Below are 58,265 nucleotides of genomic sequence, written 5' to 3'. Positions count from 1 at the left end.
TAATTTTATTATTGAACAACAACCATGTTCTCAATGAACCCAAAAAACTCATTAATATCAAAGCTGAATGTTTTTGGAAGTAGTTTTTAGTTTGTTTTTAGTTTTAGCTATTTTAGGGGGATATCTGTGTGTGCAGGTGACTATTACTGTGCATAATTATTAGGCAACTTAACAAAAAACAAATATATACCCATTTCAATTATTTATTTTTACCAGTGAAACCAATATAACATCTCCACATTCACAAATATACATTTCTGACATTCAAAAAAAAACAAAAACAAATCAGCGACCAATATAGCCACCTTTCTTTGCAAGGACACTCAAAAGCCTGCCATCCATGGATTCTGTCAGTGTTTTGATCTGTTCACCATCAACATTGCGTGCAGCAGCAACCACAGCCTCCCAGACACTGTTCAGAGAGGTGTACTGTTTTCCCTCCTTGTAAATCTCACATTTGATGATGGACCACAGGTTCTCAATGGGGTTCAGATCAGGTGAACAAGGAGGCCATGTCATTAGTTTTTCTTCTTTTATACCCTTTCTTGCCAGCCACGCTGTGGAGTACTTGGACGCGTGTGATGGAGCATTGTCCTGCATGAAAATCATGTTTTTCTTGAAGGATGCAGACTTCTTCCTGTACCACTGCTTGAAGAAGGTGTCTTCCAGAAACTGGCAGTAGGACTGGGAGTTGAGCTTGACTCCATCCTCAACCCGAAAAGGCCCCACAAGCTCATCTTTGATGATACCAGCACAAACCAGTACTCCACCTCCACCTTGCTGGCGTCTGAGTCGGACTGGAGCTCTCTGCCCTTTACCAATCCAGCCACGGGCCCATCCATCTGGCCCATCAAGACTCACTCTCATTTCATCAGTCCATAAAACCTTAGAAAAACCAGTCTTGAGATGTTTCTTGGCCCAGTCTTGACGTTTCAGCTTGTGTGTCTTGTTCAGTGGTGGTCGTCTTTCAGCCTTTCTTACCTTGGCCATGTCTCTGAGTATTGCACACCTTGTGCTTTTGGGCACTCCAGTGATGTTGCAGCTCTGAAATATGGCCAAACTGGTGGCAAGTGGCATCTTGGCAGCTGCACGCTTGACTTTTCTCAGTTCATGGGCAGTTATTTTGCGCCTTGGTTTTTCCACACGCTTCTTGCGACCCTGTTGACTATTTTGAATGAAATGCTTGATTGTTCGATGATCACGCTCAGAAGCTTTGCAATTTTGAGACTGCTGCATCCCTCTGCAAGATATCTCACTATTTTTGACTTTTCTGAGCCTGTCAAGTCCTTCTTTTGACCCATTTTGCCAAAGGAAAGGAAGTTGCCTAATAATTATGCACACCTGATATAGGGTGTTGATGTCATTAGACCACACCCCTTCTCATTACAGAGATGCACATCACCTAAATTGCTTAATTGGTAGTAGGCTTTCGAGCCTATACAGCTTGGAGTAAGACAACATGCATGAAGAGGATGATGTGGACAAAATACTCATTTGCCTAATAATTCTGCATTCCCTGTACAGGTGTTAAACAAGAAGATGGCGCAGCGAGAACACAGCAAAAGGAAAGCCTTTTGCACACCTTTTGTGCAAAATTTGTGCAAATAATTCTTGCATTAACCTCCTAAGACCGAAACTCTTTCATGGCATGCATTTTTAATTTCTCTTTGCTATTTGGGCTGATTGGGACCTGATGAATGTAAAAACAAAGAATTACCTGATTTGTTTTTTTAATTGATTTTTGTTTCTGAGAAAAATGAGATCCACATATGAGAACATTTGTTTTAAATTTTGATAGAACAGTGGCAGTATAATGTCCTCGTAAGTGGATTTCAGGCCCTTGTAGAGCAAAATTTAGTATTTTGGTCTAGACAACCCAAAATGTGATATTCACATTTCACATATTCACAGCCATCACAGCCAGGCCCTATAGGAGGTTAAAAATATTTTTGGACTCACGTTTTTTAAATGCACTTTTAAAACCTTTAAAATATCAACAAAACAAAATACAGTTAACCCTCTGGGGTCCAGGGTATAATTGGGTGTTGTTTACTACTTTTGATTTGACCTCTATATTGTACCTTTAAAAACTGTTTATCTTGCCTTGTTTGGTATCATTATTTTCAGCACAACCTCAAATATCTGAATTTGGAGTTATTTTTTCATTTTGACATACTGCATTAACACAATTGATCTAAATTCAGACAAAAACATAAAATCAGAGTAGAATAAGTTTTTTTTTTTACTGTAAAAACCCACAAACATGTTTAACAAATCATTTTCATAACTTGAAATGCAAATAGAAATTGTGCACTTTGAAAAATTATGCACAAGTTTTGCAAACAACAAAGATATATGGTACTATTTACCTAAAAATGCAGCCAAGGTCTAGGCGTTTTTTATATAACCATTTAAATCTATTTACAGAACAATCAGCTGTGCTGTATCAAATAAGAAGGCACACAAATTATTTGTGCCACTCCAAAAAATAGTTTCTGTCCACCAGTGTTGGTCAAGTTACTTGAAAAAAGTAATCAGTAACTAATTACTGATTACTTCCCCAAAAAAGTAATCCCATTACTTTACTGATTACTTATTTTCAAAAGTAATTAATTACTTAGTTACTTAGTTACTTTTAAAAACACGATTTACAACCTGAATAGGTGATAAAGCAATAGATCTTTCAGCCCAATTCTACTTTTTCTGCATAATCCATCATACAAAATGTAATCAAATGGAAAAGTCTCTTTTTTTAACTTGTTTTATCAGTTTTAATCTTTTAACTTTATGCATCAAGCAAAAATTAAATTATATGCAACATTCTCTGACTTGAAGAAATTAGTTTAACATTTAAACCTATTTTCTGCACATTCCATCACATAAAATAAAATATTTTTTTTGTGTTTACACTCAGTATTTCAAATAGATGCAAGTAAAACACAGCAGAAAATAAATAAAATCAAAGACTCAGCGGTCCTGTTGCTCTATTTTCACCTGTAAAGCAGGAGTAGGGTAGACGGAGGTGTGCTCTGGTGCAGGTGTGCCGCAGCGGTCAGTGGAAGGATACGGCAGCTTCTCTGTGAATTTCCCATTACGTGGTAGCGCACTCGGTGCTTGTTTAGGGGGTTTTTTTCGCTGTAAAAAGAAGTTTTCTTCCCACGCACAACAGACGTTAATGTTTTTGTCACTTTTTATGGAATCAAACTCAAAATAAGGTCAGTACTTCCACGCTTTAAACGCTGCACGCACACACCCTCTCTCCCGCACTCGATATATGATCCATTGTTGATCTGCACACAGCTGTTGTCACGAACGTTGCACTCGCTTACGTCACTGTCATGAGACATTCTCGCAAAAAAATCAGGGTTTTAGTAACGCAGTAACGCAGCGTTCCTACAGGAAAGTAACGGTAATCTAATTACCGTTTTTGCAATAGTAATCCCTTACTTTACTCGTTACTTGAAAAAAGTAATCAGATTACAGTAACGCGTTACAAGTAACGCGTTACTGCCCATCTCTGCTGTCCACTATAATACAGAGGAGAACAGCACAGGCCTAAACTCTGCAGGTCTGACAGCAGGAGACAGCGTTTACATTGCAGTCTGTCTTTGGTGGCTTTTTTGCACCAACTGTGACATTCAGCAGTATAACTGACACACAAAACAAAACAACATCTACTGTTACGACTGTTGTCGTAATTTTATCTAATATGCAAATCTGAGTGTGCAGGTGCCTCTCCATGATTGGTGCATCTAGGGGGACGGATCGTACGATTGGCTAATGACCAGGAGGCAGCATATAAGGATGGCTAGCCATGGACGGCTAGTCATCCACTAGTTATCCACAGCCCATCCCTACCGGCAGACTGTGTGTTCACTGTCTAGTACTGTTTGTTTGTTTTTTTCTTTTAAACTTTTATTTAACTTTTTTTCCCCCCAACAAATACAAGCCTGGTTCACATCCAAAATAGTAACACTGCACAGAACTAGAATATTACACATTCTCCAGAGTCCACAGAGAACTTGTGATAATTTATGTCCATAATTGTTGTCCATTAGAATCCAGTTTACAGATTACTCCCAGTGCTTCCAGTGGTTTCTTCCATTTGTCCACAAAAATTTGGGAGCTCCCATCAATATAATGTCCCAGCCTGATCAGAGTCATAACATCAATGATGAGTGACTTCCATAGAGGAATGGAGGGAGACTCAGCCCCCACCCATCTCAACATAATGCTTTCCCTGGCCAATATTAACAGTGACTGAATTACATGCTCATGTTGTACCAATGAGACAGGAATATATCCCAATAAACACATTAAGGGGTTTTCTGTCACCTGATGACCAATGGCTGTACTAATATTGGCGCAGACCTCTTTCCAAAATGACTGAATAATAGCACATTCCTACAAGCAATGGAATCTAGTGCCTACTCTGGCCTTACACTTAAGACAATTCGGAGATGTTCCCATATATAATACTTACTATAAATATACGGAGAAATATACACATTCTGTACTGCAGTTCTTTAAATCGGTTACAAACAGAGATTTTAGACGGGAGGAGCAGGATTTTGTCCCATGCCTGTATATCTATTTCACATTTACCATCCCCCAAGATTTTCTCAACCATGCCAATTTGTCCACAATTAGGCCATAAATCTCTGAATAAAACTTTGATACAAAATGTTTATGCTCCCTATTATCCAGAAGAAATTTCTCCAACCAAAAAGAGGCTGTTGAGATTTGTAATGATTTAGCATTTTTTAACACATTTGTGTGTTAAAGACGGATTTTTGCGAGATCTCGCAAAACTAACTTGGGACCTCGGATTTAAAGTCCGTCTTAATTTTTTTTTTCTCCCATGTCCCCTGTGGGGCTCCGTACCTGCGGGGCTCCGTATGATATAAAAACAGAATGGAATTGAATCACTGTGATTTCAGAAAAACAACAGAGTTTCATCAAACAGATTTATCAAGGGATGTCTTTGTGTGTTGGTTTCACAGAAATGAAGAAAGACAATAAAACATTGTATTTGATTGAGGAGAAGAAGAACTGGACACAGGCTCAAAACTATTGCAGATTCTATTACACTGGCTTGGCCAGTGGACTCGATCAGGTAGATGGAGAAGAAATGAAGACCCTGATTACGACTAAGAGGTCTCAGTTTACCGCATGGATGGGTCTGTTCAGAGACAGCTGGAGGTGGTCCGATTGGAGTGATTTCTCTTTCAGATACTGGGATATGCAGTTATTCAATGATGAACAAAGCAACAAGACATGTGCTATGACTCTGTTAAACAGATCAGGAAAATGGAGCTCTGATGAATGTGACAAAGAAAAACCCTTCTTCTGTTATGATGGTGAGTTTTTATCAACATGTGTCTGACTGGTTTTCTCTAAAAGGAGGATCACTGGAATCACTGACAAGAACCAACTGAACATGTTGTATATGTTTCTTCCACCTACATCTGCATGTATGCTGAATTAATCTCATAAACATGAACACACTTAGTTGACAGTCAGATGACTTTAAATATCTGTGGGATAACTTTCAGCTACTGGTAGGTTCAACCAACGTTTTAAAGTCTCTGTTGTCTGTAAATATGGAGAGAAGTTGTTTTTAGATTCCTAATAGTTTAAAAACACACAAATAGTTGAGGATGTTGTCGACCTGTCTGCACAAAGATCATTAATATTATTATACTGTTTTCTACTGAGGGCAGAGTAACACACAAGCTTTTTCTAGTTTTTTTTATTATTATTATAACAAAATAAACAGCATAGAGAGTTTCTCATGTTTACAGCTCACTAGATTCAATTGAGCCTGTTATTTTGTTTTTATGGCAGATAAATTGATCCTGATCAAAGAAAACAAGACCTGGGAGGAGGCCTTGGATTACTGCAGAGAGTCTCACAGGGGACTGGTCCCCATCACTAACCATTACCAACAGAGATGGGTGGAGGAGAGAGCCAAGAATGCATCGAGTCCTTTTGTCTGGCTCGGCCTGCGATACTCCTGCACTCTGGATCTGTGGTTCTGGGTCAATGATGAGCTGATCTGCTATGAGAAGTGGAGCAGAGAGGAAAAGAGAGGGAAGCAGATTAAGTATCCACTCTAATTACCCACCCTGACCCCATTCACACTTTTACTGTACTGACAGCAACACTCTCGCCGCATGGACCCCACGAGTTTGTGCAGACCTGATACTGTGAGTCATGTTATGTGAGAGTGGTGATGCAAGAAAAATTGCTGCCTTTTTCTGCACCCCTGTGAATAATCAGACTGGTTGAGTTCAGTTAACTGTAATAGAGGTCAGTAATGAGTCCATCACAGTCAGCACTGTTTGCTTTTAAACATGTAAAGCTGTGTAAGGTGTGATCGGGTTCATTATTCTGCTGCATTATGAAGTTTTTCCCACAAACCACAAGGCAGAACTCTTAGTGAGGGTCAACATGTTTCTTTTTAATTCATCTGAAAAAGTAATCTGTAAATTAAGCACATTCTTAAAGTCGCTCTGAAGAAATGAATGGATTGGCTGAGGGCTGTCACATGGAATGAGTTACAATGCACATTGGTCTGCGTTTCCTGTGTGCACACACTGACTACTGTAAAGTTAAAAGGAAAACACTGTGCAGGTTAAAATAATTCCACTGTAAATATGAGAAAATCTGCGGAGAGTAAAAAGTTAGTTTTTAAATTCTAAAACTTTCAGATTATTTCCAGGTTTATATAAAAATAACATCAATTATATTTCATGTGGCGTCAGTGTTATAAAGAGATAATGTTGTAGCATATGGGAAGAATCTGCTCAAGGTAAACCATGCAGACTTGGTGTAGACTCCCCTGGGTATAGCCTGTGGTATGAGGTCCAGTCAATAGCCTTGTCTTGTTCTAACTGCTTCAGACAGTGTATCACCCTCTTCCTGTAGCCACTTCCTGGGTCTCCTTTCAGGAGCTCGTAAGTATTTTCATCACTGAGCAGTGACAAAATTTTCTCATGATAGTCTTTCTGGTTTAGCAGTACTGTGCACCTACCCTTGTCTGCTGGAAGGATGATAATGTTGTTGTCATCACTAAGTGATGTGAGTGCCTTCCTCTCCTCCATGGTGGTGTTGGATGCTGAGGGCTTTGCATTGCTGAGACAGGCCGAAACCTTTGTCCATAGTTGCTCTGCCTCCACTTCTGCAATATTGTTGTTACCAATTGCTGTTTCTGTGGCTGTGATCAGTTCCACTAGCGGGATTTGTCTCAGTGTGACAGCAAAATTCAACCCTTTAGCAAGGATGTTTTTCTCTGTTTGGGTGAGCTGTCTGTCAGACAAATTCTTCACCCACTTGTCCACATCCTCGGTGTCGCATCCTTGTCAAACTTCCTTTGTTGCCTGGTCTAAACTTCTTGTGCTGTGCTAGACGAGCCTTCTCAGTAAAGTAAAACACCTTTTTAAGAGTATTCTCATCTAAAAGCATTGTCAGTCTCTGTCGGATCCGCTCCTCTTGAGATTTTAGCATGTAAATGGTAAAATTTGTTTGCCTCACTCGTTCATTAAGCAACTGATGCTGTGCCTTCTGGAGGATTTTTGTTGCCCAGAAGTCTTTAACTGAAGAGCTCATTTGCAGACTTTTAGGAGTAATCCTGTTTTGTCGACATCTGAGGCCGTGTCTTACGTGCTGTTTGTACTGACGTACAAGCTTTAGGCAGTCCTAAAGCTTGTACTGTTAATACGATTGGGGAAACCTGCAGTCAGCTGAGACTGAAGAAGTCACTTGGATGAGTGACGAAACGTTTCTCCCACAAAACCCTACGTCCAGATGAACAGAATCAACTTTTGGAGAGGTGCTCTAAAAATGTTATATATTAATATTTGTTTCCACTTTAAATGAGTCAGTCTTTTAAAACCACTTCTGCTTAAAATATCCATATCAAGTTTTAATTACATTTTCATTGTTTTAACCCTTTAAATCCCAGTTTGGGTACATGAGCGCACTGTTTTTTTAACAGAAAAAAATTTTTTTAAATATTTTCCATAAAATACATTTGAAGTAATATTTGATTGTTATTATAAGTAGGCCTTTAGATGGTCCAAAGATTGGCACCAACATTCATTTTGATCAAATAGTATTTTTTTTTGCAGAAGCACACTAAATGTAATATAGTGCTATATAATGTTTTTCACTTTTTGCTTACACTAAACGTTTATTATTGTTGTGTTCTAAAATAAAAGAAAAGAAAAGAAAAATTATCTAAATAACAATACAAGATCACTTTGAACCAGAAAAATATTTATTTTAGAAGGATGAACATGAACATTTATGTTGCTGGGAATCGGGGAAAGTTGTGATTTCCGCTGCCGGTGTCCGGCGGCCGTTGCCAGCGGCTGTTGCCAGTAGCTCCACCGGCTGCTGCCAGCGGCTCCAGCGGTGGGATAGTGTTTGGGTCCCAATGTCAGTGTTCCCAGCACGACGCATCCGATACCATGTGAAAACAAATATATAATTCTTTGTTGTAGCCTTCACACTGAATGTAACAACGCTAATTTTTCACTCTTTTTGTTTCTCACGAAACAAAGACACCACACCTCGTGAATAATCCCAACCCAGTGGAAACATGTTCTGTCTAATTTGGCATGACAGGTCACATAGCACATGTGAATAATAAGATTCAAGATTCATTTTTTTTTTTGTTTTTTTTTGTCACATGCATAGTTATACAAGTACAACACACAGTGAAATGTATCAAAAAAGTTCCGAACGCCGGCACGTTTCCCCCGGCGCTTTTTTGTTTTGCGCCTCTGGGCCTTGAGATTGTAAGGCCCGGACTGTCACCCTCACTTAGAGAATTGCATTAACCCTAGTTAAAATAATTGTGCAATATGTCAGGTTGGGTCTTAGACTCAACGTCTCTGGGAACATCTCAGGCCCTCCAAAGTACGGAGGCCTCTCTCCCCTCACCACACTGCCTGCCGGTGGCTGATGCCCTCAGACGTTGGTGTGTTGGTGGTTCTTGTCGACTGGGGCTGGGCGCTCATGTATGTACCGGCGGGCATGCCACTGCAACCCCCTCTGGCCTCTGCTCCGTAGCTGCTGGGTGACCTCTCGTTTGGGGCTCTACTCAGCTCTTCCCAGGAGGGTGGCACGGTTCCCCCCCTTTTGGTGCTCCTCCTCGGGTCCTTGTACTCTGGGGCCTCTGGATATCTGGGGCCTGGATCTCCTCCATACCTGCTTCATGCCCTGGTGGACGGGGCTATGGCTCCCTACACTCCCTAGCAGATCGTTACATGGAGAAACCTTTGGAATACAAGCATGCTGATCCACACAGGTATGCACACAGGTGTACACACGGGTTTTCACAGACGCGGACTACACCTTTCTTGGCTGCTGCCTCAAAGCACATTGTGCGCTGTCTATCTTGCGTGCTGCACAATATCGTTTAATATTTAGTATCTACTGTTATCTACTGCTAGCTAGTTTATTGTGATGGTGTTGTATTTATTATGTTGCTCTTTTTTTGTTTGCTTTCTCTTCTGTTTTTTTTTTTCTCCATACAGGTGATCCAGGTGTTTGGTTTGTTTTTCTTTCTTCCCCCCTTTCTCACCGTCTCTTCTCCCCTCTGGTTTTCTTTCTCTCCCTCTCTTTCTTTCATTCTTTCTCCCTGTCCTATCCCCCAGTCATGTCTGTCCCGTTTGTAGCAACCGAAAATAAAATAAATACATAATTATAATAAATGTCAATCAAATGGACCAATATGGCAAGGCCATGATGATCCACTTGGTAAAATAAATCCGCTTGGCATCTTTCTTGGCCTTAAGACAACAATTCTGATGGCTAAAGATCCAAACGAGACAACAAAAAAAATATATAAAAAAAAAAATAATAATTGTGCAATGAAAAATAGCGGATGTATGTCTGTATCTCAGCCATTTAAGCTCATTTAAGGAACTTTGGCTATAATCCATTCAACACAGTGAAAATAGTGTGAAATTAAAAAATGCAAAGGCCACGAAATGGTCCCAGGTTCACCCAATACAATAAACCCTACTCAGCTAACCTCCCCAGAACAACCAAGAGGGAATGGACAGTGCTCGGCTTTACACACACAGTTTAACACAAAGTGGGCCGAAATGGCGGACTGTGCTTTCAGTCTAAAGCAGCCACGCCGAATCACAGATCATCAGTCTTTTATAGACGCAGGTGAGCTCAATCAGCCACTCATTGCTTCCCGGTTTTCCACAGGGCTCAAGCTGGCCAATCACCTACGAGGGCTGACACACTTGGATTTGCCTGGAGGAAAACATGTTGCCTCATACGTTCCAAAACCCTAGGCAGTAACAATGATATCAAAGATAAATAATACAAAACGGGAAAACACTAAGGACCATAACAAATTAAAATGCACTGAAATATTAAAAATGTTAAAATCCATTAAAATGTAAAATGAGAATAATGAAAGTGTTTAGAAAATTCTTGAAATTGCTTTTAAAAGGAGCACAATGTGTTTAATAAGTTTAAGAGATATAGTAATTATATATGATTCATCTTTACAAGTTTCCTGGTTTATTGTGGAGAGCTGATGATTGTAAGAGGAAATGAATGTGGTTGTGAAGTTTGTGCACGTCTGCTCAACAGTCTTTGTTAATCCGCACATTTTACAAACTGTCTGTGAGAAACTTGACATGTCTGCGAAATCCACCGAGCAGCTGCTCACTTTTGTCTTAGTGTCAAGAGTCTGCGCTACCTTGTAGATGTCCACTGATCTCTCTGCATTCCTTCACACATAACTGTTATAATCTAGCCCATTTCGTACTGTGCCATACTGTTCCAGATCATTCTCCAATGACTTCATTTGTTTGTCTCAGCCACATATGATAACTGGGGACGCATAAAAAGATGTAAACAAAGCTACAGAAAAATGAACTCTCAGCATGTAGAAAACATGCCCTCCACCCTCTGGAAACATGTGAATACAGAGCCTACAGAGGCAGTATACAAACAACATCCAAAATGAGTCAAAGTTTGACGTCCACAATGACCACATGGAGGTCTACAGATGACAACACTAATGTTATCATGCACAAGAGATTAAGTAGAGTCAAAAAAAGTTCTCCCCCATCTGTGGACCACAGTTGAACCCCCAAAAATGAGATATGCTGTAAAGGACATCACTCTGCACGTCACTTTGCACTTTGACATTACTATCTCTTTAAAACTTTGGGTCTGTCAATCACAATTTCCTTAATCTATATAATCTATAAATCACATATAAGACTGGATGTTGATCTTTTCACTTCATTTCTGGCCAGAGTCGAGCCGAGGGATCTAATCCTCTATGACACTGCCTGATGGTCTCATGTTAAAGTCTGCATGCCTTACACAAACATAGACATCATTTCACTGAGCATGGTGTTTGGATCCCACTCAAAGCACAGAATTTGTTTATGAGCGAAATGCAGAAGTAGAGTTAGCTACTGAATATGGTGCGACTCGATACACAAATTTATTAAAATGACTCAGATGTAGGAAGCAGAAATTTTATCCTGGTAATCCAACAGTCCTGCATCATATCACCAAGCACATGATGAATCTGTCGCTGTCTCTCTTTCTGTCCCTTTTCCTGTTTATTCATAATGTAAATAACATCTTTCATAACTGGAATATATAAATCCCTCACATCAGTGGATCATTCATTCAGAGGGAACGTCAGACTTTTATTTTAATATTCAAATCCTGACCAGGACAAAAAGAGCTCTCTATACTGTATTTCAATATTTACCTGAGAGTTGTCTTCATGAACACATCGGATAGAGAAGAAATTATCACATGTAAGTTTAAAAACTGTAATATATTTAATGTATGTAGTACAGAGGTGATGTGTAGAGAATATTGAAAATATTTTGTCATGTGTTACAAAAAAGAAACATTTATCTTGCACGACGTTTACTGAAAAGACTTGTGAGCTTACAATGACAAGAGCTTCCAAGATGAGTAACATTAATGGTTTCATTACCTTCTCCATGAGCTGCTGAATTATTAAAAATGAATTAATTTCTGTTCTGGTTCATAATGTTCACACTATTTTTCTTTATCTAGCTTTCTGTTTAATCCATCTTTTCTTTCCTGACATAAAGTGTGCATCGAAGAAGTTCTGTTCAAATCTTTGTTTCCTTGAGCAATAAAACATCACTTTCATCTGTCAGATCAAAGATGCAGTGGAGTCTGTATCTGCTTATTCTGATGGGTAAGTGGATTGTTTACCAAATATACTGTTTTTAATTTAAATAAAATGACTGTAGATTACTACTTAATTACTACTGATTACTACTTAACATGTTTTTTGTTTTTTTTTTAATTCTGTTTAGAAAAAAAATCTTATATAATACCTCTGCAGGCACTTTGTTTTATACCTTATATGTATGTGTGTATTTCTTATTTGACTGTTACTCTTAGCTCTGCATAAGATTTCCCATGTAATTGGACCTATTGTATGAATGCAACTGGCAAATAAAGGACTTTAGCTTAGATTCACTCAGTCTTCTCATATGTGCACAATCACTGCAGTCAGAGTCTCATTTATGTGACAGTTTCAACCTTATGTTTGATTTGCTAATGTGACTTTTTTGTTCATCATATTTCTGTATTTTAGGCCAGTGTTGCTTCTTTACATGCCGCCTGTATGAGTACCACTTTATTGCAGAAAACAAGAGCTGGTCTGAAGCACAGAGATACTGCAGAGAGAAATATACAGACCTGGCCAAAGTGTTTGACATGACAGACATGAGCAGACTCCGTAACTCCACACAGAATCAAGGAGAAGCCTGGATTGGACTGAACAACAACACAGGTAGAAACAGGATGTGGCATTGGTCTCTGCCAGGAGTGGAATACATTCAAGATGACAACAGCTGGAATCTGAATGGAAGAACTGGTAATGAGCCGCCTGGGAACTGTGGGAGGAAAAGATACGATAATGGAGATAAAAAGCTGGCAGATGTTTCATGTGACCGTACTATGTGGTTCATCTGCTACGATGGTGAGGAGATGTACATAATATTAAATAATATTATAAAATCATGATATAAAAATATAATTGAATCACATAATTGTAAATTGAGAAAAAAGGCAAACAAATAATTGAGGGATGTCTTTGTGTGTTTTTCTGTTTGTTTTACAGAAAAGAAGAAAGACAATAAAACATTGTATTTGATAACAAAATATGAGAACTGGACACAGGCTCAGAGCTACTGCAGATACCATCACACTGACTTGGCCAGTGGACTCGATCAGGTAGATGGAGAAGAAATGAAGGCCCTGTTCAGTGGCGGTCCCATGAGTGTATGGGTCGGTCTGTTCAGAGACAGCTGGAGGTGGTCCGATAGGAGTAATTCCTCTTTCAGATACTGGGATATGCAGTTATTCAATGATGAACAAAGCAACAAGAAATGTGCTATGACTCTGTTAAACAGATCAGGAAACTGGAGCTCTGATGAATGTGGCAAAGAAAAACCCTTCTTCTGTTATGATGGTGAGTTTTTATCAACATGTGTCTGACTGGTTTTCTCTAAAAGGAGGATCACTGGAATCACTGACAAGATCCAACTGAACATATTGTATATTTTTCCTCCACCTACATCTGCATGTATGCTGAATTAATCTCATAAACATGAATACACTTAGTTGACAGTCAGATGACTTTAAATATCTGTGGGATAACTTTCAGCTACTTTTAGGTTCAACCAACGTTTTAAAGTCTCTGTTGTCTGTAAATATGGAGAGAAGTTGTTTTGGATTCCTAATAGTTTAAAAACACAAATATTTCAGGATGTTTTCGACCTGTCTGCACAAAGTTCATTATTGTTATTATACTGGTTTCTACTGAGGGCAGAGTAACACACAAGCTTTATGTAGTTGTTGCTTCACTGGAATAAAATCAACAGCACAGAGAGTTTCTCATGATTAAAGCTCACATAAATTCAACTCAATGTGTTGTGTTTTTTCTTTATGGCAGATAAACTGATCCTGATCAAAGAAAACAAGACCTGGAAGGAGGCCTTGGATTACTGCAGAACATTTCACAGGGGACTGGTCTCCATCACTAACCCTCAAGAACAGAGATGGGCAGAGGTGAGAGCCAAGAAAGCCTTGAGTCCTTTTGTCTGGCTCGGCCTGCGCTACTCCTGCACTCTGGATCTGTGGTTCTGGGTCAATGACAAGGTGGTCTGTTATGAGAAGTGGAGCAGAGAGGGAAAGACTGAGGAGTGTGACGTGGCTGTGGGCATGCAGAGAGGAGGACAGTATGAGTGGGTCAGTCAGAGAGACAATGAGAAATATAATTTTGTTTGTATTAAATAAGATTTCTGATGTGTGTCACTGGCTCTTTTTTTTACTGGCAAAAGTTCAACTAATAGCAAAACAACAAACAAAAAAAACAAACATTGTTGTAACCAGCACAATATTGGCAATATCTGATATTCACTAAAGTAAATATAGTTTCCTCTTGACTGCCTGATTCAGTGATATCATAATTACTTACTTTCTTCATTATTGCTTCATTACTCCATTGTTGCACTTTCATTTTTTGGTTGTCAGAAACAATGTTAGTTTTGGTTTTCATATTTGCTGTTTATTTTTTATCTTTGCAATATTTTTGTCTTTGTGCACTTACACTTATAAACTGGTCTTAATGATAATATTTCTAAATATTAAAAAACTAATCCAACAAACCAGAGCATTTATATTTGAAACTGTCACAAAAACCATGTAACTACTTTTTGTCATAATGATCTCCTGTTTAAAGTGACATGCTGCAAACCGATGATCTGTCTGTAATGATAAATAAATACTCAGTTGCAAGTGTAACCGTCTACACTCCTTACAAGAGTTCTTGGTACATTTATTTCTACAGGAAATTCTTTATAGTTCGACCCTAATGGAAAAAAAGTCATCTTCTCAAAAACTGCTTCATTGACCTGAGAACTCTTGGCATTATCCAAGTGATCATTCTCCAACTTGCAATTAAAAATGTCCTTACAGTCCAGGATAGAGCAGAAGAGACCCACTCATCTGCCCCTGACAAAATCTGAATGATTTCCTTCGTGTACATCATGAGGAAATTTGAAGCCTAAACCTCTGAGTGTCACATGTCAAGCAATATCATCATGCACTTAGATCAGCGGTTCCCAAACTTTTTTTTTTTGCTGGGCCCCCCTTTGTTTTACAAAAAAAATGTTCGCTCTGAATACAGAGTTCGTCATGCAACGTCAAAGGTATGTGCCTTTTTTCACGTCACGCTGTGCGCACGTTATTGTTTACATGAGATGGATTGCAGAATGGCAGATAGAGACAAAATACTGTTACTATGACTATTTGCAGGTTTTACACGGTTACATACACACGCAGTTACTGTCCCTCCATTTAGAAAGGCAGAGGCGTCACGGTGTGATTATTTTACGTGCAGTTGTTTATTTCCTGTGTAATAATGTTCAACATTGCTTCGTCTCTTGCTCTTGACGAAGGCGGTCGCACTTTTCTCCTCTCCTCTCCTCTCCTCTCCTCTCCTCTCCTCTCCTCTCCTCTCCTCTCCCTTAGCTTCCCTGCTTAGGTTTTCTCTCTTTCATTTTGTTAGCTATGTGTCCTTTGTGCTTTGTCTTTAGAATTGCATCCTCCCTCATTACCTTCAATTATTTTCAACTTTTTTTTCCCAAGGTGTTTCTACTCACCCTGATTAGAGAAAGCATTCTTTTTGTTATCCCGCCTTGTTTGTTACCAGCCTGTTTTGGAATTTATTGGATTGTAGTTGCTTTCTTTCAGGATTTCTGCACTTTTGTAACTTTCAACATACAAGCTTTCAACATAAATAAAAGGTCAAGTTTACATTTATGTGTATAGTCAAGAGTGCTGTTGTCACACATATGTTTAGTAATGTACTTGCAGTCTTAACCATAGCCAGTGATCAGTTATTTTCTTTTCTTGTCAATTTGCTCAATCCCTGTGACTAGACAGTAATTACATTTAGTTTTTAGATAACACATCGTAGTTTTTGAAGAAAAATGAAATATGTTCTTTAAGTTCCACTAAGCTATTGTTACTCCCTTCACTTTTCTAGTCTTCTACGTGTAAAACTCTAAGAGTGAAACAGCAAATCCTGTTGTTGAAGAGGAATTATTAAAGACTCAAATCTTATAACTAACTGTCATATACACACAATACTTACTGGCTACTAGTATTGACACTCCTTCCTCTCCTATCTCACATGTTACTCATGGGAAGAAAAAATTATGGTGTTGTTGTCATTGCTGTTTCCTGTAAAGACTATTGAATGCTGAGGGTGTGTGCCTGGTTTCCTGTGTGAGGCACTGGCTATATGGTTTTAACATTATACAGTATATAACTGTACATATACAGATTATTTATAACAGCTACAGGTGGAGACCATCACAAAGTTGTTGGCCAAATCAGATATCTCGCCATCTAGAGTATATCATAATATCAAATCTTTCAGAGAATTAGAACTGGCAGTTTACACATGTTGAAAGGCACTATTAATGTGGAAAGGTATATACAGGTTTTAGAGCATGAAGGAATTTTTATGGAGGCTTGGATGGAGCCTGAGTGATGAGGGAGAGGCAGTGACGAAGAGGAGCTGGGTTGCATGAAGGCATCTGCAAGGGAGAATGTCAGATGTCATGTGAAAGTGAGATTTAAAGTAGGCGGAGTGAAGGCTGATTGGGCTGAAGAAGGCTGGCAGAAAGATGAATGGACTAGATCGGTGATGTCACAATTAGCTTGACAGCGTTGACAGTTCGCCTTGTAATTGGAAGGTTGCCGGTTCGAGCCCTGGCTTGGACAGTCTCGGTCGTTGTGTCCTTGGGCAAGACACTTCACCCGTTGCCCAGTGGCGCCAGTGTCCGGCAGCCTTGCCTCTGTCAGTGCGCCCCAGGGTGGCTGTGGCTGCAATGTAGCTTGCCATCACCAGTGTGTGAATGGGTGTGTGAATGGGTGGATGACTGGATATGTAAAGCGCTTTGGGGTCCTTAGGGACTAGTAAAGCGCTACACAAATACAGGCCATTTACCATTTACCAAAGCAGACAGATGTAGACTTCAGATCTTCTGCATCGAACTTACACATAAGCTTCATTACACCAGCACGACTAGAACCGACATGCATGCAGTCCAGACCCTTTACCTCCTAAAAAGGTTTGGAGCATCATGAAACAATAAATGCAACAACGAAGACCGAGGACTCTTGAGCAGCTAGAATCCTACATCAGTTCCACACATTTACAGACTGTTGTTAAAGGAGGACAGGATGCTACCCAGTGGTAAACATGGCTCTGTCCCTACTTTTCTGAGGCTTGTTCGTGTCATCAAACTTAAAATGAGCCAATATTTGTCTTGGTATGGTACATTTTCTCACTTTAAACATTTGATATGTTTTGTTCTATTGTGGCGTCGTAAGTTTTATTTATTTCATTTAAGTTTTAATGTGGAAGTTTTGTGTCATTCTACAATATCACAGTTCAGACTCATTTCTAACAATTACTGTTTGTTTGTTAAGTCTTACTTCACTTTACTTTGTTCGGGAACTCTACTGCTATTTCAGTGTGCATCTTAATGTCCAGTCTGTTCTCAGAGACCATTTTCACACAGTGTTACACACAGCACACTTTTGTGTTCAACGTTTAATTGAACCAGAGAACATGAACCTCCTGTCACGCTCAAAAAATAAGGAGTGTCTGCACACCAAGCCTTGCGTGTTTGATGACCTCCATTCATGTGACAAAAAGGAATTTAGCTTCAGATTCCACAGAGTGACTGACTAAATCTGTCAGGTATGTTTAGTGACCATTGAATAGCTTTGACTGGATGATCTGATATTGTCGTGTTGGATCAACATTGCAAGTGACCAATCACATTGTTGTGACGTTATTCTTTGGCGCGCCAAGCCATTCGTGCATTTATGAAATTCCAATGTTGCAAGGACAATATCAATTCTGCTTAGCGTTTATTAAAGGGTTAGGGTCGGGGTCAGGGTTCATTGATCGGCGGACAGAGGCGGTTTCTCGCAGCTTAAGTACAGTTTCTTGTTTTACGGCGGTTTTTCCCGAAGTCGCAAAAGTATGACATTCTGATTGGTCACTTGCAATGTTGATCCTGGAACAACATTTACTATGTTGATCTGGGAACAACACCAACATGAATATATCAGATCGTGTGCTTTGACTGATGTCATCTAACAGGTTGCATTGGATTTGGATAAGTTTTGAATTGTGGTATTTTTACTTCTTTTAAGTACAGGTAGAGTAAAATTTGAGGAAACAAAATGTATATTCACTGCTACTATTTGTATGTCACTTTTAAAAGTTTTAATAAAGATGTTCAGTTTTTTCTGTATTACAGCTTTACTTTTAATGGTGTTTCCAAAACACAGAAGTATATCAGAGAAATGTATTGTAGCTCCACCTTTGTGCATTGGTGGAAAAGTTTCGGGTTTGACTGAAATGAAACTGAAAAACTGACAATGCATTAAAAAGATGCAACAACAGGTGACAGGTCACACAGTGGAGTACCGCTGTCAGGAGCACAGGTAGGCTGCTGGGCAGATAAGTGTGTTTAAGTGTCTTTAATTTAATATTTGTTTTTTGTTTGTTCTTTGAAATATATATATATATATATATATATATATTATATAACAAATTATAAAAACATCCAGATTTATTTTTCCGTTAGTAAAATATAAGTGACTTAGAGATTTAAATTCAAGCAGTTGACACTAGATTGAATTTAAAAAAAAATCTGTGATGCATCTTAACACATAAAAACTTGGAGTTTCATTTAAGACAACATTTCCTAGGATTTTAATCATTGATTCAATTTTCACTCATAAAACAGAACAAAGAAATATCGAGTAAATCAGCAACTTTTTAATCATCACATTAATTGCTTGTTAACTCACTTTTATTCCTGCATAAACTAAAGAATTAATAATAAATAAATAAGAATTCATTTTACAATGTGAGGTAAAGACTTTGATATTCTAGAGAAAACCTCAATAATCCAGAAACCCCCCATTTGTAAGCACTACTGCAATGGTGGGAAATAAAAGCTCCCTTTCCACAGGACAAACCTCCGGCAGAACCAGTCCTGCTGCCAAGAAGTGCCTCAACCAGTTGGAGAGGTGAGGCGAAAGAGAAAGGAAAATAGAAAGAGATCATAAGACAGGACAAAACACAGGCTGCAAAAGAAAAGACAAGTGAATGGCATGCTGCAGTGGTATATATGTGTTTAAGAATGTGTTTAAAAGAAAAATCATTGTGCCTTGGGCTTTGCTTAGATGTTATCTAAAGTCATGTAAATTAAAATACATAACTTTAGACTGTATGTCTAGTGTTTCACAAGTTGTAGAACAGCAAGTTGTTATCATTGATCCTGATCCAGGGTATAGGGTATGTGCACAGCTATGCATGAGTTATGTGTGCAGGTGTGTAGAGAAATTAACTTGGGTTGACTCAAATAAAATATAATAATATCCATTGTCGAACTCTAAAAATAGATTATGCAGACACTGTGAGTATAGTGTGTATTAGAACTGTGATGATTCAATCAGTAACTCAACTTAATTAAAAAACAAATTCTGCATATATGCTTAATAAACATCGTGTTATAACACTAAATGTAGCTAAATGTAGTCTAAATATGCTGTTAGCTACTTCAAGTTGATTGGGATTACTATAAAACCACAAGTTATTTTGATTGTTGCTTTTAATTTTATTTTACTAGGCATTTATTAGTTTATTACTGAAAACTGTTTGAAGCTATAATGTTACAGAAACAGAACTTTCCCTATTTAACTTCCTGTTTTCATCTGGCTCTGTGTGCAAGACTGTAACATGTAATCTGTAACACTAGAGGGTGCCTAATCACTGTCCACACATCTCCAGATTGACATCAAATACTCCATGACTACAATATAAGTGATTTAGAGATTTAAATTCAGACATTTTACAATAGCTGTAATTAAAAAAAATCCTCAAAACTCAAAATTCCCCAAGTCATTAAACTTCAGTTCTAGCTCATTTTGTTTATTAAAATGAATTTGTGTTGAATCACCCTCATGGGTGGATCACAGATTACTTATTTAATTCTTCCTCCATTAAGATTGAAAAAATAATGCACAACGAAAAATAATACACTGTAAGTCAAAATCTACTGATCACATTTTCTGGACAGTGCATGTCTTTATACCTGCTTGTTTGCACCTTATCAGTCCCCTACAGATACTCAACTCATCCAACATGGAGCAACACTTTTGTCACTGCGGCCGGTCTTTCACAACTTACCATGGCCTGAGAGTTCACCAGGGAAGGATGGGCTGCACACCAAAGGGAATGAGGATCCCTGAAAGTGGGCAATCTAGTTTCCATCCTATGCCGGCCTTTATGGGATCTCTAATCAGACGAGAGCCTTCGATGGGCATGTGTATGAGTCTGGATTATAGTGAGTCTACCAATGTGTTTGTACAGTGGTCAGTTTGTGTTGCTACAGGGTCGGGGAGTGACTATCTAACTAAAACTCACTGGTTTACAGTGATAATCTATTTTCATGTTTTAGATAATTACTTTTTTAGAATATTTGCCCCATATTTGTCAAACTTACATCAATTAAATCTACAGTTTCATCAAACATGATTTCTTTTTTGCCATCTCCTACGATATTTAATATGTACTATGGCTTGGTTTTTACAGCTTCTGCACTGAAAAAACAAAGACAAAAACACATAGCTGATAACTGATCACTGGAGGATTGTCTGATCCTCCAGTCAGACAACCACAGTAATATGCACAGTTAGATGTTTAAGTTAGTTCATGACAGGAACAAGACTCTGAAGAACAACATGATAACATTGATCTTCTTTTCTTACAGGGGCTCAAGAGAGACAAGACCGAGAGAGAGAACGAGCAAGACAAGAACGAGAGAGACAAGAACGAGAGAGAGAAGAGCGAGACAGACAAGAAAGAGAGAGACAAGAACGGGAGAGACAAGAACGAGAGAGAGAAGAGCGAGACAGACAAGAAAGAGAGAGACAAGAACGGGAGAGACAAGAACGAGAGAGAGAAGAGCGAGAGAGAGAACGAGCAAGACAAGAGCGAGAGAGAGAACGAGCAAGACAAGAACGAGAGAGACAAGAACGAGAGAGACAAGAACGAGAGAGAGAAGAGCGAGAGAGAGAAGAGCGAGAGAGAGAACGAGCAAGACAAGAACAAGAGAGACAAGAACGAGAGAGAGAACTAGAGAGGGAAAGGGAGAGAGAACGGGAGAGAGAGAAGGCTAAAAGGCGACAAAAGGTACTGCAGTTTCAACACAGTGAATATACAGTCATTCATTACCAGAGTTTCACCCTCCAAAACTGAAGCACAAGGTAATACCTCACAGACAATCCTGTCTGATAATTCCATTAGAAAAAGCACAGAGGTGGAGTTCAACTATGTATAGTTTAACTATGAACACACAACAGGTACAGAAGAAAATTATTGGGCGGTTTAATGACCACTTGAGCCAGCCTTAAGTGGTCATTAGAAGAACTGCATTTTATTGGCTCTTCATTAGACACATGAAATAAACACATTAACAGTTAGGTAATGAACTGGCTGTTTTTCTAGCTTCACCAGGAGGTTAACATTTGTGACATGGCTCAGGTAACTAATGCTTTTTTATGACAAACCTGAAAAATGTGTGACTCTAGTACTGGCAAATCCAAACTACGCAGTGACTCACAGAGCTGCTGACATGACTGCTAGTATAAGACTTATAACCTGTATAAACTTTGAGTATTTTAACATTTTCCATTGTCCCTTTTCAAGGAAAGACAAGAAAAGATGAAAGCTGATTTACGGCAGAAAATTGATTCCCGAGACCACAAGATGGCCGAGGTCAAATCATCTGAAATAAACTGCAATGTAAAGACCGCAACATTTTTTTTAAAAAAGAAAATCCTTTATTTTGATATTGCTTTGACGCCGTTACTCTCTTATGGCTATTCAGGGTAGCTTGGATGCCGAATGGTTGGAGATCAACAGTTTCTTCTCAGAGGTGATGAAAATTGTGGAGGATGCTAAAGAGAAAGCATGCCAGACTCTGGAGGACAGGTTGGTCCTGTGAGGCATGTAGAAGTTAGTCTGTCAGCATTGTTGAAGAACATTTTAACATCGCAAGGATTCTTTGTGCTCCTTTGGTGCATTATGTTTTAATAAAATGGATTCCCACGTGCCCTCTCTGTTATCTTTAGGAGACGGAAAGTGAAAAGAGAAGCACAAGATCTCACCCAGAAGCTGCAAAGAGAAATTGATGTACTCAAAAAAGCCACTGATGACCTAGACAACAACCCAGACTTGGAGGTGAACCTCAAGGATCTGAGATCCATCTACTGGAGCATAAATTCCCTTAAAAGAGGAAAAATTTCATTTACAACATCTGTGCATTTTCAGTGTTATTTCTGATTCATTCAAATTAATCGTGCCTGCTTTAAGCTAACTTTTACCTTTGCACACATGCACAGCTTTCTCCTGTAACAGGCCTGAAAGAATCTGCTAACTGGAAAACTTTATGTGACAACACTTCGCTCTTCTTCGGGACACTGCGAGGTACGACTTCAGCCATGATGAAGCAAATTGGCCAGGAAATAGAAAAACTCGCATCCAAAGGTAAGTCTTTTGGTCTCTCATGACTTGTATTAATTTTACTTTAGATTTGACACACTGCAGCTTACTCAAATGTGTGTTTCCACAGACCTCGAGAGGATTTCTACATTTGCAGGTGTGTATTTAAAAAAAAAATTACAGCAGTATAAAAGAAATGTTAACAGTGAGTAACAACAGGGAACAGGTGTGCATGTCACAGTTTGCTGGGCAAGCCGTCCGTAAATTATTAAAGGACCCTTTATGCAGGCAGCTCAGATGCAAGTGAGTTTATTCATCAGATGGTGATACAAACAGATACGACAAGGGTGACCATGGAAACTAAGCAAAACCTAAACTTGGAAAACTAACAGAAACAAACCAGAAGTAGAGATGCAGGGAGATTCAGGGAAACGACTTGGGAAATACACAGACGAACCAGCAACGCACACCAGAAAACACAGAGCTTATATACACAAAGAAGCAATCAGGGAATGAGAAACAGGAAGAGACACAGCTGGGGAAAATTGGAGCTGACGAGACTGAGAGATATAAAAACAGAATACAATAACCTGAGACACTGACCTTCAAAATAAAACAGGAACTCACACATATAAAGAAACACAGACTTTACAGAGGGAACACACAGGTAGGGATGACTAACACTAAACTGAAGAAGAACCAAACCAAAACCAATGAGCTAGAAACCACAACCAGAATATATTACAATAATAGAAGACACAAAACGCTGGGTCAAATGACCCAGGACCATGACAGTGTGCCAGATTTTCACAATAAAAGCCCTGTTTTATTTTAAATTTTATTTAAAGGAAAACCAATATGCTTATAAAATAAAAACGACATTTTCAAAATTAGACATCAGTTTGATACAGTAAGTCTGATTTTCAGAATAAAAGCCTTTGATTTCAGTTTTAAATATGTTTTTAATTTCTAGAGTTGAATGTGTTCTTTTGCTAAAGTTAAGTAATTTCTAAGCACAATTTAGTATGCACTTCCCCAATCTAGGGTATTATTTTCTCATGTAATTTTCTGCGTTTGTTTAGAAAATAATGGCAAAGATCAGTTTAATATTATCCAGAATTTATTTATTATTTTTGACTTGTTATCCTGTTGATACTGAGAGCTGGTGATATAGAGAAACCATAAAACACAAGTATGTTGTTTCTGAACTGGGTGGGCAACCCATCCATCTTTTTCCTAAAATTCAACAAAATTAATTTGTTGCATTTGAATATTGTGAGAATTGAAATCTAGCACAGATATTAGACAAATAACATTAAAAAACATTAACAATAAAACAAATTAAAGCCGTAGCTGGCTAAGCAACCTGTTTTATTTAGTAAGTCTTCTCTGTTACGGTGAGGTCTGGAAAGGTCAGTCTGTTTGGACTCCAACAATACTTAGTGCCATATTTTGGTGTGATGGAGCTCTTTAACAAAAATGTTGATTAAAAAAAGGAATAAAGAGTGATTTTTATGTGTTGACCTATGTGTGATGTTTATAGATCTACTTACCACATGGTTCAGTTTTTTAATTAAGTGTATTCTTTTGACTGTAGTGGACGTGAAGCTGGACCCGACTTCTGCACACTCAAGTCTTGTAATTTCTGATAATGGGAAAAAAGTGAGAAATGGTGGAAAAACAGCAAAAGATCCTGATTCTCCCCAGAGGTCTGATATATTTGGAAGTGTCCTGGGGCTCAACAGGCTGAAATCAGGGAAATCATACTGGGAGGTGGAGGTCAGCAACAAGACCAGGTGGGATCTGGGTGTGGCCAGATGTGATGCTTACCGCAAGGGGAAATTTTTAGTGACCCCTGACAAAGGTTACTGGGTTACTGCACATAATGGAGACAAAAAATATGCAGCCCGGACAATACCGCCCGTGAACCTTTCATTTAAAGTGAAACCTCGGAAAGTCGGGGTGTATGTAGATTATGAAGAAGGTCTCGTGTCCTTTTATGATGTGATGTCTCAGTCTCACATCTATTCATTTACTGAGTGTTCATTTGGTGGTGAGATCCTCCCGTACTTCTGTCTCCATCTGAAACCAGATGAGAAAAACAGCGATCCTTTGATTATATCTGCTATGGAAAAGCAGTAGTAATCACATGCACTGGTTTTGGAGCAGTGAATGCATCAGTTATAGGCATTATATATATTAAGGTGGGAATTTGATTGCCTGGGTTTCCATGTTCTTTTCTTATAATGATAACATGAATCAATGAAGGTACAATAAAGGCATGAGTTTTCTTTTATGCACTATATAGCAATGCTAGCAATGCAAATGTATACATATTTGCATTGAAACCTGCTGAAACCTCATGCTTCATCCCGAGCACTTAGGTCTTCAAGTCAGAGGCTACTGGTGGTCCCACGTACTAGGTTTAAAAGATGTGGGGATCGGGCTTTTCAGGCACTGGCACCTAGGCTGTGGAACTCTCTGCCGTTGTCTTTACGCTGTCTAGACTCTACTGACTCCTTTAAAAAGCAGCTGAAGACATTTTTATACAAACGGGCTTTTAATTAATTTTAACTTGTATGTCTGATCTTATTGTAAAGGACTTTGTGATTTTTATCTGTGAAATGTGCTATATAAATAAATTTTACTTACTTACTTACTTACTATATTATGGGGATGCACTCTAAATACTGTTAATTATGATTATGTGCAAAGGGATGATTTAATAAGGATTCTTCTCTTGTTATTGGTTGTGTTCACATAAACCAGAGTTTCCCAACCTTTTGGAACGACAGCACATATTTCACATTAGAAAAATCACAAGATCCACCACTATTGACACCCTGCCATATCTAGGTGTGTGTCAACATGTTAAGGTTGGCACGTTAAGCATGTTGTTTCCAGAGCTGCACCTTTCAACCAAATCCCGTATATTTTACTTGTGAGCAATTTGTTATTTCAGCCTTATATTTGTGTGTTCAGGTCAATCAGATGTTCAAATATATCTGCCAGATACAGCAGTCTTGTACACCACTCGTCACTTGAGAGTAACTTGACGTCCTTCTGATTTGTGAAAAACACTTTAAGTTCCTCCTGCAGTCTTGGCAACAAGTACTTCCCGGTGCAGAAAACAATGCATTGCAATGACATCTAGATGTTGCTCTTTCACTCCGTTTACAAATCCTTTAGTGTGCCCGATGGCACACTGCATGGCAGCTGCTCCATCAGTGCAAACATGTATGCATTTTTGCAATTCAGCAACTTGTTAGCTTTAAGTGCTTTATTGCTCTTATTGGTGGTTTTCCTCATTAAAGCTGCCTGCGTCTCAGTCTGTTCACGCTTGAAGTGATGGGTGTTTTGTCTGGAGATGGTGTTTAAGTTTGCTTGGAACCGTGGCACTGTTTGACTTCCCCGCGCACCAGGCGTAGCAGAATGGGCTCAGTTTGGTTCTCCAGTGTATGACAATCCAAAGGCAAGATAATGTTAACTGTATTGTCATGTGTTTACTTTTTATTTTGCTTTCTTCCACTATTAAAGCCAGGGCCATCTGGGTTGGAAATCTCTCTAGGACCCAGGCCAGATTGATGCTTTTTGTTTTCAGTTATTTAGTAATCGCTATTCCCTGCAGTGTTGTTATATTCGCAGCTCGACTTTGTACTTTTGTATTTCTTCTTCATCTTCATCTTGCTGGTGGTAAGGGCAGTACAATTAAGTGGATCTGGAAGATGAGAATGTAATTGTTCTGCCTGTCACAACACGCCACTTGCTAAGAGTACCAATCAGGTGAAATTGGATAATCTTCCACAGCACACTTGATGATTTCTAATGGCATACTTATATTCCGTGGTTGGGAAAAGCTGATTTTAACCACTACCTCAAGCATTTAGTCTACAAGATGCTTAATTCTACAGACCCTCCTTGTTACTCCACACATCTGTTAAACAATTTGTCTCACTGGGCAGTTTAGATACTGTAAACTGATGCTTTTTCAACTGTAGTCTACATGAGTCACTTTAAATAATCCATTTACAGCATATAAGCAATATGTTTTACATAGATATACACAAGAAACAAACAAACTTCTATCTAGGGAATATTTTTTAATATTTTAACTGTGTTTGTAATGAAAAAAGAATGAAATATGTTTAAGATTTTAGTTTTATTTATTTTGTAGTTTGAATAAATCCAAACCTTAATGAAACCAGCTGTATATTGTCTCCTTTACTCTTCCTTCAGCCCTAGGAGTGCAGGGATTTTACAGAAGCAAGTTTGCAGCTGACATTAGTAAAAAAAAAAAAATTGACATTTTACGTGAGCTACATTTTTAAGTGCAATAAACGTTAATAAGCTAGAGCACAGCCGCCTGTGGTTTAGCTATGTCTGAATTCAAAAGGCTTTAAAAGCCACCTGATTCTTCAGATTTTTTTTGAGCTTGACTCTTTGTTAGAATAACAGTGAGGAACCCTACAATCTGTTTCATTTCTTCATTTCACCCATGCAAGCAAAGTTTAGAAAACACTTCCTGTGAAAGTGAGTTTGCCAGACACTTTTTAGCACTCACTAATGTTAAGAGAAATTTTTTAGACTAGTAACATTAATGCTATATTTTTCTGTGAAGCTCTGCCTTACAGTGACATTAGCTCCACGTTCTTAGTCACTGTACAGTTGTTGGCACCTCAGATTTAGAGATCAGAACCCGCAGTTATACTTTTTATACCAGCAGAAAGAAACTGATGTTTCAGTCGGTGGCTTTCCTCAGTGTTTCGGAGACATTTGTGATTTGACCACAGAATCAATAGATCACAAGGTTTGTTTGTTTGATTGTTTGTTTTAACTACACCTCAGAGCGCACCATATGCTTAGTGTTGGAAGTGGTTTTGTAAGCATATCTTACATTATTAGCAAAGACTCATTACATTAATAATTATTATAAAAACTGTTATTAGTGAAGGATATGCCTGAAGGGAAACTTTGAAGTATCTCCTTAAAAATGGCAAGACAACCAGAAAACTACGAGTAACAAGAGGTGGATTTACATTTGGAGCCTTTAGGTCATTTCTATTTACAGTAGTGGTTTTTATTTAATGACCAGTGAGTGAAAGGACACTAAGATAGAGTCTTCACTCAAGGTGAGCTTTGAATGTTGACTGGAAATCCAAAAATCTGAAGACATCACAAAAGTCCACAAGAGCAATGGGAGCAGAGTGTAGACATAAAAAATGAGGATTAAAGAATATATTTACAACATAAAGGCGAGGCATTTGCACACACCGAGACTAATGAGAGGAAGTGGAAGCAGCTGGTTGAGAGGCAACAGGTGGCAAAGCGAGACAAAGGAAGCAAAACTAAGGACTACCAAAATAACACACAAAGTAACTAAGTGCAGAGACAAAAGCATATAACATGCAAACATGTGCAAACTCAGTTGGAAGGAGAATACAGTCATGTGTCAGAATATAAAAGAGACCAAAAATAATTTTTGCAGGTGTTAGGCAAGAAGATGAAGCAACACCAACAAAGAAGAAGAGAGAGAGAGAGAGAATAAGATGAGGTTTAGATGTAATTTTCCTTTCCCAAATAAATATTGTTTCATTTTTTTGTATCTGAGCACACATTTACTTTGTAGTCTTACACTTACACCTACACTTCAGGTGAAATTACTGAGTTTTACTATAGAATGATTTGTGTTGCACTTACATGTAGTACTGCAAATGCTATGCAGGTAAACAACTCTACACTAAAAGGAGAAACGGGATATTTGCACACACTGGAATTTGTGACATGGAATCAGTTTTGAGATGAGAAAATGAGATTTTAAGTGTTGTTGAGTGTTTTTTGTGCTGTGTGGGGTTTTGATAAAGCGGTTTACTCTTTTCAGTTGTGTTTTGTAGAGTTTTGAAAAACTGAACCACAGTTTCTTGAAATGTGTTTACATGTTTCGTGTAAAAGGGAACAGCCAGCTGATTTGTCATTTAATGCTTGTAAATGTTTATAGTCCTCAAAAAGTTTGGATTATTTTTTACACTCTTTTTGTGCATTTTTTAATAAAGATAAACATGAATTATTATTATTATTAGTCAGTTTGGTTAAATATGTCAGCACTGGTATGTCTACAATACTATTAGTTAGTCTCCTCGAGGTCTGGTACAGTAGTAATCTGAGAAAAATCAAACAGGTTCGGGTTCATTTATTCATAACCTGAAATCACTCCATCTGCACTGCACTTCTTTTTGATGATGCACTTTTTTATGCTTCCTTTTTCTTTGCCTTTGACTATTTTGATTCCTGTTATTTGGAGAAAGATGATTGGTTATAACTAAAAGATAAAAAGAGGAAGCAAGTAAAGGATGTTGCAGTACTTCTAACCCACCAGAGCACCAGGTGATATCAGTCCTCCACAGCAACAAGGAAAGGTAAGATGACTTTTCTGTCTCCTGGCTCATATTTTCCTATACAGTTAATGATATTGAAATTTCATTTATCAGATGAAATTGTGTAATTTTGCAATCTTGTATACTCACGTTTTTTCTTGATATAAGAGTCGTATTGAGATGTTAAAGGAATAACACAGATTAGTGGCACTCTGCTCATGATCCTACCCGTAATATAAGAGTTGCCAAACACTAATGTAAAATATTGCAATGTGATGTTAAAACGTATATGATATGTTGATTTTGTTTCTGGGTGCTGTTTTTTTATTTTTATTTGAATGCACAGCATATTCATTATTTTAAATGATTTGTTGAGTGTATCCTTTTTAAAATATGTTAGCTAATCAGTATTGCCTTCTCTGTCTGTGTAGGTTCGGAGTCATCCAGGTCAGTGCAGCGGAAGTACCTTCAATTAAAGGCAACTGGACTTCTTTAAGTTTCTTGAAGTCAAAGTCAAATGTATTTATAAAGCACATATATAAAAAAAACAAATGTTTACAGGTGCCATAAATTTAAAATAATCAAAAAAGTTAAAACCATAGCAGGGTTAAACTAGTGATATCATAGCAGAAAATAATTGTAATATTAAATAAAATGCAAATATTAAGTCATGTTAAACATAAATGAAAACTATACTGTATTTTTTCAAATTTATTTTACAGTGCATTTTGGGACAAACTTGTAACTGAAGAAGCCTCTGAGGGTGAAATATCTTCCAGTCCAAGTCCTGTTGCCTTCTTTTCAACCTCATAAGATTGTCACCTTCTCTCCTTTTAACTGCAGATAAAATGAGATTCATTGTCTTGATCACCATCATCGTCACTGTAGCCCTTATTGATGGGGGCAGCAGCATGACCGCGGGGCCTTCATCACCGTGTCAGGACAAAAGCCCCAAGAGTCATTATGAAGAATTTGTAAGCAGACACATCCTTCAAGAGGAATTTGACAGAAATTCCATAGATGCTTGGAAAAGGTAAATTAAAAGTAAATAATTCAAATAATAATTAGTTTTATTGTGTGCAGTACGAAACAACCTTAAAAGTAAAAGCTTACAGGCTCCAGAGGTTTATGTGCTGCTACACCACACGGTGCTGCTTTATGAGCATCTTCATGTGATGTCATTAAATTCAGCATTTTATGTGTGTGGAATTGTTTTACAAATAAGCGAACAGATAATAATAATAACTAGAAAGCGAAAATTTCAGAAGAAATTTTAAGTGTGCCTATGCCGCTGCTAATCAGTGTAGTTTGCCATTCATACGGCTACAGAGAGCAAAACTCAGCAGAGCAGCCATTCTCCACCATGAACTATGGTAAAAACAAACACCGCTCGCGCCTCACAGATGACAGCTTACAGTTTTGTGTAAAGATGAGGTGACTTCATACAGCCCCGATTTGCAGACGCTGTGCACAGAGGTTCATGAGCAGAAGTCCCATTGTACCACGGCAGACCCGACAATGTTTGCATGAACACGCTTTGTAGCATTACTTTATTGACCACTTTTCACACATGGTTGCTGTACCAACACAGCCGGCTGTAGCTTTTCATCTCACAGCCCGACACATACCAAAACAACAGCCGAGAGAGCACAGACTTTACGCCTGAGAGGCGTGATTGCAGATGCCGCTCAGGTGGGTCCACCTCCCCTGTAGCGGCACTGCAGACCACGCCCCACCACACACATCAAACACGTAAAATAAATATTTATGCACTTTTGCATTCACTTTTTGTTATTTTTACACAGTGTTCTGAATGATTAAAAATGGTCTACAGCCAATCTTGTGTATTATTATACAAACTTTGGTTGTAAGATTCAGATAACTATTTAATAAAAGGTAAATATTTTATATGAGAGTAAGAAAGAAAAGTATATCTTTGTGCCCCCTTTCCCAGTTAATGCCCTACCTGGCCCCCTGGCAAAAGCTTTGCTAGATCCGCCCCTGTACAGTTACCAGCTGTCAGCTACACAGAAAAGGATCCTGGTGTTATTTGTCTCTCAGAAACAGTTCATAACTTCCCTTCAACTCATTCATGTCACCTAAAAGGTAAACCTGTTTCTCCATCACCAGTTCAGCTCTGATGATTCAGTAAGGACATCTCCTGGTTTGGACCAGCCGTTTTTACAGCTGTGGCTCCAGAAAACATCAGCTGATACTAGAAATTAAAATCAAATGAATTCTAACAACAGCTGATCAAGCTTAAACGTGCTGCTGTTGTTTAGCGCGATAAACAAACAAGAGAGAAAAGCCGATCATTGATCAGTTTCATGATTGAAGTTGCAACAGGTGAGAGAATGACAGGGGAGGCTACAGAACAACAGAATAAATCCAGCTTTGTGTCTTCTTCCGTTCTACCTGAAGTACGGGACAAACTGTGTTCCTTTTCAACTCAATACGAAACGCATAATATTTTCTCTGAATGTGGGACGATTCCGTTTGTACGGAATGGTTGGCAACTCTACTCTGTCTTTTTCCCGCGTGTCCTTTCTGTCATACACCGGTGGCTAGCTGCCCTTTGTTGGAGCTCTGTGTTAGCCACCACCAAACAACTCAGTTATTTTCCCACACCGACCAGCATCTGGACAACCACCTTTCACTGTTTATACCGTTACTAAAATGAATAAATGAATCATCGGCCCATATAAGCGAAAAATAAGTCCAGCTGAGACACAGACTCTTTGCGAGCGATCGGGAGGTGAAACGAGTGTGAGCCGCCTTACTGTAAGCCAAGCCCGGGTGCTTTTGAGCGAAGCGACGCTAGCCGCGCTAGCTAGCTAGCTAGCCAGCTAGCAGCAACATCGTAAGAGAACTGTTGCTAATATGGGATGTCTTGATAAAACGAGCAGATATTTGAAGTTTACACAGCTACATTCTCGCCTGAAAATATCTTAAAAGTTTATTTTGTGACCTAGAAACACAAATAAAAGCACTATAAAATCGAAGTGGTGGCCGCCATTGTTTGACTCCGTAGAGGCGTGCTATGAATTGTGGGATATGGAGTTTTCCACCAAGCATACACCCTTTCGCTTACCGTAAGTATTCAATGGTTCGTGCAACCTTAAAACTTCCAATGGTTCCTGAAAGCAGCGATGCTGTGCGCGCCGTTGATATTGTCGTCACTACGGTAATCCAAATGACGGTAGACAGGCCGTACTACTCCCGGCATACCACTAGAGAGAGCCAACACACCACAAATGAAGTTTGAAATCTGTTTCTATGGGGCCAAAAGTTGAATCTTTGCCATGGGCCTAGAAATGGGCCAAAATTTGCACTAAAATCGAAATATTTAAAACACTATAAAAGTCATAAACACGAGTTACGCTGCAAAATTTCAGGCGGAAACTGAAGAATAATAATAAGAAGAAGAAGAATAAATCCGAGGAATAGTAATAAGTGTGCCTCTTGGCATAGGCACACTTAATAATAATAATGGATTGCATTTATATAGAGCTTTTCGAGACTCTCAAAGCGCTTTACAATTCTACTATTCATTCACCCTCACACATTGGTGCAGGCAAACCACAGTTGTAGCCACAGCTGCCCTGGGGCAGACTGACAGAAGCGAGGCTGCCATATTGCGCCTTTGGCCCCTCTGGCCAACACCAGTAGGCAGTAGGTGAAGTGTCTTGCCCAAGGACACAACAACCAGGACAGAGAGAGCTGGGGGATCGAACCGGCAACCTTCCAGTTACAGATGAGCTTCCCAACCCCCTGAACCACGGTCGGCTTTTCCTTATCCTGTTCCACATCGAGGCTTAGTGTTTATCAGTGCATACCTTTTAGAGGAATTGTAACACTGGGGACATTAGAATATATTGAAAACTAAGCAGAAGTTGTTTAGCAAGCTGAAAACTGGCTTAATATCCATGATGTAATAATATGTACCATAGCTGGACTGGCCATCGGGCATACCGGGGATTTGCCCGGTGGGCCGATGGTGATTTTTCGTTTTTATGGGCTGATGTTTTGTTTAGTTTTCGTTTTTGTAATGGTATAAACAATGACATTGGGTGGATTGGCCAGATGCTGGCAGATGTGTAAAAATAACTCAGTTGTTTGGTGGTGGCTATGGCGGAGCTTCCACTGAGGCCAGCAGGTGGATGAGGAAAAGGGGAGGCAGGAGGAGGTGAGACCCGAGGCGGCCACCGGTCCGAGTGTCAGGTGAGGAGTTTTGACCTGCAGTCTATCTGGGTCAGATATAAACCAAGTTTAGGTGTAGTTTATTTTCGTTGTGCTGACTTTTTACAGGTTACAATAACTCGTACTGCGTACCAGCTAGCATGATGGAGTTTCTATACTGCTGGACGAGTGCAATGATGTTACGGATGTTGAACTTTATTTTATTCACAAGGTTAGTTATTCTAGTTATTAGTTATTTTATATTTAAAAAAACAAAAACATCATATATTCAGAGAAAATATTAATATTACTTCTCTCATTCTCTCCCCCTCCCTCTCCATTTGCTACTTCAATCATGAAAGTGATCAATGATCAGCTGATCGGCTTTTCTGTCGCAAGTCCAGTCTCTCTTGTTTGTTTATCTCCCACTTTGCGCCAGAAAGAGGAAACCGGCGGATAAACAACAGCAGCATGTTTAAGCTTGATCAGCTGTTGTTAGAATTTATTTAATTTAATATTAATTTCTAGGATCAGCTGATGTTTGCTAGAGCCACAGTCATAAAAGCTGCTGGTCATGATATCGGTTTAAATATCTGGTGAGAGGGAAACATGAAGATGAAACCAGGAGACGTCCTTATTTAATTATCAGAGCTGAAATGAATGAGTTGAAGGGAAGTTATGAACTGTTTCCGAGAGACAAATAACACCAAGATCCTTTTCTACATAGCTGACAACTGGTAACTTTGCAGGGGCGGGTCTAGCAAACTTTTGCCAGGGGGCTACTTTGGGCATTAACAGGAAAAGTGGGCATAAAGAAATACTTTTCTTTTTTATTCTCTTTTAAAGTGTCTAGCAACCAAAGTAGTCATGTGACATGTGACAATCTACATCACTGTCACAGCAGCATTTTTTTTCATTCAAAGGCTTTATGGTTTTCCCTATAATACCTGCTGGGCCGGTCTCTAGTCAAAATACCTGGGCTGATTTTTTGTCCCAGTCCAGCCCTGATATGTACTGAAATATTGATCTATTAATGCAGGTATTTGAAAAAAGAACACCTCTGGTGCAGAACTACAGTGCAATCATTCCTCAATAAAAGTGATCTGGAGAATGTGAACAGAATCTGCAGCAGAGACGGTCGACGCTTAAGCAAGACGGATAACTATGCAGGGAACTTGTGCATCAGCAACTCAGAAATGCTGATATATGACATCGCATCCAGGAAAAGGAACAAGGATTGTAAAATTAAAATTGGTGCAAAGAAAAGGGTTGTGATTGTGGCATGCGACAAGGTTGGAAACCAATGTCTCCCTGTTCATTTTCAGAAATATGAACACCAAAGAGCAAGCAATATACCCTGCAGTCCTGCAAGGAATTTCAGTATTGTGGTAGAATAGCTTTCCACTGATTAATTTCTAAATTCAGCAACTTTGCATTGTGTTAGTGCTTTAACCCTTTATTTACCAAGTAACTTATTTGGTAATTTTGTCTGTAAAGGGGTCTAAAATCATACTATATGTGAATGCTTTTGCCATTCTTTTTTTTTCAGAATAACCTCAGCTTTCAATATCTGGCAGTCATTCTACATCACTGTATTGTTATGGCAATGCAACAACAGTTTACGTGGGGAAAAAATAAATTAAGAAAGGATCAGATTTCGAGTTAAGTGAAAACTGATATTCAACACGAACAAAATGTAACACAACATCAAGTTTAAATATGAACTGTACTAAATTTAATGTACAAAAAAGTGTTTACACCTAGATCACTTCTCTCTAGCTCAAAGAGTTGATGAGTTACAGTAGTACGAAGCTCACGTGGTAAATTCTACGCAGAGTTGAGTTTTCTTTCTGTGTTCAGATAGCATTAGCATTAGCATCAGCTTCTTTTTTTTTGAAACCATTCACATTTTTCCCTAGCATAAACGGTGACATAGTTACAGTCATTTAAATAGAGCTTGGAAAATGGGCCCGTCAGCTGGCTAATGGTGAATAAAGGGTTAATGAATTTTGCTTTAGTTTTCTTTTTGATCCATTATTGAAATAAGAATCATAGAGAGTTTGATAACAAATGCAGCATCCAAATTTCTAGTATTTAATCTGTGTAAGAAACATCTGTTTAATGAGTACTTCTAACTAGCTGTATAATATTTGGATTTTAGAACCACTTTGTTTGTTGTTGTGTTTTTGATAGTTAGACCACTCCCACTTGTATCATTCAAAATAAAAACTGATGGGTTTTTTTATTTGTATCCACAAGAACAGAATGGTGTAACTTTGTTCCTGTTTATTAGATAAAGTAGTGTAGCACAGCAACACAGTCTTGATTTTGGTTTGCTAAAATAAAAAAAAATACACTTGAAATGTCTATAAGTTTCTGTGTTTGCTTTAAAACCTTAAAACCACATGAAAAAACCTTCTAGTCAAGCAAAAAAACAACTGGTCAAACTTAATTTACATCCATATTTGTTTATATTCACAAAACTCTGCTTTAGTGGCAATAAGTACTTGAAAAAAACATAGTTACAATCTTCTCTTGTATGTTTAAGTCATAAAAGTCATAAAGTGTTTTATGTTATTGGGCATTTGTGTGGACTACTTCATGGTAAGCAAAGACCAGCTGATGTCTGCTGTGCTTCCTATTTTTCTGCATTATGCTTCAGCCACAGTGACCCAGATTTTAAATGTCACACACATATAGTACACATATAGTACAAGAGTGTACTTCTTCAAATACCCAAATAACACTTGGGATGTTGGCCGCAGTCAACTTGTGTGAGGAGATGGTCACATGTTTCCCTTCACACTAATTTACTGGTAATGAATGAATAAGAAAGTTGTTTTGTTTTGTTTTTTGTTGCCCTCTTGAGGCTGTTACTGTTACTGTACTGAAAACTCCCTGAAAAGCCTTCAGTCCCCTCTTGAGTTGCCTGGCGGTTTGCCAGAATCTCTTTGAGGCTGGGTACTCTGAACCGCCACTAAGCGCATAAGCGCAGACGGCGGTCAGGACCCGTTCCCCGATCCAGAGGTGCAGGGAACAAACCCTCTCATCCACTGGGAGAAACCCTAACATACAGGCAGCAAGCCAAGGGGATACCAGAATACCCACCCCAGCCCGCCGCCTCAACTCCAGACTGAGACAGAGTCCAGCCCCTCTCCAGGAGACTGTTTCAAGAGCCCAAGGCGTGCGTTGAGGTGAGCCTGACTATATCTAGCCGGTACCTCTCAACCTCACGCATTAACTCAGGCTCCTTCCCCACCAGAGAGGTGACATTCCATGTCACAATTGCCAGTCTTGGTAGCCGGGGATCGGTCTGCCAGGACTACCGCACCTGGCCGCCGCCCAGCTCGCAATGCACCGGACCCCTACGGTGCCTCCTCCAGGTGGTGGGCTTGCAGGAAGATGGCCCCATGTCCATATTTCAGGCTGTGCCCAGCTGGGCCCCATGGACTAAGGCCCATCAACCAGACGCTTGCTCTCGGGCACCCTCCCTGGACCTGGCTCCAGGGCGGGGCCCTGGTAACCCTATCCCAGGCAAAAGCCCCCAGACAACATTGCTTCTAGGATCCCTGGGACATACAGTGGACAGCAAAAGTATTCGGCCCCCTTGAACTTTTCCACATTTTGTCACATTACAGCCACAAACATGAATCAATTTTATTGGAATTCCACGTGAAAGACCAACACAAAGTGGTGTACACGTGAGAAGTGGAACGGAAATCATACATGATTCCAAACATTTTTTACAAATAAATAACTGCAAAGTGGGGTGTGCGTAATTATTCAGCCTCCTGAGTCAATACTTTGTAGAACCACCTTTTGCTGCAATTACAGCTGCCAGTCTTTTAGGGTTTGTCTCTACCAGCTTTGCACATCTAGAGACTGAAATTCTTGCCCATTCTTCTTTGCAAAACAGCTCCAGCTCAGTCAGATTAGATGGACAGCGTTTGTGAACAGCAGTTTTAGATCTTGCCACAGATTCTCGATTGGATTTAGATCTGGACTTTGACTGGGCCATTCTAACACATGGATATGTTTTGTTTTAAACCATTCCATTGTTGCCCTGGCTTTATGTTTAGGGTCATTGTCCTGCTGGAAGGTGAACCTCCGCCCCAGTCTCAAGTCTTTTGCAGACTCCAAGAGGTTTTCTTCCAAGATTGCCCTGTATTTGGCTCCATCCATCTTCCCATCAACTCTGACCAGCTTCCCTGTCCCTGCTGAAGAGAAGCACCCCCAGAGCATGATGCTGCCACCACCATATTTGACAGTGGGGATGGTGTGTTCAGAGTGATGTGCAGTGTTAGTTTTCCACCACACATAGCGTTTTGCATTTTGGCCAAGACCAGAGCACCTTCTTCCACATGTTTGCTGTGTCCCCCATATGGCTTGTGGCAAACTGCAAACGGGACTTCTTATGGTTTTCTGTTAACAATGGCTTTCTTCTTGCCACTCTTCCATAAAGGCCAACTTTGTGCAGTGCATGACTAATAGTTGTCCTATGGACAGGTTCCCCCACCTGAGCTGTAGATCTCTGCAGCTCGTCCAGAGTCACCATGGGCCTCTTGGCTGCATTTCTGATCAGCGCTCTCCTTGTTCGGCCTGTGAGTTTAGGTGGATGGCCTTGTCTTGGTAGGTTTACAGTTGTGCCATACTCCTTCCATTTTTGAATGATCGCTTGAACAGTGCTCCGTGGGATGTTCAAGGCTTGGGAAATCTTTTTGTAGCCTAAGCCTGCTTTAAATTTCTCAATAACTTTATCCCTGAACTGTCTGGTGTGTTCTTTGGACTTCATGGTGTTGTTGCCCCCAATATTCTCCTAGACAACCTCTGAGGCCGTCACAGAGTAGCTGTATTTGTACTGACATTAGATTACACACAAGTGCACTCTATTTAGTCATTAGCACTCATCAGACAATATCTTTTTTTTTTTTTTTTCCTTTTTTGTGTCCCGTTTGGATCTTTAGCCATCAGAATTGTTGTCTTAAGGCCAAGAAAGATGCCAAGCGGATTTATTTTACCAAGTGGATCATCATGGCCTTGCCATATTGGTCCATTTGATTGACCTTTATTATAGTTATGTATTTATTTTATTTTCGGTTGCTACAAACGGGACAGACGTGACTGGGGGATAGGACAGGGAGAAAGAATGAAAGAAAGAGAGGGAGAGAAAGAAAACCAAAGGGGAGAAGAGACGGTGAGAAGGGGGGGAAGAAAGGAAAAAACAAACAAACAAAACGCCTGGATCACCTGTATGGAGAAAAAAAACAGAAGAGAAAGCAAACAACAAAGAGCAACATAATAAAAACAGCACCATCACAATAAACTAGCTAGCTGTAGATAACAGTAGATACTAAATAATAAATGATATTGTGCAGCACGCAAGATAGACAGCGCACAATGTGCTTTGAGGCAGCAGCCAAGAAAGGTGTAGTCCGCGTCTGTGAACACCCGTGTGTACACCTGTGTGCATACCTGTGTGGATCAGCATGCTTGTATTCCAAAGGTTTCTCCATGTAACGATCTGCTAGGGAGTGTGGGGAGCCATAGCCCCGTCCACCAGGGTATGAAGCAGGTATGGAGGAGATCCAGGCCCCAGATATCCAGAGGCCCCAGAGTACAAGGACCCGAGGAGGACCACCAAAGGGGGGGGGAACCGTGCCACCCTCCTGGGAAGAGCTGAGTAGAGCCCCAAACGAGAGGTCACCCCGCAGCTACGGAGCAGAGGCCAGAGGGGGTTGCAGTGGCGTGCCCGCGGGCTCCGCCGGCAGCCAGCTGTGCCAGAGAGGACCGAGCTTCAGGCCCAGAGGCCAGAGGCCTGAGGGCATCCCACCCCCCGGAAGGAGCCCAGCCGGGCCACAGGCGCCCGGCCCCGCCAATCGGCCACCAGGAGTGAGCCGGTACATGCATGAGCGCCCAGCCCCAGATGACAAGGACCACCAACACACCAACGTCTAAGGGCATCAGCCACCGGCAGGGAGTGTGGTGAGGGGAGATAGGCCTCCGTACTTTGGAGGGCCTGAGATGTTCCCAGAGAGGTTGAGTCTAAGACCCAACCTGACATATAGACACAGACAAACAGGCACACGCGGACACAGACGTGCATTCCCACCCCCATATGCACAACCAAATACTCGGCACTCACCTAACGTGTAGACAGACACAAATAGACACTGCACAGACAGTCGCACTCCCCAAACATACTCTATATCCCAGGTCCAGGTACCCCCGCCCCCAGAGGGGCAAGCCGCACCTAGACCCAGGAGATGTAACCCTTCTCTCTGGGGTGGAGGCAAGCGGACCACCTCCTTATCTGCAGTAGCAGGGAGGCCCCGCATCCCAGACCCCAGTCTGACGGCCAGCACCTCCTCCCAGCCCCCCAGCCCTGACGGCTAACAGAACCGGGGTGAGTGAAGACCTCAAACCTCCCTACGCCCGCTCATATGTAATGTTGTTGTGTGCTGTTCTAAAGTGCATTTAAAACTCAGGAGAGCATGGTACTAGCTTCCTCTCAGAGAGCAGCACGGCTCCTCCCGAAAACCCTCAGTGTCTAAATGCATTTAAAATTGAGGGTAGGGCACCAGCGCCAGAGGTGGGTTGGAGTACAACGACCATCCTCTGGATGCTGTAAAACGTGCCCACCCCCAAGGCCCTATATGTATGTGTTATGTGAGAGTGTGAGTAATGTGGATGTCTAGGTTGCAGAATAAAATTGAGGCACAGGCGGCCAGAAGGGGACAGAGGGGGAGTGCCTCCCCTGCACCCTGGTGACATACCTGCACCCCAAGCCCTGCGTGTGTGGGTGGGTGTGGTAGAGCGGGAATAGGGAGGCAGCTGAGGATGGGGAGGGAAGAAAGGGAGGGGCAAGCGGCCCCTCCCTGGGGCCAGCTCCCCCGCTGACCCCAGTAGGCACCCCCACGCTCTGGAACCCACCAGGGCAAGGAGGCCCAGGCCCAGCCGGACCGGGGCCCGCAGCAGCAGCACTGCCCAGCCCCACAGAGTCTGGGGCAGCCCACCCGACTCCACCCCAGAGAAAACTGCACCCACCCCATCATCCAATCATCTCCCAAACTACACAAGACAATAGACATCCAGGTTGAGTTCATTCTCCCCCTCTCCTATATCTCTCCCCCCACCTGCAGAGTGAGCTCCTGTAGTGAGGAGACCACCTGCAAAGATGTAACAACCTCCCCACCAGTTAGAGAGCCCCCTAGTTGGGCCGATGCACCAGAGGTCCCCTGCACTGGGGCTGAGCCCCCCCGCACCCACCCGCCCACTGCTCCGGCAACACAACAGCCAGGACCCAAGCCCCCAAGGTCCGGCCAGCACCCCAGACCGGGGGGCGGAGCACCCCCAGACCCCCAAGCCTCCACGCCCGTCCCGGACCCTCCCAGGGGCAGCCAGGCTACCAGGCCAGTAACCAACGTCCGCCAGCACAGACCCTCCCCCATCTCCGCTGTACGCAGCCACAAGGAAAACACCATCCAAGAGCCCCAGAGCTTCTAACCAGGTCATGGCCACAGCCCCCAGGTTAGGCCCTCCAGGGAAACGTCCCTAGGGACTCCCCAGACGCCCTAAGGCCGCCCCTACCCCCACATAAACCACAATAGCGAAGGCAGGACCAAACCATGACCCCCCACCCCCACTAGGTGATGAAGCCGATCAAAGGAGCCCAAAGGGATTGATCAAATGTGATGGCAGAGGTTGTATCAAGACTAATGTGATCTATTAGATGGTTTTTATATTGGTTAGAATTAAGATTATTTTTATTTTTCCCAGTTAATGAGGACCATTTTCTTGGCAATGCATAGGGCCGTAAAAACAACGTGGGCTGTGTTTATTTCTGCAGTGACCTCATCCAAGTTGCCCAGCAAGCATACTAAAGGGGAGGCTGGAATGTTACATTTCAGACACTTTGATAAGTCTTCACATATCTCACGCCAAAATTTCTGAACTGGTGGACAGAACCAAAGAGCGTGGATGTAATTGTCCGGTGTATTTGCTGTGCAGTGTGAGCAGTTGTTGGAAGGCGTATAGCCCATCTTGAACATCCTATGACCAGTATAGTGCACTCTGTGTAATATTTTGTATTGTATTAATTGCAAACTGGGATTTCTGATCCATTGAAAGGTTTTTAAGCATATCTGAGACCAAAGGTTTGGGTCTAAGTTGATTGATAAATCTGCTTCCCATTTTGCAATAGGAAGGGATATTGATTCATCTATTTTAGAAAGTGTTCTGTATATTTTAGACAATAATTTGGGGGGTTTTAGACTAAGAAATTGTACCACACTTGGTGGTGTTTGTAATTCAGCTTCACTGGGATTAAATTTCTTTTTTACTATGGATTTAATTTGTTGATATTCCAAAAATCGTTTCTTGTTGATCCCATATTGTATAACTAGTCTGTCAAACGAAATAAAGTCTGTTCCTTCCAATATATGTTCCAAGTATTTAATTCCTTTGCAACTCCAATCTGAAAAGTTTATCATATTATTGTTTTGTAATATGTCCGGGTTGTTCCAGATAGATGTACGTTTGCATGGGATTAATAGAAACTCCCACCATGCTGTCAGAGAAGAGCTAATATTGATGCTTTTAAAGCATTCATGTCGTTTGATGTTTGAGCTGATAAATGGTAGGTCTGAAATTTCTAGGTTATTACATAGTGCCTGTTCTACATCTATCCAAGGTTCATCTAAGAAGGTGTGTTTAAACCATCTAGAGATGAACTGAAGCCTGTTGGCTAAAAAATAGTGATTAAAGTTAGGCAGATCTAATCCTCCTTTATCCTTGGTCCTTTGTAGTGTTTTTAAGCTGATACGTGGGGGTTTATCTTTCCAAAGGAATTTAGAAATGTACGAGTCTAGAGATCTGAACCAATCTTGTGATGGCTTATTTGGGATCATTGAAAATAAATAGTTTATTTTTGGCAAGATCATCATTTTTATAGCGGCGACCCTTCCCATGAGTGATATGGGTAAAGATTTCCATCTAGCCAGGTCACCTTCTACTGTCTTTAAAAGTGGGATGTGGTTTAATTTAGTTAATTCTGAAAGTTTAGGAGAGACATTAATACCTAAATATTTTATATTTCCACATTGCAGTGGGGAAGGAGAAGAATTATGGAAGGAGCAATTAATCGGAAGAACTGTTGATTTCGACCAGTTAATTGAATAATCTGAGACACTTGAGAAGGAATTTATCAATGCAATTACCCCAGAGATATTGGTTTGTGAGTTTTGGAGAAAAAGTAACACATCATCTGCATAAAGGCTGATTTTATGTTCTATATTCTTACATTTTATGCCCTTAATTGTTGTAGCCTGTCTAATTGCTGCTGCTAATGGCTCAATAAAAATTGCAAACAGTGAAGGGGAGAGTGGGCATCCCTGTCTGGTGCCCCTCAGAAGAGAGAAGCGGGAGGATGTTTGGTCATTTGTTCTGACACAAGCTGTTGGGGAGTTATATAATATTTTTAACCAGTTTATGAAACAGGGTCCAAAACCAAATTTATGTAAAGTTGCAAATAGAAATTTCCAGTTAACTCTGTCAAATGCTTTTTCTGCATCTAAAGAAAATATTATGGTTTCAGTGTTTTTACTGCATGAGTAGTCTATTAAATTAAGTAATCTACGTGTATTTGTTGATGAGTGCCTACCTTTTATAAAACCAGTTTGGTCAAGATGAATTAAAAGGGGGGTTATTTTCTCTAATCTCTTTGAGAGAGCTTTGCAGATTATTTTAAGGTCTACATTAATAAGGGATATTGGACGATAGCTTGAGGGATATACAGGGTCTTTGCCTGGTTTTTGTAAGAGACTGATATTTGCAGAGTTCATATTTGGTGGTAGTCTACCATTTTCTTTGATTTCCTGCAACATCCTGTGAAAAACTGGTGCCAGAATTGTCCAGAATTCTTTGTAAAAATCTGTTGGAAAACCATCTGGACCTGGAGCCTTATTATTGGGCATACTTATCAGAGCTTCCTGGAGTTCACCTGGCGTCAGTGGCGAATCCAGTGCCATTGCTTGCCATTAAATGTGTTGCCTTTAAACGCATGTGTGTGCGTGATCGTGCAGAGTAAGCATGTAGAAATAGACAGTGTCGTTTGTGAATGGATAGGGAAACAGGTGATCGACATAGTGATAGAAAAGAGAAGCAAATAAACCAAAGAGCAAGGTGCGCGACAAGAGAGAGAGAGGAAAAAAGAAATAAAAACAGAAACATTCCAATTAAAGCATTGGCGGAGAGTGACGGTGACGTTATACTAAATTAGCAAACTGAAATTACATAGTTAAGCAAAAGTTAATACAAGAGAGTGTGAGTGAGGAGAATAGTGTAGCGGATTCTTATCTGGTGTGCGGTCAATACAGCCATGGAGTGGTGCCAGGGTCGCGGTAGAGTTGTCCGTCCACGTAGAGCCGGTCCACGGCCCGGGAGCCTTTCTGGATAAAACTACGTCGGACTGGAAAGACGACCCTGCGTCGTTCCAGGATCTCTCTGGGGAACTGATCGTTCACGCTGAAATCCGTTCCTTTCAGCTCTCTGCCGCGACTCTTCACCTGCTCCTTCTGCTTGAAGTGGCCGAATTTGGCTACAATAGGACGTGGTCTCCCACTTCCTGTCTTCGGAGCCCCTATGCGATGCACTCTATCGAACCCTATGTTTTTCACCGTGTCCTCCGGCAGCTTCAGGTGGATTTTAATGAAGCTTCTCACGGTCGTTTCCGGGTCCTCTCCGGCAGACTCTGGAATACCAGAAAACACCAGATTATCTCTCATGCTACGGGCTTGTAAATCTATAACGGTCTCTTTTATTTTTTTATTTTCTATGTTTAATTGGGTCACATTATCGGTTAGAGATTTGACCGAGTCCCGTAGCGTGGCCTTTTCCGCAGCAAGTGTTTCCACCTGCCGCTGGCTGAACTCCAGGGATTCTTTTAGAGATTTAAATTCCCGGTGTAAGATCTCCACCAGGGACAGCCTTGCATCGAAACTGGACAATCGCTTATCGATTGACTCCAGGATGTCGACGATATCTTTGCCGGCAGGCGATGTTGTGCCGGGGGAGTCTGCCGGGCGATATCTTTTAGATGACGGCGTCTCAGCTTTGGCCGGGGAAGACGCGCTCTGGGCCTTCTTCATTACTAAATCTTCAAAGCACCGGTCGATGTATTCTTGGAGAGCGTCTAAACTCTCCTCGTTGTCCTCCAGGGTGTTAGAGATGATAGGACAGATGTTGTTAGTTATATGACAGTTGGTTAGTTTATTTGGCAATAATGAAGTTTAAAGAAACTTTGTTAAATTCTATGCTACCATTCGCTTTTTTTTTCCGCCAAATCTCTGGCGTCTGACGTCACCTACAACATGGGTCGCTTACCTTTCCCCGTCACTTACCTCTCCTCCCACGGCTATCACTTCTTAAATTCTAGACAATATCTATGGGCAACTGACTGCACTCAGACCAAAAGGGCCTGAATACTTACGCACACCCCACTTTGCAGTTATTTATTTGTAAAAAATGTTTGGGATCGTGTATGATTTTCGTTCCACTTCTCACGTGTACACCACTTTGTATTGGTCTTTCACGTGGAATTCCAATAAAATTGATTCATGTTTGTGGCTGTAATGTGACAAAATGTGGAAAAGTTCAAGGGGGCCGAATACTTTTGCAAACCATTGTACAAACCCCTCCACCAAGATAACATATCGATTTGTGAAGAGGTCTTGTCATGTCTGAAAAATTGTTCCAAAATGAAAGTTGTCCCAAGCATGAGATGTGACCTCGATGTCAGCTTGATATTTCTCTTGAAGTCACCTTGACGTCTTTGTTAGACTTGTTTAGCAAAACAACCCTTATGTTAAGAAATGACTTATATTATCTTTATATCAATCACTACAATATGAAATACAAAATTTTCAATCGAACGAATACCAAGAAAAAAAGTCAAAATCATCACCTTCTCCTCTGAATCCCACTTTTCATTCTACCAACTACACACCCAAGCCCTTGCCTCACAGTGTTGGTAATGCTGTGCTCTGTGACCAGACTTCCATACCTCAGGAATGTGCATCGTGATAACATGATCATTGTTGACCCAGAAAATCTTGCCTTGATTTTGGACTAGCTTTATTGTGTTTTTTCATCTGGGAGAAGATTATTAATCTTAATTAAAATACTAACTGAGGAAGACAGAAAATCTTAGCGCAGAAATTCTAACAGACTAGAGCACCTGTACCTGTTCATCTGCCTCTGTCTCTCTAACTCCCTGTTCATTTTCAAAAATATGAGAACCAAACCCCAAGCAATATACAGTCCCGCAAATATTTTCAGTATTGTGGTAGAATAGCTTTCCACAGCCAGACTAATGATTTGTTCCAGAGTTTTGATAAACCAGCAGAACCAGCATGAAGAGACATCGCATCCCAGTACTGGTGAACTACATATGTACACCCACATTGGTATGCCTATAATACAGTTAGTTAGTCTCCTCGAGGTCTGGTACAGAAGTAATGTGAGAAAATTAAACAGGTTCAGTTTCATATACTCATAACCTGAAATCACTCCATTTGCACTGCAGTACTTTTTGATGATGCACTGTTTTTGCTTCCTTTTCTTTGCCTTTCGACTGTTTTGATTCCTGTTATTTGGAGAAATACGACTACTTATGACTAAAAGATAAAAAGAGGAAGTGGGTAAAGACTTCTGCAGTAATTCTAACACAGTACAGCAACAGGCTTATCAGTTCTCCACAGCACAACAACAAAGAAAGGTAAGATGACTAATGTCTCCTGGCTCATATTTTCTTGATACTTTTTTCTTGATTTGGTTGTGATTTGGTTGGCTGTGAAGCTGTCTAATGTTAAGGAAGTCATGATTTGAACGCAAAGTTTGTTCCACAGTTTAGGAGCAGTCACAGAAAAGGCTTCTTCACTCCTCTCTTCACTAATCTGGACCTCGGGAAAGCTAGGAGCATTTGGTCCACAGACCTCATTGATCTTGCAGGACTGTACCAGTTCAAAAGGTATGAGTGTGCTAATATAATAATAATAATAATAATAATAATAATAATAATATCATAAAATCATAAAGTTAATGTGAAAACTGACTGGCAGTCAGTGTAAGGATGTTAGTATGGAACATATGTAGTCTCACTTGCATGTGTTCAGTTACTAACCATGCTGCAGTGTTTTGGACCAGCTGCAGTCAGCTAACCGATGACAGACTGACACCTAAATAAAGACTATTACAAAAGTAAAGGGGGTGTCCATTTCAGAGGGTTGTTGACCCACTTTTAATCATGTGCATCACTAAATGAGCCACTGTGAGACCTTGTCTCACCCTATCATGGAACAAACATGTAACTAAAGAAGCCTCTTCAGTGAGGTGAAACATCTTCCAAGTCCTGTTGCCTTCTTTTCAGCCTCATAAGACTGTTGCCTTCTCTCTTTTCACTGCAGATAAAATGAGATTCATTGTCTTGATCACCATCATTGTCACTGTAGCCCTTATTGGTGGAGGCAGCAGTATGATTGCAGAGCCTTCATCACCGTGTCAGGACAAAAGCCCCAAAAGTCATTATAAAGAATTTCTCAGCAGACACATCCTTCAAGAGGAATTTGACAGAAATTCCCTAGATGCTTGGAAAAGGTAAATTAAAAGTACATCATTCGAAAAAGTTTAGTTTTATTGTGTGCAGTAGGAAACAACCTTTAAAGTAAAAGCTTACAGGCTCCAGAGGGTTACGTGCTGCTACACCACACGGTGCTGCTTTATGAGCATCTTCATGTGATGTCTTTAAACTCAGCATTTTATGTGTGTAGAAACTAGAAGGTTTAAAATAATAATGTTGTGGAGGAATTGTGTTACAAATAAGCGAACAGATTTCTGTATCCTGGTCCACATCGAGGCTTAGTGTTTATCAGTGCATATTGTTACCTATTAGAGGAATTGTAACACTGGGAACATTAGAAAATATTGAAAACTAAGCAGAAGTTGTTTAGCAAGCTGAAAACTGGCGTACTATCCATGATGTGATAATATGTACTGAAATGTTGATCTATTAACGCAGGTATTTGAAAAAAGAACACCTCTGGTGCAGAACTACAGTGCAATCGTTCCTCAATAAAAGTGATCTGGAGAACGTGATCAGAATCTGCAGCAGAGACGGTCGACGCTTAAGCAAGACGGATAACTATGCAGGGAACTTGTGCATCAGCAACTCAGAGATGCTGATATATGAAGTCATATCCACAAAAAGCAACAAGGATTGTAAAATTACAGTTGGTGCAAAGAAAAGGGTTGTGATTGTGGCATGCAACAAGGTTGGAAACCAATGTCTCCCTGTTCATTTTCAGAAATATGAACAGCAGAGAGCAAGCAATATACCCTGCAGTCCTGCAAGGAATTTCAGTATTGTGGTAGAATAGCTTTCCACAGTCAGACCAATGATTCTGTGACAAACTTTGCTTGTTGCTATACTGATTATTAAAATTTCATGATGAGTTAAGATTCATTTCTAAATTCAGTGACTTTGGATGGTGTTAGTGCTAATTATGAATTTAGTTTTCTTTTTGATTCATTATTGAAATAAGAATCATACAGAGTTCAATAACAAATGCTGCATCCACATTTCTAATATTTAATCTATGAAAGAAACATCTGATTGATGAGCACTTCTAACTAGCTGTCTAATATTTGGATTTTGGAGCTACTTGGTTTGTACTTGTGTTTTTGACTGTATGACCACTCCCACTTGTATCTTTCACAAGAAAAACTGAGGGATTTTGTATTTGTATCCTCGAAACAGAATTGTGTAACTTTGAGTTCCCTTTCTTCCTGTTTATTAAAGAAAGAAGTGTAACAGGAAACGGTATATTTGCTGTTAGACGTACGCAAGCAAATGTTTGTGGTCACTATGTCCTCAGCTAATTTATTTTTAATTTGTACACTCTTGATTTTGGTTTGTGAAAATTGAAACATATACATGAGGTGTATTTAAGTTTCAGCGTTTGTCAGTTAAATAAGTTAGCACAACCAGATGAGACCAGGCCTTGGCTCATATGTTTTGAGGCCGGGGATTTGACATTACTGTGAATCAGTTTCTGTTTTAAAGGCTGTTTCTTGCTATAGCTACTCTGACCGTCCTCTGAACTTCCTTTTTTTTTTTTAATTAAATTTTATGCACGTATTCTTCTCTTGGTAAAATGTTCATCAGCTGTTCTGACTTTCCAGCTTTTATCTCAATTAAATATAAAACCCTCATTACCATTACATTACCAGGAACTTATGATATCCTTACAGTTCCACAAATAAACATATCAGAAACTTGTGTAATCTGGTGTGGTGCAGTGTTGTTTTTTCTGTCCACTAATGCTCATTAAAAGCTATGGTTATCTTTGAATGCAAAGAGGAAGGAAAATGCAGTTAAAATGTTTGTCGTATTTTTGCACAAGACACAGTAGCAGTGAGATGAGATCAGTATCGTATTCTTAACTGGCTGACTAAACATAAAATACAGAAGTATATTCAACACATAGAGGAAGTGTTACTTTTAAGTTAACCCTACCATCTTACATTTTTACAAGGGAAATGGTTGATGAAACATACACACACAAAAGCTTTAAAACCTTAAAACCACATTAAAAAACCTTCCAATCAAGCAAACAAACAACCGGTCAAGCTGTAACTTACATCCATATTTGCCCATAATCACAAAACCCTTTAGTGTCAATAAGTACTTGATGAAAAGCTTTGAGTCAGAAAAGTCACAAGTGTTTTATGTTATTGAACATTTGTGTGAACTATCAAAGTCAGAATCACAATCAGAATACTTTAATTATGTGGGTTACAGTTGCTCCAAGAAATAACAGTAACACACTAAACTAATTAAATAATATATTGCGAAGTCGAAAATGTTAAGAAATAGCTCTAATATATATATATATACAAATAGCACCATTTAAATATCAAAAATATTATAGAGGTGAAATATATATGATGGATTTTTAACTCTAATGATGACTGTTGATTTTGTGATTTTGTTAAATGTTGTCATTGTTGTGCTTAAGATTGTAAACTTGTTTTAAAGTGCATGATTAAAGATATTCTTCTGTTTCTATACTCCTCCCCTACATATCAGATAGTGGGGGAGGTTATAGCTATATGTTCAACTGAAGGCACATTCCATGTGAAGACTCTGGTTTCCTTATTTGATAAGGAATGTTTACCTCCAGCCATTTAGGGGCATGCCTATGCTTTTATATGGTGTACCATTAAAGTGAAGCCATATACGGGTGAGGGGAGATGACCTTTGGATAACTAGGAAATGTGGTTAAACAGTTGTAAGCATATATTGTGTGGCAGGAAGTCACGTATACAGAGAAACATACACACATGCACACATGCATACACACATAGACACATATACATTCACTCGCATGCTTGCACGTGCATGCACACACCTTCGTTTTTATGACATGCCACTGGTGTTTTACAGTTGGGGGTTGTGTAATAGGTTCATGGAATAAAAGCTGTGAGGGGTTTTTTTTGGAGTTGGCTACAGGTGTGTTTTTGTCAGTTCTGTGAGTGCAATCTCCCCTTGCAAGTAAAAAGTACGAGTCGCTCTTGTGTTCTGTTTGCAGTCTCTGGTTGTCTGATTCCAGCAGGGTCGCATGTTTAGACCCAACAGTGACCCTTCTAATGCTCTAGTGCTCCCGTTACCACGGCAACCATCTCTTGTCCTATGGTCAGAGCTGTAGAGTTAAAGAAGGGGCATACCATGACAGCAGATTTATGATCAAGGCCACGTTCCTGTGAGGAGGATGTGAGGAAGTGTTATGTCTCTTAGCTTGTTAAGCTTGTAACCCTCCATGCCTTATGCCTTATGAACAATTATCATCATGACAAATATCAACACGTGTAGTATCCACAGAAATCTCAGCTAAATACTAAGAGATAAGATAAGATAAGATAAAACTTTATTAATCCCTCGGGTGGGTTCCTCTGGGAAATTCGGTATAAATTTGGTGGTTGTAGATAAACCATATCTACAACCACCAAACACAGCAAAAACAAGTGATGATTAAATGTGCAAAATTACAAAAATGCAGGCTACACTCTTAAGTACTATTACGTTCTAAGTCTAGGCAAGGATTGAACGAAACAAGAAAATGGCCCCCACTCATGTACCACCCAAGAAAGAGCAAAACAGAGGAGTTTTGACAGCAGGAGTAACTGAAGCAGGCTGCCTGCTTGTTGGCACATGCGCACAAGCAACTACCTCATGATAAGCAAAGGCTAGCTAGTGCTCTGTGTGCTTCCTATTTTTCTGTGTTATGCTTCACCCACAGTGACCCAGATAGCAAATTTCACACGTACACTACAAGATTGCACTTCTTCATATACACAAATAGCACTGATCATTTTCCGACACCCAATTTGTATCAGGAAATGGCCCCAGGTTTCCCTGCACGCTAATTTACTGGTAATGAAAAATAAGAAAGATCTGAAATAATTCATCTGGGGGTTTTTTTTCTTTTGTTTTTTTGGTTTTCTTGTCACCTTATCGGGGCTGTTGTGTCTGTTTGCTTTTCCAAGCCAGTGATATTACAGTTTACATCGAGTTGTAATATGTTGTTTGTCCGGAAACAACATATTACCAGAAAACTGTATCGGCATTATGGCTTTTTAGTCATTTGTATAAAATAAAGCTGTAATAACTATATGTGTGGATAACATGCATGATAACAACTAATTTCACACTTACAATGTGTTCTCACTAGACTGAACTCTTTTTTTACACAAATAGCATTCCCGCTATTGGGTGCTGTCAGTTTTGGTCAAGACGTAGTCACGTGTTGGCCTACTTCACACTAATTTACTGATAATGATCATCACCACATGCTATATACTGAGTGGTAAGATTGCAGAACTGTGAGTGGCTGCTTGCTCTTGTGATGACTGGCTGTGTGCTAGCATAGATAAGACGAGAGCAGGTTTAAAAAGCAGAAGCATTTCTGAACTTTTGTCAGAAAGTAAAACTTCATATCTCCTCGTACTACAACAGTTACGCTGACAATAAATAACATATATCTGATTGAACAGGTAAGAAAACCATTTTAATTATTAATTATTATTTATATATTACGCAAATGTTTGCAATTTTACCAGTTTACAGCCTTTTGTCATCTTTCTGTTAGTTTATTTATAAAGCAGAAGTGTTTCATATAAAATACATGAAAAACACAAATGCAAAAGCTGATAGGTGGATCTGCATAAATGGTTTGCTAGGTTTACTATTAAGAAACACAATGCCAGCATAAACAATAAGACTGGAGATGAGGCCTGGATAAGTGAGAGAAAACGGATTGATGGATGGATAAACTTGCAAAATCATGTAGCTTACTAAATCGGCCTCTGCAGACAGTATGGGTGAAGTTAGCATAGACAGTGGTTCTAAACATAAGCCTCCAGCATACAATAAACCCACATCTAATTGTTTTTTCTCCTCAATGGCTCCCTTTTAAATCCAGAATCAAATTTAAAATCCTTCTTTAGGTTGCTTGAAGACGTTTCACCTCTCATCTGAGAAGCTCCTTCAGTTATACAGCCACTGGTGGAGAGTCCCAGATTTTAAGCCCTATGGGAGTGTCCCCAAGAGGGAAATGGACCCCCTATCGATCTCTTACCTAATCACCGGCGCCAAGGTGTGAAAATAGGTGTAGATCACAATCAGCCAAGGTTTTAGGTGAACCCATTGTGAAACCTAGCTCTACCCTATCATGCAATTTACTGAGGGCAAATCGCGCAGGATGGCAGTTGGCATCAAGGCGTCTGGGAAGGGACCTTCAAACTGGATCATAGATGGCAGACATTTGGTGTATTAAGCCACCACCTCTGTTCAAAGTTGGTTGTTCACAGTGGACATAGATGGCTTCTTTCACTCCTCTTTCAAACCATCTGTTTTTTTAGCAAATGAAAGCTTATGTTTGGCAATGACTTATATTATCCTTATAATCAACAAAATGAAATAAAAGACTTTTATCCATCCTCTTCCACTTATCCTTGTCATTGTCACGAGTGTGTGTGTGTGTGTGTGTGGGGGGGGGGGTAACATGTCAGCTTTTAAAGGCTAACTTCTCGTCTGTAACACAAGACAGCAAACATTTTGATACTGAATGACTGTCGGTTAAAATGTTTACTGAACGTCATTCATGTTTGAAAAACTGTTCCAAAGTGAAAGTGAAAATCTGGGTCAGATATAAACCAAGTTTAGGTGGAGTTTATTTTCATTGTGCTGACTTTTTACAGTCAGTTACAATAACTCGTACTGCGTACTAGCTAGCATGATGGAGTTTCTATACAGCTGGGTGGGTGCTATGATGTTACTGATAGTGAAATTTATTCATAAGGTTAGTTAGTAGAGTTGCCAACCGTCCCGTAAAAAACAGAATCGTCCCGCATTCAGAGAAAATATTACACGTTTCGTATTGAGCTGAAAAGGAACACAGTTTGTCGCGGACTTCAGCTAGAATGAAAAAGACACAAAGCTGCGGTTATTCTGTTTCTTTACGTCAGCTGCCTCTTCTTCTCTCATTCTCTCCCTCCCTCTCCTGTTGCTACTTCAATCATGAAACTGATCAATGATCAGCTGATCGGCTTTTCTCTCTTGTTTGTTTATCGCCCACTTTGCGCCAGAAAGAGGAAACCAGCGGATAAACAACAGCAGCACGTTTAAGCTTGATCAGCTGTTGTTAGAATTTATTTAATATTACTTTCTAGTATCAGCTGATGTTTGCTGGAGCCACAGCTGTAAAAGCTGCTGGTCATGATATCTGTTTGGTTATCTGGTGAGAGGGAAACATGAAGATGAAACCAGGAGATGTCCTTACTGAATCATCAGAGCTGAACAGGTGATGGAGAAACAGGTTTACCTTTTAGGTGACATGAATGAGTTGAAGGGAAGTTATGAACTGTTTCCGAGAAACAAATAACACCAGGATCCTTTTCTAAGTAGCTGACAGCTGGTAACTGTGCAGGGGCGGGTCTAGCAAAGTTTTGCCAGGGGGCCAGGTGGGGCATTAACTGGGAGAGGGGGGCACAAAGACATACTTTCTTATTGTCATTTAAAATGTCTCGCTTTTATTAAATAATTATCTGAATCGTACAACCAAAGTTTTTATCTGATGTAAAATGTATAGAAATCATACATATACCAACAAGACTGTACATCACTGTCACAACAGCGTTTGTTTTCATTCAAAGTCTTTATGGCTTTTCCTATAATACCTGATGGGCCAGTCTCTAGTCAAAATGCCCGGGCCGATATTTTGTTCCAGTCCAGCCCTGCCAACTACACATCCAAGCCCTTGCCTCACAGTATTGATAATGCTGTGCTCTGTGACTAGGCCTCCATATGCATTGGTTCAGCAGTGTGCATTGTGATAACATGATCATTGTTGACCCAGGAAATTTTGCTTTGACTTAATGTGACACATTACAATGCTAATTTTACAATGTGATCTTAAAATGCTACAAAGATTTTACCTGATAATTTATTTTAAAAATACCACTCTTATGTAACTATCTGTGTTTTGGCTGCTTTCTTTCTTTCAGTACAAGTAAAATGAGCATAAACATTTTCACTGCCATCATCTTCACTGCATCCTTTTTCCCCTGGGCCATCAATATGACTGAATATCCAAGATTCCCCTGTTACAACAAAAGCTCAGAATACAAATACAACAAATTTGTCAAAAATCACATCCTCCATGACAGCTTTGACAGAAATTCTCTAGATGCTTGGAAAAGGTAAGTTAAACACAAAAAAGCCTGAAACTGTGTGAAGTTCATTTGATTCTTCTATTTCTCTACACTTTGTTTGCTTACTCTGACTTACTCTCTACTATGTAATAATAATAATAATAATAACAATAATAATAACTATAATAGTAATGATGATGATGATGATGATTATTATTATTATTATTATTATATTGTGTAATGGAATCTTGATTTATTCCACAGGTATTTGAAAAAGGAAGGCCTCTGGTGCCGAACTCCAGTGCAGTCCTTCATCAGTGACAGTGAGTGGAATGTCGACAGGATCTGCAGCACTGATGGTCGTCGCTTGGCTGACTCAGTTACCTACGCAGGCAACTTGTGTATCAGCAACTCAGAAATGCTGATTTATGATGTCACAATTAGGAAAACCAACAAGGGTCGTAAAATTAATGTTACTCGAGCCCAGAGGCCTGTTACTGTTGCGTGCAATAAGGTTGGAAACAAGTGCCTCCCAGTTCATTTTCAGAAATATGAACACCAAACCCCAAGCGATATACCCTGCAATCCTGCAAGAATTTTCAGTATTGTGGTAGAATAGGTTTTCATTATCAAACTAATTAATCTGTTACAAAAGTTTCAACTCATCATCTTTGAAGGGTGTTATGCTATAATCACTATACAGTGTTCCCTTGTTTGTTACGTTCTAAAAATAACCCACGATAGGTCAAATCTGCGAAGTAGTCACCTTTATTTTTTTTTACAAGTATTATAGATGTTTTAAGGCTGTAAAACCCCTCACTATACACTTTATACACTTTTCTCAGACAGGCATGAACATTTCTCTCCTTTTTAAACCTACATGTATAGTGAGTTCATTAGAACCAATTGAAGACTCTCTAGCACACTTCATAATTTATTCACTGCTGAAATAAAGATTAACACATCTTCCACATTACCTTCAGAGTAAAAAATGCATTGCTTAAATATCTTATGTCTTGCCTTCTATCAGTGTCTGTAAAATAAATATTTTATTTATTAAGCATGATTATTCATTAATAGCTCTCGACATTGAGGATACTTCAATTTATAGTTGTGAGTAAAGGAACCAGTCTTAATTTTTCTTTTTGCCTGTGATTGAGTTCTTATTCTATTAATTTTCATTGTTTCACACTCATTCACACATTTTTTCTCATAACAGTTTTTGCTGTATCATTTTGTGTCTGTGTGAACTATATGCTGATATTGATAAAATTTACATCTTATTTTGTATCAATTAATTTTAGTTTTATTGCTCAGTGGTCTTTGTAACAACACAAATGTTCCAATCTTTTTTCCTTTTTTTAAATTAAAACCCTTGAATTGCCTCTGCATTTACAATGCCAATTTACAAGGGTGTATTACCTTGCAAAAACTTGAGAGCAGTAAAACAACAAGAACGTCATTAGTCTGCAGTACCACAATTTTTCCTGTTGTCTTTATGGCTCAATGAAGCTTGGACTTTCCTGTCTGACCATCCACCTTATCTGTGGTTTGAGCAAGCTGTTACAGCTGATGCTTGTTTTGGTTATTTCTTAATAATCAGTGTGCTGGCACTGCAATGATGGTTCCTGGATCTCCCAAATACGATAGACTTCCTCCAAAAAGTGTTAAGAATGAACTATGAAAATGTTTCTGTGCTCAGCAAGCAGCTTCACACTGTATTTATTATGTTAAACAGATTTATCATTTCGGTAGTACTTTATATTATAGCTCGATGATAAAGTGTTAATCAAAGAGTAACAAGGCAGAAGCAAGAATGTTTTGTATTGTATTGTAAGTTTGTAATGTATTACCACTCAATTACCAAAGTAATAGCCAGGGGGCGTTATACTGCAGTTTTTTGTTTGCTCTCAATTTTGACACGCCCTTTTAAAGATTAATATCAGTTTGTACATGCTTTTTTTCAAATTCTTTAACCCTTTAAGACCTACCATAGAACCAAGTCCGCCAGAGCTTATCTTTATATTTTTACATGCTGTAGTGCCATTTTTGGGAGCATTTCAAGTTGCTATACATCAATACAACCATTATAGCCCAAACTTTAATTATATGTATGCATTAAGTGCATAATAACTACATAAATTGCAAAAATAAATAAATAAATAAACTAGAAAAAAATTGAAAATCGTTTTTGTTTTTTTACATATATTTCTAGTTTAATTTAATTTCAGAGGTTTATTCCTCAAAACTGTAAATAGAAAAAAGTTGCACAAAATAGTTTCCAATAACAGGAAATTTATTTTGAGTGTCTTCATAGCTTTATTTTTGAGATACACTAATTTTTATATATTGCAGGAAAAACGAAGAAAAAAGTATTATAATGCAAATTTGCAAAAAAAACAGCATATGCATCAAAATAAACAATTTCCAGCAGTGCAATTTGAGTTCTAAGCATCCCAGAAACTATAAATAAAAGCATAAAATCAAACATGACTTTTCAAAACACCACAGATTTCTGCAAAAATGGCGACACTTCCGGTTTCGGGCAGGTAATGGCGGACATGCGATAGTTTGCGCTGACGTCTGTTTCAGCTGCGCTGGCATTTTTGCACTGATCATCACCTGCATTCATGTATATATCAGTCTGCTTAGCACTTTTTAAATTTTATGTTTAGTTTAGTTTTGTTTTTTTTAAGTGTTCGTCTTAAAGTGTGTTTTACATTAAGTACAGCAGCGATTTCCTAATATTGTAAATCTGCTCAACCTTTAAAAATAAAAACTTTTCTGATTCTGATTCTGATAAGACATTACTAAGGGTTTTTGCTTAGGCAGCAGTCCTCCTTCTCTCCTGGATCACCATCATTCTTTGGGTGCCTTGCCAGTTTTGAAAATATCCAGCTGGAATAATCACACTTACTCAGGGCCGTATTGATGTGATGTTCTTCTGCTTCTCTGGCTGGGTCTGTGGGGATGGTGTTCGCTCTGTGTTGTAGCATCCTGATGATATCTGGTTTGTGGCATGGTTATTTTGTTGGCTTCAATCTAGTGGAAAATTTTCCAACTGGACATTTTCCAACTTGAAAATTTTCTACACAGTGTTGAGAATGCGTTTATAAAATACCAGTTAGGGAAAAACATGATAATAGCGCGAGTTTAAGACAAGCAAGGGAAGAACACTCACTGTCAATAGGATTTCACAAGGAGGAGGTTGAACAAAATGTGCTCATTTGCAAAACATGCCGTAAAATTGTTGCCCCCAAACTATTGACGCAAAAGGTAGCAGTACAACAATTTTTTTCCACTGCAAAATGAGGCTGTTTTAAACTCCACATGCGAATATCTTCCCACACACACCAAATTAAACATTAAATAAACCAGCTGTGATTCCTGTGACTGTTCTTTTTATAGTCACTATCTAGAATTTTGTTTTAATTTTTTTGTAATTTAAGGTCATCACATTTTTATTTTACTATTTTTATATGTCATATGCACAAAAGAGCACAGTTTTAATGTCAGGTTGTTATTTTGTCTTACTAATTATTGCTTGATGTTCTTTGTTATTACAGTGATCTTTTGTTTGTTTAAGGTCTGGATCTAGTTCTAGAATTTCAATTCAGTTAGATTTTTTGTATTCTGGGCTCAAATTGAGAGGGAAGGATTCATGGCAGCTAACTAAAACTATTTGTTTATTTGCAATCTCTTGTTGAAGACCATGAAAATAATATATTACTTTTAGTCAATTTGTTTTTTTTTTCTGTAATTGTACTTATATTTAATATTGTGGCATACTGGTTCTCATGGGTTGACAGAGCTGGTTCATTGCTATTTAATTTGATACATTTTGATATTTTTTTATAAAACAAATTCCTTCCAAAAACTGACAGTAGGGTGAAAACACAATGAAATGTCTTTGTTCAGCAGGTCAATCAGCTAAATATAAACTGATATTTGGGGGCACTTAATTAAACGGAGTTATGACTTTCATTCAACCATTATTACATTTGATATTTTTAGAATGTTTTTTACAGTTTTTTGTCACATTTACCATGAAGAAATATTTGTCATTGAAGATGTTTGCCACATTTAATCAGATTTGATTGATTAATTGACAAATCAACAACATTAATATCCACTTTATGCATTCACCTGAAAGGAAGCTCCATCAGTGTTTAGCCCATCTTCTCAGTTCAAAAAGCTAAAAAATGCAAAAAGGTCTGATAAGTTACCTCAGTGCAGGGCTCTAGCCTAACTTTTTGCCACAGTTGCACTGGTGCGCCTAACTTTTTTTCTTAGCTGCACCAGCA

The 58,265-nt window shown here is 39.5% G+C and overlaps 3 protein-coding genes and 2 long non-coding RNA genes across 5 annotated transcripts; all 5 read left to right on the top strand.

The window, feature by feature from the left end:
- The first annotated feature begins 5,005 nt into the window (after positions 1-5,005).
- Positions 5,006-6,119, top strand: LOC146390759 (C-type lectin lectoxin-Lei1-like). The gene is made up of 3 exons (XM_084922227.1): positions 5,006-5,360; positions 5,556-5,561; positions 5,848-6,119. The coding sequence occupies exons 1-3, from the start codon at positions 5,006-5,008 to the stop codon at positions 6,117-6,119; spliced, it is 633 nt and encodes a 210-aa protein (XP_084778353.1).
- Positions 6,120-12,198: 6,079 nt separating this feature from the next.
- On the top strand, positions 12,199-14,348 carry LOC146390758 (secretory phospholipase A2 receptor-like). The gene is made up of 4 exons (XM_084918313.1): positions 12,199-12,232; positions 12,638-13,024; positions 13,166-13,516; positions 14,000-14,348. The coding sequence occupies exons 1-4, from the start codon at positions 12,199-12,201 to the stop codon at positions 14,341-14,343; spliced, it is 1,116 nt and encodes a 371-aa protein (XP_084774439.1). The 3' UTR covers positions 14,344-14,348.
- Positions 14,349-19,081: 4,733 nt separating this feature from the next.
- LOC146390757 (uncharacterized) lies at positions 19,082-26,752 on the top strand. The gene is made up of 9 exons (XM_084918301.1): positions 19,082-19,170; positions 20,260-20,489; positions 20,916-21,337; positions 21,854-21,949; positions 22,035-22,138; positions 22,279-22,387; positions 22,549-22,693; positions 22,779-22,805; positions 24,246-26,752. The coding sequence occupies exons 1-9, from the start codon at positions 19,082-19,084 to the stop codon at positions 24,788-24,790; spliced, it is 1,767 nt and encodes a 588-aa protein (XP_084774427.1). The 3' UTR covers positions 24,791-26,752.
- Positions 26,753-28,699: 1,947 nt separating this feature from the next.
- LOC146390756 (uncharacterized) lies at positions 28,700-39,575 on the top strand. The gene is made up of 3 exons (XR_014799856.1): positions 28,700-29,061; positions 29,451-30,052; positions 34,238-39,575. It is a non-coding gene; the product is annotated as an uncharacterized LOC146390756 (long non-coding RNA).
- Positions 39,576-51,150: 11,575 nt separating this feature from the next.
- On the top strand, positions 51,151-55,104 carry LOC146390755 (uncharacterized). The gene is made up of 3 exons (XR_014799101.1): positions 51,151-51,303; positions 53,815-54,009; positions 54,226-55,104. It is a non-coding gene; the product is annotated as an uncharacterized LOC146390755 (long non-coding RNA).
- Positions 55,105-58,265: the final 3,161 nt, after the last annotated feature.

The sequence above is a fragment of the Perissodus microlepis genome, chromosome 3 (genome assembly GCF_051167445.1).
Source record: "Perissodus microlepis isolate ML-2025 ecotype Zambia chromosome 3, ASM5116744v1, whole genome shotgun sequence".
Classification (NCBI taxonomy): domain Eukaryota; kingdom Metazoa; phylum Chordata; class Actinopteri; order Cichliformes; family Cichlidae; genus Perissodus; species Perissodus microlepis.
Note: the sequence above shows the minus strand (reverse complement) of the source record. Positions and strands in the feature narration are given on the sequence as shown.

Excerpts from the sequence above, each read along its gene's own strand:
- LOC146390759 (XM_084922227.1), top strand. The coding sequence starts at position 5,006 with ATGAAGAAAGACAATAAAACATTGTATTTGATTGAGGAGAAGAAGAAC.
- LOC146390758 (XM_084918313.1), top strand. The coding sequence starts at position 12,199 with ATGCAGTGGAGTCTGTATCTGCTTATTCTGATGG. Across the intron at positions 12,233-12,637 it reads GTATCTGCTTATTCTGATGG|GCCAGTGTTGCTTCTTTACA; the intron begins GTAAGTGGATTG and ends TCTGTATTTTAG. Across the intron at positions 13,517-13,999 it reads ACCCTTCTTCTGTTATGATG|ATAAACTGATCCTGATCAAA; the intron begins GTGAGTTTTTAT and ends TCTTTATGGCAG.
- LOC146390757 (XM_084918301.1), top strand. The coding sequence starts at position 19,082 with ATGGTGGGAAATAAAAGCTCCCTTTCCACAGGACAAACCTCCGGCAGA. Across the intron at positions 22,388-22,548 it reads ACAACAACCCAGACTTGGAG|CTTTCTCCTGTAACAGGCCT; the intron begins GTGAACCTCAAG and ends ACACATGCACAG. Across the intron at positions 22,694-22,778 it reads AGAAAAACTCGCATCCAAAG|ACCTCGAGAGGATTTCTACA; the intron begins GTAAGTCTTTTG and ends GTGTTTCCACAG.